Below are 72,089 nucleotides of genomic sequence, written 5' to 3' on the forward strand. Positions count from 1 at the left end.
CGAGACGATTAGTCTCCCTGGTGGGATGTTGTTAATCCAGTGTATTTGTTCCTTATGTATCTTTGGGAGGATGTAGAATAGTCTCGTTCTGTAGGGGGCTTGTCCTATGAGGTAAGTATATTCATTTTTTGTGAGGAAATGTTTATGTTTGAGGGTTTTCAAAATGGAAGCTATTTGGTTTGCTGTCACCTCCTTGATGGGTTTCGATAATGGTTTGTAATAATCTGTGTTTTGGAGTTGGCGTAGAGCTTCACTTTCATAGTCGGTGCGGTCCATTAGGACAATAGCACTACCTTTATCAGCCGGTTTTACAACTACGTCTGTTTGTTTTTTAAGATTGTGTAGTGCTTGTTCCTCTTCAACTGTTAAGTTGGATTTTTCCGTTGTTATTCTGAGTTGTTCGATCGATACTTGGTCCCGTTGGATCAGTTCGGTTAGGGGTTTTGGAATTTTTTGGGTTGCCGGTTCCCAATTTGAGTTTGTGTAAAATGGTCTTTTTTGGGGGGGGGTGGTGTCGGACCAAAATATGTATATAGTTTCAGTCTCCTGTGGTATTGGGCCAAGTCTGCTCTGAATGCATTCTGTTTATTTGTTCTGTTTGTTGGAACAAACGCTAGACCTTTTCTAAGAAGGTTTTTTTGGGCGTCCGTTAATTGTATTTTTGAGAGGTTCACAATTTCCTTTTCCTGGTTTTGGGGGACCTCTATTGAGGTCCTCTCTGGACTGAAAAAGATTTCCAATGGTTTGCCATTTCCATGGCTGTTTGTTTATCCCAGTGTAGGTTATCCGGTAGTGTGGAAAATTTATCCTCCCGTAACTCGGGAATCTGATGTGTGGTATCCTTAATGAGTTGGTTAAGGAATTTGATGTTGTCCTGGAAAAATTGAGGCTGGTTTTTTCGAGTAGTTTATAATTGGAATGTAGATTGTTCCCTGTGGGAAGGTGTCCTTTGCTGCTTTCAGCATCGCTTGGAGGTCCTTCCCCAGTTGGTTAGGGTGGTTCATCTTGCGGCTATTTAATCCAAAGGATAGGATTACTTTTTGTACCATATCCAAGGTTGGGGTTTTGTTTTTTATTAGATGAGCACCTGGATAACAGTCGACCTGTATGTGGGAGTTTCTAATGTATGGTAATCTGGAAATATTTGAGTCTCCCAGGATCAAGATTGGTCTGGATGGACTCAGGGACCAGTTAAGGTATTTGTTGCCCTGGTGGTCGTGGGCCTTATATAGGGGTTCCAAATCGTCCAGGTATGGTGGAGGTAGTATTGGTATTAGTGGGCTGAGTACTTCGTTGTGTGTGTCTGGAGTAGCTGGTTTTTCTGGTGTGTAAAGTGATCCTGAAGGTCCAAAATCTTGGGTGCATACTGCAACATCAATTTGTCTTTTTTGGGAGTCGATTCTGTTAGGGTTGTTCAGTAGGGTTTTTTGTCCCACGTTTTCTGAGGTTTTGTTTGTGGTAGAAGTTGAAGGGGTTTGAATTTGAAAGATTTTGTTTTTGCTTCGAGGATTGTTTTTTCCGTGATTCTTTTCATGTCTTTTTTAGCCCATCTTGTGGCTATTAAAAAGGCTTGTTCCAATCTTCCTTGGGTTTTAGGGCTAGGTTGTTGATGCAGTCATCCAGTGTTTTCTTGTAATGTTCCTCCAGAATTTGAACGGTGGTGTGAGTCCAGTTCATGGCATTCCTGTTTTGAGAAGGTTCGTCTTATCATTTGGTCGAGTTGGCAAGACAGTAGAGATTAGTTGCTCTTGAGTTAATTTAAGGCCGTTTGGAATTGGGGTAGTTGGGTCACTGTTGACGTGGTGAGGTGATGGTAGATTTTGATATAAGATGTCATATTTTTCACAATCGTGCGGAAGGTGTTCTCTGGTTGGGTTGGGTCTGCCATCGTTGTGTATCTGAGATTGTGGAGAAAGAACAGATAAAAGAGGATTGGTTGGATCATTGTATCGTGGAATTAAAGTAAGTTCTCTTGTCCAAAGGCACTGGATAGGTTAGGGTTGTTAAATACGATGATCCCCCTGCTTCGTACTATGACTGGGCAGTTTAATAGGGATCAAAGGTGAATGCACGGGCCGGTGCACGTCAGTATAAACTTACAATTCCAACAATGTCCTCAACCTTTGTTTATTAGTATTATTATAAAGTCGATTTAACATGTTGAGGGAAACGAGATTAACTCTTTGCTTGTAGTCAGTAGATAGTGTCCTTGTTTGGGTTCTTGTGTCGGGGGTGTTGTCTTTTTTTGTTTGTTTGAGTTTGTCTGTACCCGTGTCGGGGTATCGAGTTAATTCTTTTAAGGTTTGTATTTTTGGTTCGGTAAGTGTTTAAATATCTTGAGTTGTTAATGTTTCAAGTATTTTTAAGTATTTCTTCATAAGGTAAGTATTGGATTTTTTAAGGTAAGTATTGTATCATCCTAAGTAAGTTACATTCTGTTTTCCAGGCGGAGTGAAACGGATCGGAAAATGTGATGTAAGTTCGCAGTTAAGGTAAGTATTGGGTTTGTATCATCTTTAGGTAAGTTATATTCTATTTCCTAGTATAGGAATAGGTTGGTTAAATATGAATGTTTTCCAGGTGGAGAGGATCGGGAAATGTGAGGTAAGTTCGCAATTTAAGGTAAGTTTCTATCATCTGTGGTTCTATAGATTAATTGAGGTGTCTATATTAGTCCCTAGGGGGATAAAAAGGGAATAGGGTGAAAAAAAAAAAAAGGTTACACAGTTTTAAATCAAACCATTTCTGTTCTCCTTACCCTAAGGGAGGGGAAATCGGAGAATCAGGGATTTACATTTGTAGATGAAATTTAATCAGTGTGTTGAAGGTTGTTTAAGTTAAGGTTTTAGGGTTTGATTACAAGGTAAAGGTTAGGTTCAAGGTTAGGTTTGAGTTCTTTTTGTATTTTAGGGTCAGGTTTAAGGTTAGGTTTTGTTAACAGGGTTAGGTTCTGGAGATAAGTAAAAGGTTAGGGTAAGGGTTAGGTTTCTAAGTTGGGGTTGGGTATTCGCTTTTTAGGGTTTTAAGTTTAGGATTCAGGTTTTTAGGTTAGTTATTAATGTTAGGTTCTAGGTTTAGGTTTCATGGAAAAAGTAATTTAAGGTTAAATTTTAGGACACATCATCAGTAGTGAACCTCAGTATCATAGAGTGTTTCGGCCATTACCAACTAGACACTCTCCACTGAGGCGGGGCCCTCCCAGGATTGATCAAGTCCTGGAATGTGTCCATAGTCAATTGGTTTTTTGTAAAGACGTAGTAGTTTCAAGGGTCCTAAGGACTACATAAAGGTACGTGGATCAATTTATTACATTTAGAGACTAATTTAAAGTGAAAAGCTAGGAGTTTAAAGCAGAGTTTTAAGAGTAAGAGAAGCCTAAAATTTAAAGGAGCAATACTGTTTAGCTAGCTAAATGCGTTGAAAGGGTCATAATGTTAGGTTCTAGTAAGTAATGAATTTAGAAATAACTTTAAGAAATGTTATTTAAAAGAAGTCTATCTAAGGTCTAAAAATTAGGCTAGGTTTAGATTGGATAAGGAATTTTTAAGGGTTGAATGGTTAAAATAGCTAGTGGTTAAAACGTGGTTAGTTTAAGGTCTAAATGATAGTAGTAAATGACTACTACTACAAAGTAGTTAGTAGCTAATGAACAAAGGGTAGTTAGTTTAGGGTCTAGATGATAAGTTAAAGGTTACAAAGTAGTAAATGGTTAAAGGTAGCTAATGGCTAATAAGTAGCTAATGGTTAAAAAGGGTTAGTTTAAGGTCTATATGATAAGTTAAAGAGTAGTTAGTTTAGGTTCTAGGTAAAAAGTTAAGGCTAAAAAGTGGTAAATGGTTAAAGGTAGTTAATGGCTAAAGAGTAGTTAAATGGCTAAAAATAGCTAGAAGCTAAAGGTCGAAGCAGAGGTCCAAGCTGAGCGGAGGCTAGGTCCCGTTGCATCCACGACCTGACCACTAAGCTGGATCAGGGGATGGAGAATTTAGGGGTAAAAATTTGGAGGATAAGAACTTAGAGAGTTAAATAAATTTTAGTCAGATAAGGACCAATTAGGCGTTGTGGTGCAGATGGCTGTTGCGTGTGGGTGAGGCTATACCTCATAGAAGACTGGGCTACGTTTAAGGTCTGATTCCTGGACCACCACTCCCGCAGTGCTGTCCTAGAGGCGGACACGGGGGGCCGCATACGTACCGCCTGTCTGACAAAACCGTTCGTTAAGGTATCCCCGGTTAGAAGTCAGAGCAAGCCGAAGTTTTGGTTTCTGGAGGTCTAGGAGGTCTGAAGGTCTGGGAGTTTGGGGGTCTTGAAGGTCTTGATTAGTCTCAAGATTCAGGGCCATAGCTAGGACCATAGCTTAAAAGCGAGGCCAATAGCTAGGCTAGGAAATGCTCCATCGAAACCATAGTATAAGCCATAGCTTATAAGCGGGCTATAACCCGTAATAAGAAATGCTCAGTTGAGTGAGGTGTAAAATCAGTGTTTACATTCCTATATCCAAGCGGGCCTGAGCCAGGCTCTGATGTAAAGTCAGAGGTTAATAGAGTGTGGAGGTCTGTAGAAGTGTTAGTAGTTTCTCCGAAACCTGCCTGTAGAATATCCTGAGTGGTCTCTCTAGTAGTTCTGTCAAGTCTCGATAGGAGTAGTCTTCTAATGGGAATCAGTGCAGATACAATTTTGTGGGCCTTTTGGAGGGGATAGGGTTGGAGGAAGGGTCTGTTAGACTCATGGTTTATAGGGGAATTTGGTCCAGAAGGCTATGTGATGGGTCATTTATGCAAATCCAATAATGGGTCTTTTTCCGGGTTAATTTGCATAAGGCGTTAATAGGATTATGGGAGTGAACCATGAGTGAGGGGATGTATGCCATTTTATATATAGTGATGTGTTCCCAATGTAAACTTTAAAATTGTTTTATGAGCTATTCGAATTTGAACTAGGTCTTAAGACACTGTCAAAGCATCCACTCATAGAGAAGGAAACTTTGAAAATTAAACTTATTGATTGGTTAACGGTTAATTGATAAATAATAGATTTTGAGTTTAGAGGGTTGGTTGTGGATGCTGGTAGATGTATTATGATTTACAAACTAAGTAATGTTCATTAAAAACGTGTATGTTAAGGAATGAGGAATAATCAATGGAATATTCAAGTTATTGATTCTAATTAGTTGGGTTAGATAATTTAGGGAGGAGTTAAAGTAAGTTTGAGGGTTAAAGTTAGGGTTAGGAGTTAGGGGTTGGTTTATGGGTTAAAGGGTTAGGGTGTTATGGGTTGAGGTATGGTTAATGGTTAAGGTTAGGTTTTTAAGATTAGGGTTGTGTTAAGTCAGGGTTAGGGTTGGAGGTCAAGGTTAAGATTTTAGGGTGAGAGTTGGGGTTTGTGATAAGGTTAGGTTTCGGGTTTAAGGGTTATGAGTTAAGATATAGGGTTAAGGTTAGGGTTGGGGTTAGGGTCAGGCTTTACACTGTAAGGATTTAATTTTTTTGGCACTGGCCTATGATCTGAGAGAAAAAAAAAAACTTTTAATAAATAAATGAATAAATAACCTCAACAGATGGACTGTTTATCCGCTGTTAGCAGACGGACTCATGGTGTAGGGGTAGGACTGGTAACCCCAGGACCCAGGGAGCAGGGTACGAGACCCAGGCATGGTGACACCAATGGATCGCAAGACAAAAGGTGGTGCTTGGCATGGGACCACGTTGGACCTTTGTGTACAATATGAGGGTAGCAGGGTGTCTTTTTAGTTAGGAATAGAATTTACTTTATGGGGAAAGAAGTACATATAAGGATAAAAATAGAAACAACACAACAATAAAAAGGTCTAAAAGAGAGTTAAAATAAGTGCTCCAGTTTTAGTTAAACAAAGTGTAATACAACATAAGCATGCACACTGATAAAGTTGAAGAAATATAAGTGCTAGGCAAAATAAAAGTGCCAGTAAAATCATATCACACTCCACACACTGGAATAAATAATGAATAATAAATAAATAGATACATAATAAATGAACACAAGCAATTCATAAAATTTGAATAAGAAGCATGCAAAGACAATGGGTAACATAAGTGCTTAAAAAAACTGTACACAAGGCATGTAGGGCATGCAACACACATGTAATTAATACTAAATTAAGTAAAAAATTAGATAGTACATGCTTAAATATATGTGAATTAAATTAATTAATCTAAGAACTTATAGAATGGGAAAGGAAAGAAGATAGGGTAGAGGAAGCGCCGATGTCTCTCCCCTGGGAGACCAGGGTTCAATCCCCAGCCAGAAGATGGAGGTGGGGACACACACATGCGTAAGTAAAAGGAATAATAAAATAAAATTTAAAAAAAAGAAAGACAGGGTGGGATGTCTGGCCATGAGGGTTAAAAATGAATTTCCGGTTTTTATAGAGGGTGCTGTGTTGTATGGTTGTGACTGGTTTGTGGTCTGTGTACTGTGAACGGACTAATATTGCTTGGAGATTTTTGTTCTTCCGGTAAGCTGAGATGGTATTGTAGTTCTGAAAGGCCTGATGTTGCAATTTTAAGCTGGTGTAGTTCTGTTTGATATGGAAATGTAATCTGGTTGTGCGCTGAGAATAGGTGGATACAAGTGGTATGATATTTTGGGTGGTTGAAGGCCTAGAAACTGATAGGTGGGGCAATTTTTTGTGTGGGTTCTGGGACAAGGTTGCACCTTCAGGTAGGGGGTTGGGGTTGGGGTTAGGGTTAGGTCTTGGGGTAGGGGTAGGGTTAGTCTTGGGGTAGGGTTAGGGTTAGGATATACATCCTGGTTAGGGTTAGGGGAGAGACAGGTTGTGATTGAAGGAGTCATAGTGGGGGATGGTGGACGTAATCCTGATTAGGGTGGGGGTTGAGACCGGGGTTAGGATTAGGCAAAAGGTAGGCAGAGTTGGGAAGTGTAGGTTGGGTTGTAGGGGATTGAACAGAATAGTGCGGGTGAGGGCGGATATTGTGCTGTTCTTAATAGCGCGAAGAAATATTTTACTGTAACCCCTGGACCTGAGGCTTTTGAATAGGGCAGTGATGGCTGTCTGAAAGTCCTGTGGGCGAGAAGAGATGCGGTGAAACCTGATGATTTGGGATTTGATGATACCTTTAAATGTGTGTTTGGGATGATAGCTTTTTTTTGTGGAGTAGGGCATGTGTATCTATTGGTTTGAAGAAGACTTTTGTGAGGAGACAACTCTGTGATGGATTAATTACTGTAGGAACACTGTGGTGTCTAGGAAGTTAACTTGTGCTGGGTGTAGTATGTATTGACTTTAATAGAGGGGTGATGGTCGTTGAGAGTTTTGATGAAGTCCGGGAAGAGAGTGATGTCATATGTCCAGATGCCAAATATGTCGTCCAGGAAGCGGAGGTAGAGGAGGGGTTGGTATGGCATTTGGTTAGTGCTTCTCGCTCCCATTCACTCATGTAATGTTGGCATATGATGGCGCAAACCGTTGTCCCATAGCTGTCCCATGAATCTGTAGATAGTGTTTGTTACTGAATACAAAGTCATTATTGTTGAGGCACAGTTCCAGGAGTTGTATGATTTCTTTATCCGGTCTGCTGGGTTGGTGTGTTTTTTGAAAACTGATTGTACTGCCCTAATCCTGATGCAGTGTTGATGTTGGTTGTATAAACTGTCTATGTCAATGGTGAAGAGATGGGAACAGTGGGGAACCAACATGGGTCTGATGATATCCAGAAAATGGTAAGTGTCCTTTATGAAGCTGGGGTGTTGAGTCGAGAGGGTCCAAGGAAGTGGTCAATGTACGTGGAGAGGTTGGTAGGATGTACTGTTGCAATCGGAAACTATAGGTCTGCCAGGGGGTACCGTGTAGGGAATGGTCCAGGTGTGTGGATCTTTATGGATTTTGGGTAAAAGGTAGAAGTATCTAGGGCGTGGTTGGTCTGGTCCAAAGAGATGATCCCTCTGTTTAGCTGTGATGAATTTCTTGTTGTAAAGTGTTTGGATGATGTTCCTCAATTGTGCCTGGGTTGTGGTTGGATGCCTGATTGGATGGGTTGGTAGTGCTCGGTGTTAGATAGTTGTCTGTTGGCTTCAGTGAGGTATTGGTTTCTGTCCATAATGACGATCTTCGATTCTTTGTCGGCCGGTTTGATGATTATGTTTGGGTTTTGTCGGATTTGTGATAGTGCCCGGCGTTCGTCATCTGACAGGTTATCGGGGGCCTCCGGTGGTGGTTGATATGAACGTAGGGTCTGTTTGTTATTCCGGATAAGGTTTTTAATTGCAGGGTTGACTTGATGTTGGAGTGGTTCCCAGTTGGACGGTTGAGTGAATGGGTGAGCTGAGTGTGGTTGGTTATGGATGTAAAAATGGCCGATTAATTTGATCCGTCTGTGGTATTTGTGAAGGTCCCTGTGTAGTTCTTCCTAATCGAATTTTGATGGCCTTGGAATGAAGGAGAGTCCCTTTTCCAGAACTGAGAGCTGCATGGGTGATGGGTTGAAGAGTGTGGATAAGTTTAGGATGTTGGAGGAGGAGGTCCAGTCCAGATCATGTTTAGTAGTGATATCAGGTGGGGGATCAGATGGGTTGCTTTTATTAGTGCAAACCATGGCCGGGTTGGTTTTGGGTTGTCTATAAATTTAACCGTTCGCACCAATACTTGAAAATGTCTGTGCTGTAGTAGTCGTCCAATGAATGTTATCTGATTGTGTAGTAAATGTGTCGTGTGGTATTTCTGCCAGAAACGGTAAGTATGTGGCTATGGTGTATTGATGAGTGTGAGATTGCCTTGTTGTGTGCTGGTGAGGTGAGGTGAGAAGTTAATGATGGGAAATAGATGTCTGCATTGTGAATGTTTCTGTGGCCTGTTGTAGAGGATTTTGAGTTGCTTACATGATGTTTGCTTGGGGTCCTCATCTTTATTGTTGATTCCAACGGATATGATCACGATATTGGGATGTGGATTGGGGGTGGTTTCTTACAGATTTCAATGAAGTGGTAGAGTTTGGCCCCGGATAACTGTCCAGCTGTATCATGGGTTGGAGTGAGGTGGGATCCTGTTAATGTTTGAGTCGCCGAGAATTAGTACTTCTTTTTTGCCTTAAAACGACCAGTCAGTGATCTTCCGGGTGGGGCGAGCCATGTATAATTAGGTTTAAATGTTTTGGTATGAGGGGATGCGGATGGACAGAAGAGCAACAAACGTCCCATTTGGACTTGAACTTCTATCCTTTCAGTTAACAACCGACCGCACTGACCTATTGCTCCACAGAGACTGCGCCTGGCTGAAGTTTTATGAGCGCCAGCTTGATCTTTAAGCTACAAGCATTTGCTTTATGGCCTTTTGAGGTTGTGCTGCACATGTATGCTTATCAGGCTATTTTCCTGTTACTCAGAAATTGGAGAAGCTGCCTCTGTGGTCTTCTGCAGAAGGATAAATCCCAGAGTTGGATCACTCCAGGGAGCTCGATCTTTAAGCCAGAAGCATTTGCTTTATGTGAGCTTTGCTAACTGTGAGAAACTGTCACAAACGCAGATGCGAGGTGATGCAGCGGCGTCTAGAAGCTGAGGAGACAGGCTTAATTGCGGGTGGTGGAACATGTCTATGTCTGTGGATCCTCATGGAGGCAGCTTGATTGATTGTTATGTTCCCTTATTTGTGCGATATAACAGAGATCTAATGTTTTATCAAACCTGGTTGGGAGAGTAACCTTTCTGGTTACTTCTTGACAGATAAAGTAAGTAACGTCACTCAAAGAAAGTTACTGGCTGGGAACCAAAGCCATATCAACTGCAACACATCTGGGCATTGAGAATGAAAATAAATGCTCAGAGATGCATCAGTGGCTTCCAGTAACTATTTGATATTATAGTATTGTCCATGAAGGTACATCTGCCATTTGTTATAATGAGATGTATGACCACAATTAAAGAGCGCCTCTCCTTGTTGGCAGGATTTGAACCTGCGAAGAGAGACCCCAATGGATTTCAAGTCCATCGCCTTAACCACTCGGCCACAACAACCTGAAAAGCAGTGCAATACTGATTTGCACTAATATTTACACTGACTCACGAAAAAAACACGAGTAAAATTAAAAAACACTGCATAAACTTTGCTACCGTGTGTTTATTTAAATATGGGTACACTTTACATGTAGGTGTATACTTTACTGCAAATTAAACTGAGATGTCAGGGTTTCAATCTCCACCTCTGAAAAGTCCTGCTTCTTAGCCGGATTACGTCCGGCCATGTCGTAAATAGTAGGGGCGAGGACTCAAAACCGAGAATATATTGGGGTGTGATATTTTAATTGTTGTGATTGTTGTGTGCCTTTAATATCACACATGTGGATATAATGAAAGAAACTGCCTAGCAAACTCTATTGAAGGTTCCATGGTGTAATGGTTAGCACTCTGGACTCTGAATCCAGTGATCTGAGTTCAAATCTCGGTGGAACCTGGTTTTAAGCCACAGCACAGGTGAAAACATTCAACCTTTCAACTTTCCACATCTAGTTTAAAGTAAGCTTATGTTGGTGGGGGCATGTTGAGGAGTCACCTGGTTGTTAATGTAACTTGAAGGACCTCCAAATTTGACAGTATTGACTGGAAGTGATAGACTTTGAGTTGCATGGGGGATACAAACTTTGTATTCAGTCTCATAATCACCATAAAAATAAGCTATCATTGAAATTTGAACTTGTGTTGCTGCAGTCTGAGTATACAGTGTTCATCCTGAATGGGCCAGTATAGAGCATCAGAATTGCTTGATGAATGGTCTATTAGCTTTGGAACAACCCACAGCTCTCCATTGTCAGATATGGGTGGGGTAGTGGGCAGTGTGTCCAACCCCTTTCTGTGTAAAAAAAACAACTAAAGAAGTCTCTTGGATGAGAGACAAAACTTTTGCGGAGAATCTTTTACCAAGTCCAGTTGCCCTTGGCCTAGTTGTGAACTTTTGGGGTAATAACATGGATCAGGAACCAAAACGGACACATCTGGACTCAATGTGGGCATTGTACAGCAATATTTTACACGTTTAGACCATGAAGACAGTTATCAGTATATTTCCCATCTGGCAGGTATATCTGTGGACACAGTTGGACATTTTGAAGATAATTGCACAATGTTGACCCAATTGTCAGTCTATTTCCCATCTGGCAGGGACATTTCTGGATTCAGGTGGACAGTGGTGGATCTTGATTCCCACCATAGGATTTGGACATAGACAGTTGAGAAAACTTCCCTAGTTAACTATGACATGGATGACTGAGAACCTACTATATCATGTTTAATTTACTATATTATAATTTTTTAAACAGGTCCTACTGAAAATCTGTTGGATCAGTCAGGATGGCCGAGCGGTCCAAGGCGCTGCGTTCAGGTCGCAGCCTCCACTGGAGGCGTGGGTTCAAATCCCACTTCCGACAGCTACCGTTTTTCTGAGACATGGTATATTACTTATTGGCGAGACATAACAAGAAAAAACAACAAGAAGAGGTGGGGGAGATAGAGTAAAGCCCTGACAGAATACAGACAAAAGATGTCAAATAGTGTCAATTGAGACCAGAAGAATTGGAGAAAAAAAACTAGCTTCTCTTTTCTCCTGTTTTGTACACAACCCAAAGTTTTACAAAACAAAAGATAACTTTCACTAAATCCCTCAGTTAAATCACAGTCAATATTTGTCTCACAAACTGTCTCAATGTCCAATTAAAATCATTTATCCAACAGAATTGAAACTTTAACTTACCCCGCTGTTTGAAATTGCTTCCTTGTCATTTGGATTTCAGAGTGGAGTCAGCGAGCCCTCAGTGGTTTCTGACCCTCTCTCTCTCAAAGATGTTTGGCAAGGTTTAGAGGCAGGTGATCATCAGATCCTTGGATGCATGCCCTCATCAGTCACCGGTGGAGTCCCGATCTGATCCCTCCTTGAAATCCTGCCGACAACGCCAAGTTTGTTGTGGAAGTTTCTTTAACAGCGAAGGAGGAATTTGGTTTGAAGTGAGACTCTGTTGAAACAGAATAAAGACAGTCTAAAAACTGAATTACAGGTTTTGGTATTATGTGAAAAGGTTTAATTGTTTTCTCGAGAAAACAATTTGATGACAAGAACAGCTTTCACAATGAACAGAGTTACAGAGTGACCACTTTAGAATACTGTTTCTGTCAGGGTCCACGTCATCTATTCTTCAAGGAAATGGTGTGGAGTCATAACAAGCCCAGTTGTCTCCCATAAAGGAGAAACACACAGATGACAAATACAGAAGTCTTATACTCTGAGAGGCATTGGAGATCTTATTATGAATAATTAATATGAAAATCATTGGTTAAATGGGATTTTCCCATTATATAATATAAGATGTTCTGGTACATTTTGTTATAACCCAGCTCTACAAACGTGTCAGAAGCAGAATTGATTATGTTAGAAACACATCCTGTCCCTGGTTGCAGTCCCACTTTTACGTCCACTGTTCTTTTGCTCTGCAATTCCTAAACTGAGGGTCATAAACTTTCAGTCACATTCCAACTGAAAGATAACAAATAAGCACACAAACACATCACACCACTGTGACCTGGGGACCCCACCCTTTGTGAATAAGACTAGGGGTCCAAGAGCCAAAGAGCCAGACAAATTTGGGGGAGAGCTGTTAGCTTGACTCTGTATTTGTCTCAGGATATCTTATGTAATAAAAAGGATTCACACATCAACATCTGAGATTTTGACTACTAATTGACTGAACCCTGAGAATGGAGCAGGATTTAGCTTCAACACTAGGAGAAGCAAGTACTTAATGTGAATGTACTGTGCTTAAAAGGAAAAGTGAGTTGATTAGATCTTATTTTGTTATTGCCAATTGAATTGTTCTTGTATCTCAAAGGCTTATTTCAAAGTTGCACTTTGTTCCAACCATAGACTGTATATAGATTAATGGACAGAGCATCCGGTTCGGCAAAGTGCTGCAACTGCGGAAGTAATTTAAACCTGCATTCTATCTGAATTCCTGCAGAGGGCAACACGCGTGGATGCAAAAGGAGGTTGGTTTCTATAGACGTCTATGGAAAAATTACCCACTTCTCACTTGATTTATTATCTCAGTAAACATCTTCATATTGAGTTTTGGTCCCGATCGCTAGTGTTATGCTTTTGATCCTTTGAGGCTTTTAATCCTATGATGCTTTTAATCCTTTGATGCTTTTGATTTTTTGATGTTTTGATTTTTTATGTTTTGATCCTATGATCCTTTTGATCCTATGATGTATTTGATCCTTTGATGCTTTTGATCCTTTGATGCTTTTAATCCTATGATGCTTTTGATTTTTTGATGCTTTTGATCCTATGATGTTTTTGATCCTATGATGCTTTTGATCCTATGATGCATTTGATCCTTTGATGCTTTTGATCCTTTGATACTTTTGATCCTGTGATGCTTTTGATCCTATGATGCATTTGATCCTTTGATGCTTTTGATCCTTTTATGCTTTTAATCCTATGATGCTTTTGATTTTTTGATGCTTTTGATCCTATGATGTTTTTGATCCTATTATGCTTTTGATCCTATGATGCATTTGATCCTTTGATGCTTTTGATCCTTTGATACTTTTGATCGTATGATGCTTTTGATCCTATAATGCTTTAGATCCTATGATGCTTTTGATCCTTTGATGCTTTTGATCGTATGATGCTTTTGATCCTATAATGCTTTAGATCCTATGATGCTTTTGATCCTTTGATGCTTTTGATCCCATGATGCTTTTGATCCTTTGATGCTTTTGATCCCATGATGCTTTTGATCCAAATTATTTTCTTTCTGCGTTTCTTTATTTTATAACAGGATTATAACCGCTGTAAGTCATCTTATGCTTTCTGTGTGGACTTAACATGTTGGGAGTATAGCTCCCGGCACCGGGACGTATCCTCGCCATTTTTTGGAAGTGCTGACTTCCTTCATAAATTGTAAGCATTAAACAGTCATAAACACGCTCATGCCATACATCATTTGAAAGCTTAAAGTCTCATAAATCTATCCAGCCCACACACAAAGCAATAAGGTGACTCACAACGGTTATAATCATGTTCTGAAGTAAAGAAAGACAGAAAGATTTGAGTCTAAATCGAGTGTGCTTTCCTACCTGTCTCCTTGTGTCTTTAATCACAGCGGTGAAAGATCGCCAAAGACTTTGTTTTCCTACATCGCCAACACTCCAAGCTATTAGAATATCCAAGCCTTGTAATCCATAATTATCTGGTCCCCTCACAATCTTGTAGTTTCTGGCCAAGTTTCGATGTAGAGAAATCTAGATAGTGCATCAATTCTCGGTTTTGATTGTGTGTATCTTTTTCCCTCTGCGCGCTACAACCTCACGCCGCACACCGCCAGACTCTGTGGCTTCTGCAGATTCCACTGAACTTTGTTCCCAGCCAATAGCTTCAGTATTTCTCAAGATACTCCCAAGCTAAGCCAATGAAATCTCTCAGTCCCCATTGGGCCCACGTGGGAAAAACTGACAGCATATCCCACCAGTTAGAGAAAGAGGTCATAAAACTTGCATCCCTGTGTAGCCAATAAGAAGACGAGTTGATTGATATCAAATATGGCCAGAAAAAACTATCCCTGTGATGGCTCCAGCCCTTTCAAAGCAAAACTAAGACCTTCTTATGGCATTTCACCATTTCATCAAATTATGATTACTTATTCCTATAAATCTATGTATGTACTTCTTTTAGGTATATGTGTGAGTGATGTGGATGTGTTTTTGTATTTCAGAAGTTTTGTATTTAGCACATTTTTAGAAATAAGAAATAAGACAAATGCACAGACATATCTGTAGAAATACATTCATATAAAATCCATTTTATAAGTCATTTTTTTCTGGATATTTTCTGTTCTAAGTTGAGACATGTGGCTAGGGTACTATTTTAGTATATAGCCCATGTAATATGCTTACAGTAGTGCTTTTTATTAATTTTTCAGATGATTTACTTGGACGGAAATAGAAATTCTGTGTTCTAACCTCTGTAGCTCTTGGTTTCTGCATATACATATCAACTTTCTTTTATATCAATGCATATACACATCAACTTTCTTTTTCATTAATGCATGTACACATCAACTTTCTTTTTGATTAATGCATGTGCACATTCATTATGTCATCATCACTATTCATTATGTCATCATCACAATTCATTATGACATCAACTTTCTTTTAGATCATACACATCAACTTTCATTGATATTAATGCAGATATGAATAAACTTTCTTTTAGATTTATGCATATAAACATCAACTTTCCCTTTGATTTATGCATATACAGATCAAATTTCTTTTTGATTTATTCATATACACATCAACGTTCTTTTAGATTAACGCATGTTCACATCGACTTTCTTTTAGATTAATGCATATACACATCAACTTCCTTTTAGATTAATGCATATACACATCAACTTTCTTTTTAATAAATCCATGTACATATCAACTTTCTTTTCGATTAATGCATAAACACATCAACTTTCTTTGATATTAATGCATTCACACATCAACTTTCTTTTGATTTATCATCACCATTCATTATGTCATCATCACTATTCATTATTTCATCATCACAATTTATTATGACATCAACTTTCTTTTGGATTAATGCATATACACATCAACTTTCTTTGAAATTAATGCATATACACATCAACTTTCTTTGAAATTAATGCATATACACATCAACTTTCTTTTGATTTATCATCACCATTCATTATGTCATCATCACTATTCATTATGACTTCACCTTTTTTTATAGATTAATGCATATACACAATTAATTTATTTTTATTAATGCTTATACACATAGACTTTCTTTTAGATTAATGAATATACACATCAACTGTCATTTTCATTAATAAATATCCACATCAACTTTCTTTTAGATTAATGCATATACACATCAACTTTCTTTTTAATAAATGCATATACGCATCAACTTTCTTTTTCGTTATATCATTACCATTCATTGTCATCATCACAATTCCTTATGACATCAACTTTCTTTTATAGTAATGCATATACACATCAACTTTTGTTTTGAGTAATGCATGTACGCATACACTTTCTTTTTCATTAATGCACATAAACATCAACTTTCTTTTAGATTAATGCATATACACATCAACTTTTTATTTATTTATGCATATACACATCAACTTTCATTTTCATTAATGCATATACACATCAACCGTTTTTTTTAGATTTCTGCTTATACACATCAACTTTCTTTTTGATTTATGCATATGCACATTCATTATGTCATCATTACTATTCATTATCTGATCATCACAATTCATTATGACATCAACTTTCTTTTAGATTAATGCATATACACATCAACTTTCTTTATAATAAATGCATATACACATCAACTTTTTTTGATTAATGCATATACACATCAACTTTTGTTTTCATTAATAAACATACATATAAACTTTGTTTTTGATTAATGCATATACACATCAACTTTCTTTATAATAAATGCATATACACATCAACTTTTTTTTTGATTAATGCATACACATCAACTTTCTTTTAGATTTATGCATATACACATCAACTTTCTTTTTGATTTATCATCACCATTCATTATGTCATCATCACTATTCATTGTGACTTCACCTTTTTATAGATTAATGCATGTACACATCAACTTTCTTTTATATTAATGCATATACACATCTAATTTCTTTTTATTAATGCTTATACACATCAACTGTCATTTTCATTAATAAATATACACATTAACTTTCTTTTTGAATTATGCATAAACACATCAATTTTCTTTTAGATTTATGCATATACACATCAACTTTCTTTAAAAAAAATGCATATACACATCAACTTTCTTTTAGATCATACACATCAACTTCATTTTAGATTTCTTCATATACATATCAACTTTCTTTTATATTTATTCATATACACATCAACTTTCTTTTAGATTAACGCATATACACATCTATGAGGGGCCGTTAGGGACTTTATTCAGAATTACCTCTCACAAACACATGTGAAATGCTCTTACATACACTACTGAAACACTCTCACATAAACAAGTAGAGGATAATTCACTCACACACACTACTGAAACGCTCTCACACACACTACTGAAACGCTCTCACACACACTACTGAAACACTCTCACATACACTACTGAAACGCTCTCACACACACTACTGAAACGCTCTCATATACACTACTGAAACGCTCTCACATACACTACTGAAACGCTCTCATATACACTACTGAAACGCTCTCATATACACTACTGAAACGCTCTCATATACACTACTGAAACGCTCTCATATACACTACTGAAACGCTCTCATATACACTACTGAAACGCTCTCACACACACTACTGAAACGCTCTCATACACACTACTGAAACGCTCTCATATACACTACTGAAACGCTCTCATATACACTACTGAAATGCTTTCATATACACTACTGAAACACTCTCATACATACATGTGAAACGCTTTTATATGTACATTAAGATGATCAGTAGCCTAGTAAGCATGCACAAAAGATGCATTCTGCCTGTTACGTTACTCCACCCTTTGAGTTTGTTTTTATTTTTTAACTTTTCTTCTCTTTTTGTTTGTTCTTATTTTCTCACTGTAACTCTCTGAAGTCCTGCCTTTTCTAACGATGTTGTTTAAGAGAGTTTTTGTGTTTTATTTAATGTTTTAATGCTGCTTCCACCAGGTCACGAGGGTGGCCACAATAAAAAAGGAGTACACTTTGCATACACAGGGACACGCAAACAGATATTTGTTTAGTATGATCCCGTTTTAAATTTTAATATGTTAAAATTCTTGTCATCAATAATAATAATGAATGAATATATTCATTCATTATTATTATTGATAACGAGAATTTTAATATGTAACTGTGCAATAATTATTGTACAATACCATTCCATATTCACTGTGCAATCTATTGCCCATGTGCAGATGCTGCTGCTGCTACAATTTGTGTTATCTGTTGTTTGTGAATTCTTACTTTTTTCCCTTGTACATAGTGTTTTAATATTTTTTATTATTTTCCTAGCTTACTGTTTTTTTCCTCTATCTTTTGCTGCTGTAACATTGGAAATTTCCCATTGTGGGACAAGTAAAAGGAATATCACATCTTATTTTAAGATGCATACACATACCCCATAGATAATAATAAATGTACAAGATACAGCTCATGATAATGTGTCTTCCAATTTAGATTACATAGGTCTAATAAACATCATACAGAAACTGTTGTTAATGTTCGTATCTGGAAAGATAAAGGGTAAAAAATACAGCAAATTCTGTTTCAGATCTATAGGCTTTGCCTATACATATAATAAGTATGAGCAGAATTTCAGCCCAACAACCAACGTTAACGTTATGTTCTTGATTGCCAGCCTGGTGGTGCAGCAGGTGAGCATGTGTTGTGAAAAATCAATTAAAATTAGCTATGTGTTGATAGGTTACCATGGAAATGTAACCAATGAAATTACTTATTTTGACACAGATTTTTTGACACAGATTTTTAGCCAATAAGTAATAAACTAACAAGGTAATATGTCAAAAGGCGGACCTTTTTGTTATTTTCTCAAAAGTAGGACAAATAGGTGTCAGTGTTAAGGCTGTGCCTGCAACAGGGCTGTCCAGCCTAAAGTTGGAGGAATGGCCTCCCTATGGGACATATGTATATATATATATATATATATATATATATATATATATATATATATATATATATATATATATATATATGTATGTATATATAATATGTAGGCTATATATATAATAAGTATATATGTATATATATATACATATGTACTATAATATTTCACTATAATGTATGAGAGCTTTTCACTATAATGTGTGAAAGGATTTCACTATAGTGTGTGAGAGATGTTTCAGTAAAACCGGAAGGCATTTCAGTGAAAACGGAAGGTGTTTCAGTAAAAAAGGAAGGGCTTCCGTTCAACGAAAATGCGCAATTCACAGGAATTCACAACGCGATTCGCTTGTTGTTCGCCAGCCACGTTGTTTGCAACCCGAATGTCCGCCCAACAGCCTGCAAGCAGCTTAACCGAGGCCGCAGCGTTACTTCAGACTGTACTGGCGTCAACGGAGACCATCAGAACCTCGTCAAATGCAACAGTCGGGCAACAACTGACCGTTGCAACTTCAAGCCGCGACACACTGGACTGTCACATAGCGTCGCTTCCCCCCCCCCGGACAGCACAGCAGCGTCACACTGCCAGCTGTGGATCCAGTCCGGAGAGAGTCTGCTCCGCGTTACCAAGCGCAACTCTTGGACATCAGTCACAAGGAGGAAAAGGTAATTATAAATAGTTTTTTTTCTTCTAAATTATTGTTTAATCCAACGTAACGCAACAAGGCATGGTAGTGAGTACAACAGTTGGTGCCTCCACTACAACCAAGAGTCTCAGATCTACTGCAAACTTGAAGTATGTCTTGCAGGGGGCCCAGATAGGTTTGAATTAGGTGCATGTAGGTGCCAGCTAACTTAGGATCGTTTGTAGCGTGGCTGCTATGGTAACATACGGCAATGTGAGTCACGTGGTGGTACATCAGAAGGTAGTGAAATCAGCTGTTTTTTACCTGGTGTGTGAATGCCGCTTGATATCGATAACACACATTGACTCAATGTTTTAGGACTGCCGGAACATTTGGCTGCAATACACACAAACCAGCGTCTCTCTCTCTCTTTCTCTCTCTCTAGCACAGGGGACAGGACTCATAGCACAACTTGAGTGGGTGGGTTGGACACAGACAAGACAGAAAAAAGTCTGAGAAGCTAGTGAGTCAGAGAAGGTTATTTTTTTGGTGCTGTTATGATAATGAGGTGCTGCAAAAAGAGCAAAGCAGACAGTGAAAACAAAGCTTACAGTATATGTGGGTAAGTTTGGAGAAGCAGCAGGAGCATTGCTTCAGGAAGCTAAAGTTAAAGAATGATAAAGTTAAAAATGTAACTGCTGTGTAAGAGCAGCTGCAGCTAAACAAGTTTTACCCATTGAAATGTAACTAAAGCTCACCTAAAAGAATTCACGTTTACTGTACTATATATCTCTCCAAAGACTAACTTCCATTTACTAAATGTGTCTTCATCACTTCTATTATGTTATGTAATTTCTGCACTGCTGTTGCACCAAACATAATCTACTGTTGTTATTTGGCCATATTGGTTGTTTACTTGATTATTATTGATTATTTGCAGTTTTAAGTCAAGTAATTTAGAAAAAATACTGATTTATACATAATATTTTTCATATATGCCCCTTTTGTGTTTTTGCTTATTTGTCATCTATGTCTCAGCATGAAGGAATGACTGTTTATTACATACCCCCTTTTTACATTACATTTATATCACTTAGTCCTAATTCAAGGTGGCTGCTGAACTGTGACCTTGCGATTGACACCTCAGTGGACAAATTATGATCTTCCATGCCCTGTCCACAGCCTACAGTAGCTAAGGAGTCTGGGCAGATATGTGGTTTTTTTATGTAAGATTCATGGATCAGAGAGAAATCATGTAAATAAGTGCTATTAATTGACCGACAAGGTGTAAGACTAGCTTCGCAAAATCTATTGTTTGTATAAAACTAAGGGACCATTTGACAATGTACAATTGAATTATGGATTGTACAATTCTTCCATGTTGTTTTTACAGATTCTTTGAAGGACTGTAAACTCTTTGGGGTTCTGGACCAAATATGACGAGATCCAGACAGCTTCCGACCCTGTTCTGCTATGAGCCAAACACACTTACTGCTGACCGGGTGGAGGATTTTTTCAGCATTCATCTCACTCCAGAAAGGAGCAACAAGACTTTCTGTAGGAATTATCTCCAAGATGCAGAAGGTAATTGTTTAATGGTCAAATAAACTGCTGCATCTGTTTTTTAGTATCATTATATTTATTTTATTATCTTCGTAGTCTTAACATTATTACAAAGCAACCTGTGAATGTTGAAAGATGAAAGACCTGTTATAAATCCATTGCAATAAGATGCATTCAGATTTTAGACGCTTTGGTTTTGAGACGTGAAATACTCTTAGTGGACAATTTATTCAGTATCAGCTGATGTTAATTGCTTTAGAGATGATTCACATACACATTAATTGGACCAATTACCACTGATGATAATTTTGTTTTTACAGAAGAAGGCCATCCAAACTAGAGAAGATTTTGGCCTTCACAAGTGGAGCAAATGTGGTACCAATTTGCAACTACATGTGTCTTACCAACTGTTCAAGGAAAAGTTTGACTTCTTGTCAAACACATTGTTGAAACACGTATGGGTTTGGCAGGGTGTGAACATGTCATGCTCTGAAAAAAAATTCTGTCTGTGTCTTGCTTTCTCTGTTTGTGAAGTGACGAAAAAACATCTATTCCATGATTCCCATCATTTTCAAGTGGGTTCACTTGTTGAATAATGTTCATTGTGGTCTCATTAATTTTTTAATCTATGTCTGGAATTACAACATTATTATTGGTTTGAAGTTCAGGTAATGGCCCTTCTTTATCAATGCCATAGCAGTTATCTGCATCAAAAATGATGTATGGATTCCTTCATTATTATTGACACTTGAATGCCACAGCTGGAGAGGTGTCTGCCCTCCTTGTGTGGAAAGGGCATGGTTGTTCCATTGATTGATTGATGAATTTTACTGTTCTTTCAATCCTAAAATAAACATAATGCAGACAAAATACATGTTGTTTATTCACTGATTCCAGTACACACTGTTCCTCTTTGAAGTTAAAGAAATGTATAAAGTGTTTAGATGCACTATCTAATCTATTGAGTTCTGCCCATAGTCTCTCAATTCTTTGGTTGTATACTGATACACCTGTAATAACACTGTTCAATACTCTTCCGGAGCATTTCACTTATATGTGTGAAAGCGTTTCAGTAGTGTATATGAGAGCGTTTCAGTAGTGTATGTGAGAGCGTTTCAGTAGTGTGTGTGAGAGCGTTTCAGTAGTGTGTGTGAGAGCGTTTCAGTAGTGTGTGTGAGAGCGTTTCAGTAGTGTATATGAGAGAGTTTCAGTAGTGTATGTGCTTTGTCATGAACACATCAACTTTCTTTTTCATTAATGCATGTACACATCAACTTTCTTATTCATAAATGCATGTACACATCAACTTTCTTTTTGATTAATGCATGTACACATTCATTATGTCATCATCACTATTCATTATGTCATCATCACTATTCATTATGACATCAACTTTCTTTTAGATCATACACATCAACTTTCATTGATATTAATGCAGATATGAATAAACTTTCTTTTAGATTTATGCATATACACATCAACTTTCTTTTAGATTAACGCATGTTCACATCAACTTCCTTTTAGATTAATGCATATACACATCAACTTTCTTTTTAATAAATCCATGTACATATCAACTTTCTTTTTGATTTATGCATATACACATCAACTTTCTTTTAGATTTATGCATGTACACATCAACTTTCTTTTTGATTTATCATCACCATTCATTATGTCATCATCACTATTCATTATGACTTCACCTTTTTTATAGATTAATGCATATACACAATTAATTTATTTTTTATTAATGCTTATACACATAGACTTTCTTTTAGATTAATGAATATACACATCAACTGTCATTTTCATTAATAAATATACACATCAACTTTCTTTTAGATTAACGCATATACGCATTAACTTTCTTTTTCATTATATCATTACCATTCATTATGTCATCATCACAATTCCTTATGACATCAACTTTCTTTTATATTAATGCATATACACATCAACTTTTGTTTTGAGTAATGCATGTACGCATACACTTTCTTTTTCATTAATGCACATAAACATCAACTTTCTTTTAGATGAATGCATATACACATCAACTTTCATTTTCATTAATACATATACACATCAACTTTCTTTTTGATTCATGCATATACAAATCAACTTTCTTTTCATTATATCATCACCGTTTCATTATGACATCAACTTCGTTTTAGATTAATGCACATACACATCAACTTCTATTATATTAATATATATACACATCAACTTTCTTTTAGATTAATGCATATACACATCAACTTTCTTTTTAATAAATGCACATACACATCAAATTTCTTTTTGATTAATGCATATACACATTTATTATGTCATCATCACAATTCATTATGACATCACCCTTTTTTATAGATTAATGCATATACACATCAACTTTCTTTTTGATTAATACATATACACACATCAACTTTCTTTATAATAAATGCATATATACATCAACTTTTTTTTTTATCAATGCATGTACACATCAGCTTTTGTTTTGATTAATGCATATACGCATCAACTTTCTTTTTCATTATATCATTACCATTCATTATGTCATCATCACTATTCATTATGTCATCATCACAATTCATTATGACATCAACTTTCTTTTATATTAATGCATATACACATCAACTTTCTTTTATATTAATGCATACACATCAACTTTTGTTTTGAGTAATGCATGTACGCATACACTTTCTTTTTCATTAATGCATATACACATCAACTTTCTTTTAGATTTCTGCATACACGCATCAAGGTTTTTTTTAGATTAATGCATATACACATCAACTTTCTTTTTCAATAATGTATTTACACATCAACTTTCTTTTTGACTTATGCATATGCACATTCATTATGTCATCATTACTATTCATTATCTGATCATCACAATTCATTATGACATCAACTTTCTTTATAATAAATGCATACACACATCAACTTTCTTTATAATAAATGCATATACACATCAACTTTTTTTTGATTAATGCATATACACATCAACTTTCGTTTTCATTATATCATCACCGTTCATTATGACATCAACTTCGTTTTAGATTAATGGACAAACACAGCAACTTTCTATTATATTAATACATATACACAAACTTTCTTTTTTGATTAACGCAAATACTAGAAGAAGATATAATAATAGAAGAAATTAAGCAACAACCGTCCCTGGGTGGACTTGAACCACCATCCTTTGGTTAACAGCCACTGCGCTGACCTATTGCGCCACAGAGACTGAGCCTCTCTGATATTTTATTGTTTGCCTATTGTTTTATTATTTTGTTTTTGATATATTTATATTAGAAGGGAGACGTTCAGAGAAGATATGGAGAAGGACTTTCGGTCAGCACCAAGGTGCTTCTGGAAAACTGTTCGCCACCTCAGGAGAGGGAAGCGAGGAATCATCCAAGCTGTGTACAGTAAGGATGGGATGTTGTTGACCTCAACTGAGGAGGTAATAGAGCGGTGTAAGGAGCACTTTGAGGAACTCCTAAATCCAGCTGACACATCCTCTGTGGTACAGGCAGAGGTGGAGGATGATGGGGGATTGTCGTCAATTTCCCTGGTGGAGGTTAATGAGGTAAGCCTAACCTTTTTCAAGTAACATTGTCCACCATGGACAAGACAAATACTTCAAGATTGGCAATAACTAGAAATGATCAATCTACACTTTTGTGAATATTTTTTCTGTGACTTCACGTTCAGAATACTGGTGTGTGAATATTTTCTACAAGTGCAAATTACAAATTCAGATTTTTTTTTACAAGCTCTCGTGTGTTTTTTCATTGTGTGACATCAAATTAAGATCACACGTGTGTGATTCTTTTTGCAAGTGCAAATTTTATTTTTACAAGTGCAAGTTTAAACATATAAGTTCAGATTTTTTTGTTCTGCAAGCTCTCACCTTTTGCCCCATATTTGCCTTCATATGAGTCCGAGCCAGCAGCACTAAGGAAGAGCAGCCTCTCCTACGGCGAGTGGTGGCGACCCACGGGGAAACTTTGGTTTCCCAGTCAGTTCCAGTAGTACAGGTGAGAAAGTGGTGGATAAAACGAGGACTGTGGGTCGGCGTAGTTGGTACGTGAGTGGAAATACATCCAACATGCTAACGCATATCCAACGCCATCACCCAGACATGCCAATCACTGGAACGAGACAAAAAAAACTGTCCAACGTCTCCTCCCTACAGTGGTTAACAAGCCTTTAGATCCAAATACAAATAGGGCCAAAAAAAAAAATCACTGAATCAATCAGGATTTCCACATCACCTTCAACGCCCCGTATCCACTCGTAGAGTAACCAGGCTTCAAGTATTTGCTGTATGTACTCAAACCTCGTTACAACACGCCATCCCGTCCACCGGGACTTCAGTATACCGTTCCAACCCTTTAATACATGTCAATCAAGCTGAGCTTGTAAAGGCCATACAGTCTGATTAGTTAAGTGGAAACACCTGTGGAGTGGAACATGGATGTGTAGAGATGGGCTTTCAAACAATGCACATTTTTGACATGTCAAAGTAGGAAAAGCAAAGGTAGAAATAAAGAGGAGTTATGGCTTAACTCAGTTTACATTTTTATACAGGACATAAGGCATGACAAAGTCAAGAAAGTAGATGTAACTGTCAAGCGTTTCTTTAGGCTGTGAGGTGTCCACACTTGAAGGACCAGACTTTGGATTTTACTCAAGGTATATTTTAATTCTGACCAGTTCATCAGGTACCAGGCCGGTATAGCAGAAGGTAAAAAACCTTTATACACAAAAGAAATGAAAACAATTAAATAGGTATTTTAACCAATGTGGATAAAGTGTTTAACCTATGAGTACATAAGTAGTTGCATATAAGTACATAAGTAGTTGCATATCAGAAGTTGAAGTAATAATAGTGATAACATAAAGTAATAATTCAATCTACACAGCTCTATAAAGAAGAAGAATACACCAATATCGGGTGCAGTATTAACTAACAAACAGAGCATGTCTTAACTAACAAATGTACAGTAGTAAACCTAGTTCCTTTTTCCTTTACCTATACAAAAAGGTACTTAGATTTGACACAGTGATAACCTTTTCACCCACAACAATACCCTAATCTATCAAACACCAAACATAAACAACCAAATAAGAGTCCATGTAAGCTTACCGATAGCCCGTCACAACCGAAATCCCATATCCTCACAGTGTCTGCTTCTGCCGTCTTAGTCCAATGCACACCAGTCAAATGACTGATGCGCGTATTTGTAACACGTCTGATTGCCTGATTCAATCCACCTGGTCGATCGGGCGCGCGCAGTCACGTGCGGGCCGTCGAACAGGACGCGCACAGGAGCCATCTGCGGAGCGGCGTGCAGAGGAGACAGCGAGCAGGTGAAGGAAATGGATCGCCGACGGGAGACAGCCACACCCCCGCCAGATCAGCGAGACAGTAACTCTTTCAAGTAATCTAGTTCACCATGGACTAAACATACTTCAAGACTGACTATAACTTCAGTTAATTAGAAAGCTTACCATGTTTTATCACCTTCATTCATTTTAGTTTTCCATATATCTGCTACTACCACTCTGATCATATTCCCTTCCTCAATGCACCATAAAGAAGCAAAGAACAATCATCAATGACAGAGAGCATATGAAGTGAATCATTACCCTCTGTCAGCTTCATGCTCAGAAAGAAATATCATGACTCATCATCGTGGTTAGCGAGACCAAACACTTTAGAAACACATTCCTCAAGTCAGAAACTCTAGAAACGATCCCTGAAAGTATAGTCTTGGTTAGACTGGGGGGGGGGGGGAACTGCATCTCATTCACTGCAGGGTGATTGTCACTCAGGGTTCAGAGGGACAGAAGCTAATCGTTACGTGCTCCAGATGACTCTGAGGTGAGAAAATCTATTTAGATCTTTAAGAAGACCGATATGTAGATTGAATTAGATTTTCAGTCACTGTTGTCTCAATACTTCAGTGTCAGCCTACTTATTCTCTCCAGTAAATGCTCCAGTCCTTTCTTTGCATTAATACTGGTTCTTAACATGCTCCTACTGGCTCAGATTATGGAAAACAACAAAATAAGTTACCATAGTTATGCGGACGACACACAAATTTACATAACCCTATCGCCAGGGGACTATAGTCCAATACAACAACTGACTAAGTGTATTGAACAAATTAACGGCTGGATGTGCCAGAACTTTCTGAATTTAAATGAAGGAACAACTGAGGTGGTTGTTTTTGGAGCAAAAGAGGAACGATTAAAAGTCAGCACTCAGCTTCAAACAACAATGTTAATGTTAATGGCTCGTTGGTCTAGTGGTATGATTCTTGCTTCAAGTGAGAGAGGTCCTGGGTTCAAATCCCAGACAAGCCCTGAAGGGCAGGAATTGTTACAGTCCTAATCTGAAATTTAAAATCCAATTTGATGTTAAATTAGCCCAGATTAGGAGCAATCAAAATTGTAATACAAATGCTGGCTATTTTTCATGTCCTGCTTCAACTGCACGCAATAGAAAAAAACTGGGAAAAGAAATGAGGAACAAAAAGCAGGACGTGACTCTCCTTGTTCATTGGTCTAGGTTTATGATTCTCGCTTAGGGTGCGATAGGTCCTGGATGAGACTACTTTGCACATAATTAGAGGAATGGATTGAAAAATCTGGTTTATTTATTGAATATGATGGAAAAGAGTGTCACGCACAAGGCAAATTCCTCACAATATTACTATCACTTCTTAGTGGCAAAATCAAGTCGCTTTCCAGCCTCTGCATTTATCAATGTACGATCATTCTTACGCTCTGATTGGTGTGATACGAACGTTTCATGAATATCACGTAAAGCCTGTCGTAAAAAGATTTCTGCGCTCATATCTCCCCCACCTCTTTTTTTTGTTTCATGTTATGTCTTGGCAAGAAGTATTATGCTTTTGGGTGGTCTGTCCATCTCTACATCAGAACCCGAAATACTTGATTGATCCTAGAAGGGAAACTCTGGAAAGAAACTTCTCCTTCGAGCCGGATTTGAACCAGCGACCTAAGGATGTCAGCTTTATGCCTCTCCAGTCCTCCGCTCTGCCAACTGAGCTATCGAAGGGAGCTAGAACTGACATATGAACTTCCCATTCCAGTGATTGTGATAACACAGGACCCCCCTGGAGGTGTTTTCAGTGATAGAGCGCATTTCCAGTCTCAATACCCAGATATATTGCAAGATTTGAAGTGAAAAAGTGCTGTCTAGCGATGGTGGTATAGTGGTGAGCATAGCTGCCTTCCAAGCAGTTGACCTGAGTTCGATTCCCAGCCATCGCAGTAGCTTTCTTTGAATTGTGTTATTTGCTATTTTTACAAGAAGTCAGCAGAAAGGTTACTTGCCCAACCTGGTTTGATAAAACATTAGATCTCTTTGGGCTGCACAATTATGGCCAAGATTCTAATCATGATCATTTTGATAAATATGGAGATCACAATTATTTATTTTCTACTCCAAAGTGCTGGAAAGGAAGGTTTCATCAATCGTTGAACCTCAGGTTAACAAGGAACAATCTCAGCAAATTTATTGATGGATGATTCTAGTTACTTCACCAAGTTCAGCCCAAATGATACAGCTCTAAGACATCACAGTGGTTGGCTTCCAGCTATGTAATATATCGCAAACGCCAGTGGTGGGATTTGAACCCACGCCTCCAGAGAAACTAGAGCCTCATGCTAGCATCTTAGACCACTCTAAGCCACACTACCTGCAATTATCAGCCCCCCACATCGTGACACATACAGGGACCGTAACTAACGGTATGCTTGTTAATGTTATTGGGAAAAAAAGGAAAAAGCCAATAGCTACATCCCCTAAAGATTTTCAGATTTTTTTTTCTTTTTTCTGAGATAGACTTAGACTTATCTTTACTAATCTTTTTGGGATGACTCCCGCAAGGAAATAAAAATATCACTGAATAAAAGAAGAAACCTGTGTAAAACGTGTAATGTTAATGTTGTATGTGGCTTCAAAACCTGTAAATGCAACTGCAGTGGCTGGAAATCAAACCTGGGCAAAATACTTGCACTGCTACGGTATAAATCATAGCCGAAAAGTAACACACCTGTTGCCTTTCACTGCACATCTTGTAACACAGACTGAAAATAAGAGCTAAGAAATACAATGGTGGCTGGAAATTGTTCATGAAGGCACATCCACGACTGGATATTCTGTGATGTGTCATTGGATTGCTACCAATCATAAAAAACAGCTTTCGTTGTTTGCACGTGGAGACCCCAATGGATTTCTAGTCCATCGCCTTAACCACTCGGCCACGACAACCTGATAATCTAGGCTACCCCTGTTACACAAATCGTAGTTCACTGCTTGTGTCTGTGGATCCTCGTGGAGGCAGCTTGATTGATTGATTTGGTCCCTTATTTGTACCATAACAGAGATTTAATATTTTATCAAATCTGGTTTGGGCAAGTAACCTTTCTGGCTACTTCTTGACAAATACAGCAATTAACCACACAATGAAAACTACTGCGATGGCTGGGAATCAAACCCACGTCAAGTGCTTGGAAGGCAGCTAGGCTCAGCACTATACCACCATCGCTGAACCACACAGTTTATGTTCTTAAACCTCTAATCTTACTTTAAACTAGATGTGGAAAATTGAAAGGTTGATCTTTTTCACCTGTGCTGTGGCTTAAAACCAGGTTCCACCGAGATTTGAACTCAGATAGCTGGATTCAGAGTCCATAGTGCTAACCATTACACCATGAAACCTTTAAAAGTGTTGCAAGGGTTTGCTAGGCAGTTTCTATCATAATATCCACATGTGTGATATCAAGAGAATGAGGGGAAAAGCAAGTCAAGAACAGGTTTTAAAGGACTTGCCACAGACAGTGAATACAGCAGTAGTAGATCTACTGTGTACATACATAAGGTAACTTTACATCTGTTGACAATAAAGATGCTCACAAAATACTGTAGTGACCATTGAGTTTCTTGCGCACATTCATGTCCACTTAAATACAAAAAACTGCTGTTCTTTATTCCCAATATATCAGAAAAAGATTAATTGTCAGAAGTGGGATTTGATCCCACGCCTCCAGTAGAGACTGCGAACTGAACGCAGCGCTTTGGACCGCTCGGCCATCCTGACTGAACCAACAAATGTCCCGTAGGACCTGTCTCAAAAATTATAATATAGTAAATTAAACATGTCATGATATAGTAGGTTCTCAGTCATCCATGTCATAGTTAACAAGGGAAGGTATCTCAACTCTCAGCCCAAATATATGGGCGTTCATGGAGACATGGAAGAAAGGCAATGTGCAATACAGGCCAAATCCTATGGTGGGAATCAAGATCCTCCAATGTTTCTGTCCACAATGTCCACCTGAATCCAGAAATATACCTGCCAGATGGGAAATAAACTGATAACTGTCTTCATGGTCTAAACGTGTCAAATATTGCCGTACAATGCCCACATTGAGTCCAGATGTGTCCGTTTTGGTTCCTGATCCATGCTTTTACCCCAAAAGTTCACAACTAGGCCAAGGGCAACTGGACTTGGTAAAAGGTTCTCTGCAGAAGTTTTGTCTCTCATCCAAGAGACTTCTTTAGTTGTTTTTTTTTACACAGAAAGGTTTGGACACAGTGACCACTCCCCCACCCATATCTGACAATTGAAAGCTGAGGGGAAAGGGGGGTTCCAACAAGCAATTCTGATGCACTATACTGGCCCATTCAGGATGAACACTGTATACTCTGACTGCAGCAACACAAGTTCAAATTTCAACGATACCTAATTTTTATGGTGATTACGAGACTGAAAGCAAAGTGTGTATCCCCCATGTAACTCAAACCTATCACTTCCAGTCAATACTGTCAAATGTGGAGCTCCTTCAAGTTACATCAACGATCAGGTGACTCCTCAACATGCCCCCAACATGCCGCCCCTACTATTTACGACATGGCCAGACGTAATCCGGCTAAGAAGCAGCACTTTTCAGAGGTGGAGATTGAAACCCTGACATCTCAGTTTAATTTGCAGTAAAGTATACACCTACATGTAAAGTGTACCCATATTTAAATAAACACACGGTAGCAAAGTTTATGCAGTGTTTTTTAATTTTACTCGTGTTTTTTTCGTGAGTCAGTGTAACTATTAGTGCAAATCAGTATTACGCTGTTTTTCAGGTTGTTGTGGCCGAGTGGTTAAGGCGATGGACTTGAAATCCATTGGGGTCTCCCCTCGCTGGTTCGAATCCTGCCAACAACGAGAGGTGCTCTTTAATTGTGGTCACACATCTCATTATAACAAATGGCAGATGTGCCTTCATGGACAATACTATAATATCAAATAGTTACTGGAAGCCACTGATGGAAAGTTAGTTAAGACATGCTCTGTTTGTTAATTAATACTGCACCCGATATTGGTGTATTCTTCTTCTTTATAGAGCTGTGTAGATTGAATTATTACTTTATGTTATCACTATTATTACTTCAACTTCTGATATGAAACTACTTATGTACTTATATGCAACTACTTATGTACTTATAGGTTAAACACTTTATCCACATTGGTTAAAATACCGATTTAAATGTTTTCAATTCTTTTGTGTATAAAGGTTTTTTACCGGCTGCTATACCGGCCTGGTATCTGATGAACTGGTCAAATAAAGTATACCTTGAGTAAAATCCGAAGTCTGGTCCTTCAAGTGTGGACACCTCACAGCCCAAAGAAACACTTGACAGTGTGTGTGTTCTTGGTTTTCTCCCCCGGTAAGTGTCTGTTTGTTCTACTTCCTGTATTATGTTGATAGTTCAGGTTCCTGTCTTGTCTAGATTTGTCCAGCTTTGCTTTGTGCTTGTCTGATTGTCTAGCCCCACCCTAATGTGCTTCACCTGACGTCTCACCTGTTCCCCATTACCGCGTTACCTCTCGTATTTAACCCATGTGTTTTCCTTTGTCTCTTGTCAGCTCGTCCTGTCAGCTTTGCCAGTCCATGTGGTATGTTGCTTGTCTTTTTCTCCTGCCTTCCTGCCCGACTGTGCCTGCTGCTTGTTCCTGTTTTCCCCGTGAGTTTTTCCTCGTGACGTTTACCCTGCCTTGCCATCGCCTTCCCCCCGTTTTGGATTGTGGATTCTTGGATTTTGTTTTGTTCCCTGTGTTTGGTTGGACTGTTATCTGCAATAAACTCTGCTTAAGTTCCCTCCTACTGCTCTGCATTTGGGTCCTCCTTCCTGTCCCACAACAGAACGATCTGACCAGATCATGGACCCAGCAGGTTTTCCAACCGCTCCTCCACCCGCTCGACCCGTTGGCGGACCTTATGTCACTGACAGGTGTCTGAATAGTTGCCCCTCTTTCTGACGTCAGATGGCTTTCAACACTTCCCACTGAACTTTTTTGTGCATCCTTGACAAATGTGATGAAAATGTAGACACCACAGAGAATACTTTATCACAGTTTGTATGTGGACAAAAAACTGACCTGCCCTCTTTAATATGGCTCTTTAAATGAGAGTGGAAATTTGAAATATTGTCACACTTGACGGTGCAAAAATCCACATGACAAGACATTATTTCATGGCCAACAAAAAGACTTGTAGCGTTAACGTTACCAGTTAGCCTCTTATTTTTATCTGGGTGATCTCTATATACATGAGTTTTGAAAACCGTTATGTTTCTGAATGTACGCTTACAATTAGGTATGGCACATTGAAAGGATAAGTTAGGGACATTACTGTGAATTTTCATATGCCTAACAAATGCAAATTTTGTGTCACAGTCATGACCACAGATTTGACAAAAGAACATTTTGAAATGTTCATCTGCTTAAAAAAAGAAAAGAAAAAAAAAGTCTGTTACCTAGTTTTAGATGGAAAAGGAGCAAAAATTAAGCCGCGTTTACAATTTCAAATGCTCCTTAGCAAAAAAAGTCCGCCAAGTGTATTTGAAAATTAAACATAGGAGCCACAAAATTGACAATAAAACCGTTTGAAAATGGATAGATAACACGTCAATATAATATCTTCGTTTGCACAAAAAACTCCGTTTTCTAAAGTTATAGTTTTAGAAGCAAATATGACTAAACAATGTTCATTAGCAAAACAAAAAAGTCCGCCTAAAATCTTTGGAAAAAAATTTAAATATGAAGCCACAAAACTGACCATGAAACCGTTTGAAAATAGATTAAAAATGAATAAAATCGTCAATAGTATAACATGCTCTTCTTTTGCACAAAAAGTCTGTTATCTAGCAAGTTAAAGTTATCGTTTTAGAAGAAAACCCGAGCAAATAGTAAGTTAGGGGAGATGCAGCACTGCGTTAAGGAGTTTTCTAAATGCGTGTACAGTGTAACGTTAAACTCCCTGAGGACAATCTCTCTATAGGGAAGCTAACGTTAATGCTGTTAGTGACCTGTCACACAACGTTAGCTAGCTAACATTACCCTACTCTACTAGCTAGCTAGCTTAACGTTAACGTTACTGGGTGATCGGCTGCCATATCTGACAAAAGATTCATCGATAAAACTGTTCTTAACCAGGGCTGCCAACTTTTCCAAAAACCTTGGAGTGAGATTTGAGGGGGGCCGACCCATATTTTGCAGCGTACAAAGCAATTTCTTTTGGTCTTTATCCTTTAGGGTTTAAATTGGGATTTGTTATATGTGGGTGGATGGGGGACTCCCTAGGGGGGTCTGGGGGTATGCCCCCCCCAGGGAAAAAATTTGAAAAATAAACCATTAAATGGCACTTTCTGGAGAGTTTTTTTGCAAAAAAAAAATGGAGAAATCAAGTCTTACATGATATGTGCAAAACTGTAGGGTTAAGAGCCTTTGTGTTGTTGTATCAACAGGTTTTAGGGCATTCAGCATTTACATTATTAACTTATTATGATATAAGAACTGACCCACACAATGTGCCAAACATAATGAACCACATGAAGAGACAGTAGCATATGTCAGCAACAGCTGAGAAGATCTGGGTCTGTGGGGAACAGGTCCAGGGGTCCCTGGTGTAGGGACCAGGGACCCAAAGTTAAATTAATGTTGAGGGATCAACTAAGACCACTGAAATTCTAAAGAATAAGAACCACTAAGTTACATAAATTCTAATCCTTTAACCTTTGTGCCAATGTTCAGTAATGTTTGACCCTCATCCTCTGTACCCCACTTAATGTTTTTACTTTTTTGTGAAAATAAAGACTATTTGTTCATTTTAAAAAACATCAAATTAATTATTTACAGTTACATTTAGAGATGCAGAGGTTAGAGATGCACAATAGTGGCCCAACGTTGCAGTATCGTATATATATATATATATATATATATATATATATATATATATATATATTTATAGTATATATAGGCTAGTATAGCTCAGGTGTGTTTCACCAGATTTCTGCTCATATTTACAACTTTGTGCACATAACTCCTCCCATCTCTGTGTCCGAGATGTGGAGAGTTGTAATATAGTCTGCTGTGCATGTCATTCCTCCGCTGATATGGTAGATCTCATTCAGACCGTCTGACAGACGCAGAGGCCCATTTGGGTCTCTGGTCTCTGACAGAGTTTAGAGGTGGCCGTACGCTGCTCGTTATCGGAGGTCTACGCATGGATGCAACGCGTCACTGCCCCCAGCAGAGCGAGTCCACTACAATGAACTGAAGTCGCTACACTACCAGCAGCGCTGCTCACCTCCATCTTTACAGAGAGAGTGGACACGAAGCGACGGACGGTCTGTGATAATCAGAGCTCATACCTGAAGCGCCGGACGGGTCTGTAATACTCAGAGCACATACCTGAAGCCGGGGAAATGCACCTGGGATGGCTCGTGAAAAAAATGTTCTCATTTTGCGACAATTTGAAAATTCCACAGACAGGGAGCGCTCTTGAACCCCCTCACAGTCTCTGAAAGCACAACTAGTCTATCACAAGTGGCTCAACAGGTAAAAACATAGATAAACTCATCTTTCATAAATTTGACCGACCGGGTTGACACTTCAGCGTGAGAAATCGGGGGTGTGGCGTGTGAGCGTGTGAAACCAGTCAAATGCGTGTGTCTCACGGCCAATGCGTGAGAGTTGGCAGCCCTGTCTTAACAAAGCATGCAGGCAAACAAAAATAGTTTCAAACTTACATAAATGTTGAAAAATCCGCTGACTGGCGTCCTCTTGGTGCAGTTACTGTCCGTTTCCACGCGCTTTCCTCAGAGACTGATATGCATCAAGCCTGTCATCGTCTCACCCCCCCTCACCACACACACACACACTCTGCCGTGAAAACTGTTCTGTTATGTGCTAAATATTTTCTCACTAATTATTAGCTACTAATCTTTTGTCTTAATAAAACACATTTGCTGCCCTGAAAGCTAATTTGGAAAGAGTAGCAACAGCAAAATGAGCTGCGTGTCTTCAAATAGACTGGTAAGAAAAAGAAAGATTTCAAAGTGTAATCCCCGCTTTTTTCTTTAGTTTCCCGAGATGCACTGCGATTAACAGTAAATCTGTAATCTGCAACATTCTGCAGAAATGCGGTGTAATATTATTATTTTCTCCCAGAATGCAATGCCACTTACAGTATGATACTGTATACCATTAAAACAGTAAAATACTGTGAGATTTTAGCTGTAAATTTACATCAAAGGTTTACAGTGTAGGCTAACTTTGTTCTTAGCTTAAGGGAATAATTTATTATTAGCCTAAAGATATTTATTATAGAGACTATTTTATCTTAAAATAAGGGCTAATAGTATATGTAGCCTGTTAGCCATGTTTTGTGCCCTTAAGCCCTTTTATGAAGAAAGTTCATGATACTAGCTATGGCTTTAGTCTAGCATTGTCTCAAATTAACTAGACTGCAGGGGAAAATTGTTGTCTATAGGCTGTTAATGTTTAGTGTCTGCGGATAATTTGGCAGCATTAATTAAAATACATATTGGAAAAAATATGCAGGGGTGAGGTTTTGTGTGTGTGTGTTTTCTAATTAAGCTCTCTTTGTGTTTATTTTAGAATGGCACTTCAAAAGGTTGTTTCTGAGCGCCCACAGACCCCTTATTCGAGGCCTCCTCCACTCCACGTCACTGTGGTGGCGATGAGGGATGAGAGGTGGGTGGTGTCGTGGGGTTTTGATGAGGAGAGTGGGGTTGCCAAGGCCTTGACAACCAAACTCAACAGGCTTGTCATCATCAGTGACGGGTGCAGCCTGATTAAAATAACCTTGTTTGAGGCCTTCGCAGGAAGAGTGAGCCAAGGCGGATCTTATATAATGCGTGGCTACAGCCTGCGGGGTGAGGGCCCACCATTTTCCATTAATATAACAAAAGAAACGCAGTTCTTCAGGTCGGCCCCGGTGGAGGTGAGCGAGGAGCTGCGCACAAGAGCAGAACAACTTCTACGCCCCACCTCAACACTAACTGGAGTCAAGGACGGAAACCGTAAAGAGGGGTTCCTCACAGTACAGGGAGAGGTGGTCGAGGTACGTTTTGAAAAAAAAATTATATTATGGGCTTGTTAGTACAACATGTCTATTTGACAATGATACATTGTATTGTTTTTAGATCTCTGCTGTAAAAATGGTAAAGGTGGGAAAAGAGACGGTGCCATTGAAGACGGTGGTGCTGGAGCAGGTAAGCTATTTAATGTCAGCTTGTGTTTGGACCGATGATTATTAACCTTTTCCGAACCATGTACTGCTACAGGACGACAGAGAAAAAGACACGGCCTACAGCTTCATATAGTTGAATGTTACTTTTGTTTTTATTTAGAGGAAATATTCATGGAAATGGGAGCAAAGAAATTCTTATATTTTTCTTTCTGTTTTTTCTCGTGTTTTTTAAAGGACAAAGCACGGGTGTCCATCACTCTGTGGCGAGAGGCAGCCCTGTTCTCCTTTGATATAGGCGACGAGGCCAGGCTGACACACCTTAGAAGACGCCAGTCCTCGTATGGCTGCCGTGTACAGTCCACAAACTTCACAGTTTGTGAGGTAGGTTTTAGGATGAAGTTTCTATGATTTTATACATTATTTGATTGTTAATCTAAACATGAAAAACACACATGAACATGCAGCAGTATACGCCTTAAAATCCAACAAAGTCATTCTTTATAATTTATAAAATAATTAATATTTAACAAACTTAAATAATTATCTGTAATCAGTAAAGAGCCATTATGTATTATTATTATTATTATTATTATAGTCTTCTTATATGTATGCTTAAAATGTTTTAAGATTTTTACCTTGTTTAAATAATAGTGAAATTAAAATGTCAGATTTAATTTCAGCCATTGTGATCATCCTGTCCTTACATAATTGCAAAAATATGTGTTTTAAAGATGCTGGTGAACAAAAGGTTTATTTCTTCCCTACAGGAGACCGACAATGTGATTGTCGTGAGCGCGTTAGGGACCAATGAGATGGGGGGTAAAGCAGGAATGCTCCAACTTTTGACTGAGGGGGAAAAGGTTTTTCACATTGAGGAGGACCTTTGGGTCCCTCTTCAGAGTGCAATGGTAAAGCTGCCATTTTATGTTGAACTACACGTGAAGGGAAGGAGGGTCGCTAAGGCCGAGGTAGTGAAGGGGGATGAATAAATACATTTTGTTGGGGGGGGGAGAGATGTTATGTGTTGTAAAGCCTTGTTGTGTTTTGTATGTATGGAGTTTTTTGTTTTTGAAAATGTAATAAAAGTCAAAATGTTTGCAACATGTTTTCATCGTATTTATAATATTTAGATATTTATGAATGCTGTTGGAACAGTAATTGCCACTATGTCATATAGAAAGGTTTTAACCAATAGGGGAGAGACAGAGAAAAGTAGGCAGTGCAAACTCCGCGAATGCCACTAGACTCCATGCAAATAATCAGTGCTTTTATCATTGGTGCAAGATTTCTTAGAACTTATTCTTCTTCTGTTTAGAGTGTGTGTGTAAATATTAGGTTGTATATATTGTTTGTTTTTTGGTTAGTTTTTGTATGTACGAGCGCATCGTGACCAATATACGATCCAAAGCAAAATTCCTCGTATGTGTCATCATACCTGGGAAATAAATCTGATTCCCATTTTTACCAGCAACCCAGTTTAGCTTTAGCATTAAAAGCATTTTTTAATTTATTCCTTGTTTTTACATTAGTGGTGTTATTCAACTTAGTTAAACCCATTCTTTTTCAACTTCTTACTGATATAAAATTTTCATCCAGTTTAGCATCTCTCTCTCTCTCTCTCTCTCTCTCTCTCTCTCTCTCTCACACACACACACACACACACTCACTCACTCGGCACTGGAATGTTGGACTTTCCCTGAACGCCTCATGAAATGTAACAGCGCAGATTTGAAGGAGGCGTCATTGTGGTCTAGAACCTTCTACAGTAAGTAGCCTAGCCTGTCTGTTATCTAATAACGCTTTTGAACGGTTGAAATACATCTGTTGTGTTGTAAAAAAATGGCTGGCGTCGCTTTCTACCTCATACAGAATGCAAACACGAATAAAGGGCGAAACGTTACAGCTTGGAAGATTATGCTTCGCTATCATTAGCTAATATTAGCGCCGATGCTAACGATAGCTAGCTAGCGCTAATATTAGTATGGCGTTACCTTCGGCGCTAATGTTAGTATATAATAAAATTAACCAAGGTGCTATCATTACCTAATATTAGCGCCGATGCTACCTTAGCTAGCGTTAACATCGACGCTAGCTAGCGTGCTTAGCTAGCGTTAGCATCGGCGCTAATATTAGCTAATGGTAGCACCGTGGTCATATTATGGTTAGCTGTTTTTAGCTAATTGTACCTTTGTTAACTGTTATAAAACAACATGTTAGTGCTTTAGCTAGCTATTGCCACTTGAAAAACAAACATATGTTGCTCTGTCACACTGACTGTTACATATGCATATGTAACATATATCATGTAACAATATCGTTCAGCCCAATAACTCAGTTTGTCACTGTCTTAACAGAACATTTGTACTGCTGTACGTCATTGATTGGTAAGTATAGTAATGCTATAACTAAAAATTGATAATGCATCACATAACTTGACTGTAGATAACAATTTAGCATCCGTAACCTTAAAGTAAGCTAAGTAAACTAAGTTTTGTTTAGAAAAAAGCCACACACATACAGACAGACTATGTATGAATTTTATATTACAGTAATAAAGACAAATCTTGATAATTTAATAAATTCCTGTTATGAACTCAACAGTATGTTCACACACATGTATTTTGTAATGTGTTCCCATACACTTTGTTTGGCAGTAAATACTACTACTACTACTGTCTAACCTTACTGTACACATCTGCACTCTACATACTTGTAATTAGTATACATCACACACAACTGTTTTGCCTTGACTTTGCCCTTGATTGAACACACAGGGTGTCACGATTTCTATTTTGAATCAAAATTGACCGAAATTTAGTTACAGTCTCAAATTTTGAATATAACAAATGGACTTTTTGATGCTGCCTCGCCCCGTGTCACATCTGGTCAGCTTGACAAGTGGAAAAAAACAAAAACAAGTCTTGCCAGTTAACAGAGTGCAGATGCAGGAGACCCATAGACAGAACTTGAACCCCCTCTGCTTTCACCAAAGTTGCCATTTTGGAAGTATTTTGGATTTCCATTGATTTATATTGACAAAGTTTGCATTGTCGCAAAAAAAGCCACAGTTTACAAGGTCTGTTATGTGTGTACTATATTCTGTGTATTTACCATTGCACATTAGCAGCTGTCAGAGTTACCTAACACTGCAGTCCGAAGACTCTTTTCTCATAATTTTTTGCAAGCTTTTCTTTTTCTTTTAACTTGATTGACTGAAGATATAAGTTATTGTTACATTATGTTGTTACTGTTTTACATTTAACAATGTAGTGGGTACATTGCAAACAAAGGTCAGATTATATTGCATAAAAGTCTAAAAATGGCATAGCAACCTGCCACTTAAAAAAAATAAAGTAATATTAAGAAATGGAACCGTGGAATTATACTCGAAAATGTAATCAAACGTTACAGACAATTTTACATGGTAACTTACAGATACATTTACATACTTACAATGTGACTCCTTCTATGTAATAACTATGGGACAAAGAGATACTTACTGTTAGGTCTGCTGCTGAAAGCGCTCTGTCTCTGCCCCCCCGTTACTCCTGCTGGTTTATAGTTAATTCACTGTCTTAAGGAAATAGAGAAAGGGATGCATTTTTTGCACTAATTTTATGTTTTCTTTAACGTTAACATAATTAATTACATCGAAAAGTTACGTTAGAAAACCTATTATTGTTGTTGTCTAATCAGCTGCCATCTACTGTAAGCTGCATTACACAATAAACAACTTTAACAGTAATTAACAATAATCAACGTAACTAAGTATTTTGGGATTTAAAACGTTAAGCTAAGTTAGAGTGCATAGACATGCTAGCTGACTGTTAACCGGTAGCTAGCTGTCATGAAGTAGCTAACGTTAGTAGGCTACTATAGGTTAAGGAGCGTTCCCAACACGTGCACACAAATTACATGTCTAATCTGCAAAATCTGCAAAAAACGGTGCAAAATTACTCATAGACTTTAATGGGCTATCACTCAACACAGCTCAAAACAACACCTCTTTGAGGCCACGCTGCATTGCCATACTTTAACGTAGAAACATAATTAAAAATTGAAACCAAGCACGGTTTCTCCCAAATCACACTTTTCCATCCATCACAACTCTAGTGTTGGTAAAAATCAACACATTTTTTACAGAGTTCCACGTGAACATATGTTGGCTTTATACACGCTAAAAGTACTGTTTTTTAAATGGAGTCTGGTTGGTTTAGTGCTAGGTACGTCATAGCCTTTTCTGGGAAACAGAAAGGTCTTAAATAGGTTGTAAAAAGGTATAGCGCTGAAGGGATAAGACACTTTACCATTAAAACGAAAATTATAATTTTAGCAAAACTGGGGGGTTTATACATGTACAGTTTGCTTTGCCAAGGCTCGCATTGATAAACCCACCAGACTCCATGTAAATAAACGCATCGTATTCTTCATTCAAAGCAGACAGAAACCAAATGAAATTATGAAAAGCCGATTTTGGTCTTTGTTACACTTTTCTAACCATCACAACTCTAGTGTTGGTAGGAATAAACACATACTTTACTCATTTACATGTGAACATATGTTGTCTCTAAACACACCAAAAGTACTGTTTTTCTCAATGGAGTCTGGTGGATATTATTATTTATCAGTCATTTAAACCAGAAATGCAATCGATACACTGCTTGCTCTGCAGATTGTTTATGAATCAACATGTATGCATTTGGCTTGGCATCTGCCAATAGCATAGCGCTTCCGCAACCGGTCGTGGAGTGTTTTATGTTGTTTGATTACAGGAGACTGGATGAGGGGCCCTGGCTAATTACTTAAACCAAAATCTAGGTGGAGAAAGATATGTCATCCTAAATGCTTGACATATGAACAATAAAGGTTACACCATATACCGTTACTATTAATGTACAGAGCATGCGTGATGTCACCCATTGGTTCGTAGAGATCTGATATAAGTCGTCAAGTTTGCGTTTATGGGTGCAGCCATCCTGGTTGTGGATGTGATGATTTTAGACGAGAGGGCGGAGGTGAGGGAGGAGCCACAGACGGGTGGGTGGGATATACAGTCTATGGGCGGGATCTGACTGACGTTAGCTGAGAGTTAGCAATGCTGCTCAACCGTTACTTCAGCTAACCACTTTCACCGCCAATGTGGATGCAACTGCTGCTGAAAGCTAGCCTACATAATTCAAGGTAAGATGTAGCTTTGCTAGGTTTCAAGTATATCTTAATCCCATAGTTATTACAAATAAGAGGAGTCCCATTGTAAAGTAAATGTATCTGAAGTTACCATGTAAATGGTCTGTAACGTTAGCTTGCCACTTTTGCTAGCTATGGTAAAACATGCTAACGTTCATTTTCTGCCAATCAAAGTTTAATTTTCATTTAGCTAACTGTAATAACCATCATGCACCAATAATGCCGTGCTACTGTTTTCCCCGTCAGTCTTTAGTTTTTTTTTTTAGGCGCATTTAGCCTTGACATGCTGTTAAGAGCTACTGTTAACAGAAAAAGCTCATTTAACTAACTTGCAGTTACACTAAAGATCAACGGACTGTTGTTGATTCATGTGTATTCTCCTAGATAATTAATAAAGTACAGTTGCATGCTAGTGTGCATAGATATTTAACATAAGGGACTCAAACGGAAATTGAGATTCTTTCTTTCAGAAATAGGATTGCTGAGAGCCATGATGGCAAGTTTGCCTTTACCTTAACCCACAGCAGTGTTTTATGTGTGGAATTTACATTGGATTGTAAAAGGTGAACTACACTATTTAATTCAATTTTCAACAGAAACTTAGAAATATTGCCAGTGTTTGTGGGTTATGTAATTCTTTAAGTTACTGCACATTTCAATGTGCAATAAAAGGTCTTTCTGGAAATACATTTGTCGTTTTTCTGTAGTGACTATAGGGACATACAGTATTGTAGTCATACAAGAAGACATTGAATTTGTAATTAAGTCAAGTGTAATTGAAAATGCACTAGGTGCTGTTTAATTTGTGTAGGGTTATTGTAAATTCATAACAAGTTTGATCACAAATTGCAAAGGAAAAAAAACTTATTCAATCTAATGATTCAATCTGATGATTAATTCAAATGCACTGACCTTTTTTTTAGAGTAAAACCAAACCATACAAGGACATGCAATGTCAATATCAAATTCAAACAGTTTAAATATAATAAAATAAACATCCAACATATAAATTATGTACTTACTGTACTTCTGAAGTGGTAACTACTAGGAACAGAACCCAAATGCAGACAGAACACAGAGACAGGAGTGTGAATTAACAGGTTTATTTAAAGTACTCAAGTGTCAAGTCTAGGTTTCCGAGGGGGAAAAGCACGTTCAGGTTTGAACAGGGTGAACAGGTCCGGTGGTTTCCAGGAAGGCGCAAGTCCTTCAAAGGAAGACAGGAAGCCGGCTAGTGGTGGGGGGGTCCAGTGGATGGCAGGATTGAAGCAGGACTCAGGTTCCAATGGCAGCTGAGGCACAAGAGAAAGGATAATAAGAGGCAAATGCACAAATAAGTCAACAGATAGCAAGGTTTGTCATGAGCGAGACTAACTGTGGTCGTCTTGACTGTGATCTGATGCAGAGTGGAGGACTCACCCGGTACATAAAGCAGAGGTTGATTGTGGTAGTTTAGAGGCAGCTGGAACCCATACATTCATGTACAATCTCAGGATTGTACATGAATCTATGCTTCAGTTGAAATGAAAATATCTTACATAGTGACACTCTTAATATTGAACCTGGTGCTTTATACAATATTGTTGCACAACTGAAGATTTTCCAAGATAGAACAGTTATGTAAATTTACAATAAAACAGACTTTCTGGCGGCGGGGATGGTTATGTGCCTGTCCTTCGGGCACCTCTGGGTAACGTTGCCCATTCAAGTAAAGGCAGTCTCTCCGCTGGTCCTGTGAGAATGCGCCACACAAAACTTAGATGTGAGGAGTTATTTCTAAATCACACGTGGTCCCAAAATGATTATAATCATGTATGAATAGGGTTTATGAATTTGCTCTATAACGTTAGCTATATCAGGCTTTGATTTTAAGATAATATTACTATTACATGCCCATCAATTAGCAATGACATCACATATGGTTATAAACAGATAACCGGCGAACGCTTATGCATACCTACTGCATTCGACTGTAACATTAAAATATTTTAATACGTTTACGGTCTGCATAACATTATTAACACTAGTTAGCCCGCTAGCTTGGTTATCAAGACCCAATCTAGCTAGCTAGCTAACTGATATTAAATGAGATGCTAACGTTGGCTAACGAAAACAGTAGGCCTACTAAAACAAAAGTATTGTTACTTAACGGAAAATTTTACAGCCGATTTGTTTGAGTGTCTTGCTAAACACTCTGTCATGATTGACAGGCCGAGAACTGTCAATCACGTAGCCACGCCTTAAAACACCTCCTGCATTATCGCTGATTTTAAAATCAACAAAACCGTAGTTTAAAAAATGATCATTATTTTGTGTTGCAGAAGAGTGAGAACTGGCGATTGAGACCATAAACTCATCATGAAGATGCTTACTGGGGGTAACAAATCAAGTGAGAAGTGGGTCATTTCTCCACGGACGTCTATAGAAACCGACCTCTTTTTGCAACCCCAAGTGTCGTCCTCTGCAGGAATTCAGATAGAATGCAGCTTTAAGTTACTTCCGCATGTGCAGCACTTTGCTGAACCGGATACTCTGTCCATCAGTATATGTACAGTCGATGGATGGACACATGCTGCTTGTGAGCAAGCTTTATCTGACTGTGTATATATAACTGCAACAGTATACTCCGATTGGACAGATAGTCTTGCTAGCTGTCTGGATTTGCCCTGCAGAGATCTGAGGACCAGGTAACCATAGACCTCAGAAATCAGCTGCAGGTTAGAGCACCAACACAGACAGAGGAAGGGAACGGACATCATTTTAACAAACAAAACACACCCTCATTGAAACATAAATGTGAATAAAAATATGAATAATTAATAATAAAAGAAAAGGAAATAAAATAAAATAAAAACTGCAAGCAGTGATGGACGGGCCCTCGCTAACCTGCGCGTGTCGAGGTTACTGGCGGACGCCGTTCCTTGCATTCACGCGTGACCGCGTGAATAAGCATTCCCTTAATAATGATAAGCGTTCCCTTACTATAACTTCATGTTTTGAATTGCAATGTCTGAATGGTTGTAATTTTATTTGTTAATAAATAAAATATAAAAAAGGCTGTAGTGTTTGTATTTTCTCTAAGAAAAAGGTTTGTAGTTAATTTGAAACATTGTGTGATGCTAGGTTTGGGAAACCTCAACTTCAATCAAAACAATACCGTGTGAAACTCATTATCAATAAAACCTTTATTTAAAAAAAAAAAAGAAGTGAAAAACAAAATAGAAAAGCAAAACAAATGTAGCTGTCCACCAGGTCTCACTCCTCTCCCGGCTCTGCCTCCTCTCTCGGCTCTGCCTCCATTGCTGCATCTTCAAAAAAAATCAATATAAAAGTATGCTTTGTGTATCAAAATAATCTTCTAATAACCCTATTAACAAAACATATTTCACACCCTACATGTGCTAAATTGTCGATGAGTTCCAGATCCTGTATAGTGGTGTTTATAATGTCAGTTCCTGGACGGTAAATGTCTGTATTGCTGCTAGTCACGTTTGTTAAGTTGATTTTGAGCCGCAGAGCATAATAGCCTATCCTTTTATTAAAAGAGTAACAGTCATGTAACATGAGCTATCACTTTAGAAAATGTAGGAAAATGCATGTTTATTTATGAATTACAGACCACAATGCACATGTACTGTACGCTGACTCTTACTACAGTGTAGTATGTCACTAGTGATATTGATTGTCTATTTATGTTTATTCTGTTATTACTTTATAACTTTTCCATATCCATTGACTTTCTTACACTTCACTTTGCGCTGGCCTTGTAATACCATATAAATCTCTACTTTACGAGTCCTATTGTAATCTGTAGTATTGGATTTTATTGTATGTGAAATAATATGTTGTCTTGCACTCTCCTATTTTCCTTAACCAGGTCGCCTCTGCAAATGAGAAACCGTTCACAGTGGTCTACCTGGTTAAATAAAAAAGTATTCTAATACTTTACATATTATTATTTTGATGTGCGTGATTTTGTTTTGAGCAACTGTAACAAGGGATGTTTTCCCAGTGTGGTATTAATGGTCTATTTTATCTTATTTTTTTGTTATTGGTCTGGCCACCCACTTACATTACTCTAGTTTTTTTTTGAACAGATAGTACTGTACACCCATACTATCACAGTCGTAGCTGTGACAATATGCAGCGCAACTAAAAACTTACCATCTCTATTAAACTCCTGCTGGAGTTGTTGCACCTTTGTTTCCGCTTGGTTCTTGTCCCTTTGGAGGCTCTCCAGCCTCCTACGCAGCCATTTCTGTTGGCTTTCTGCTGCCTTCCTTTGCCGGTGTTCCCGGCACACCACTGTCATGACCCCAGTTGTGGCCTCCATAACCTGGGGGAACAGGGTGTGCCGGGGAACAGCCGGGTCGTTGCATGCGTACTGCAATTCCAAAAAAAAAGATTGTCATCCAACTGCATGGTCTAGCACTTTATACATTTAAGATTGACACATGGAACAATTTATTGAATTAATTATATTTTTCATTGTTGGATGTGTTTATATTTTGTTTGTTTTATGGTTTAATCAGATTTATTATCTTTATAATATTTCATTATCAAAGTACTGATGTTAAAACAAATAAGGGGATCCATCCAATTCCTTATTCTTTAAACTTAAAATATTTTTGCTATATTGAGGCTTACTTGTAATTATGTTATGTCCTATTTTTTTAATTGTAAATTAACTTTTAGAGACCTGGTGAGATAGCTCTATACATAGCCATATTCTATTGCTCTTCATACTATTTAGCCTGCACATACTTATACTTACTAGTCTTTTATATGTTGAATATTTTTATTATTCTTACTATTACCAGTATATATCACTGCTACTACATTTCACATATCTTATTATATGCCTCTTGTTTAGACATGCAAAAATGCATTTATATAAGTGATTATATTTGTATTGTTATTTAAAATGTTATGATAATTGAGTTATGATAATTAAAATGTGTGGTTTACGTCAGGCTTCTGTGTACCTGTGTTATTACATTATCTGTGTTACATGACAGCAATATAAGTAAAAGATGGGATTCAATTAACTTTTATTTTTCTTGAAAAAGTACTAAGTAAATTGACTGAAAGAGACTATTATGTCAATTGTAATTATTTGTGAACCTTTTCACTGTACTGCAAAATGTTGAATTGTTGCTATTTCTAGAATGCATGTGTCACGCAGGACGTGTACAAGCAATTAACATGGGAGCCGAAATAAAACGGTCACGCCACGCAGCTGACATGGCATGCAGACATTATTAAGAATCAAAGCACACAAAAACCATTCAACCTACTGCACAAAGCTGCAGGGCCTGCCGCGCCCTCTCTACATCTGGGTCCTGAACGGACGGCAGTCTCATCGGTGATGCCATCTGAACAAATTGAGCAAAAAATAAAAATCATACATTTCAGCATGCAACATTTACAGTAATATTTAGCCTAATCAAGGCACATCACAATTAGAACCAGAACGGCATCCAACTAGTCACTAAATTGCCTACTTTCAAAGCAATTATGCTAATCTCCCCTGTGCTTTTTGGATTAGCTAGCTAATGAACTAACCTTGATGTATAAAAAATATGTATATAGGCCTATAGGCTATCTATAATGGTCTGTCTGAAAGTCTGCAATTATACCAGCAAATGCTAAGCCATATGTTTAACACCAGAATGTAAAAAAAAAACATTTGTTACAAATGCAATACCTAGACAACATTACTTCTGTTCGCTCCACCAGTCCAAATGAAAGAATGGAGTAATTCAATTTTTCTCCACAAAAGGGATTATGGGGGCGCTGTCTCCCGATCACGGTAACGAATCAACTTCTCTTTTTCTCTTTTTTAAGGTGCCAGGTGATTGACAGCAGCAGCAGAAAAATGCACTGAATTAGATTTAAAAAAGAAGAAAAAAAGAAAAGAAATGAAATTCAAAGATGGTCAAATATTATATTAGTGTAAGGAGACCAGATTTCTCAGACAAAATCCGGGGACATTTTCAGCTCAGAAGTGTATTTACCTCCAAACCAAGTAATGTTTTTATTTTTGTAAAACTTAAAACGGGGACACTAGACCTAGAGCTGTTCTTATTAGGGGCTGAGCCCCCCAAGGTATGATCCTAGACCCCCCCCCCTGCTGCTACTTCTTACTCCACTCCACTCCACCTCAAAATAGAAAGTCCTAATATTTCAAGATAAAAAAATCCATCCTTATACTTCAAGATAAAAAGTCCTAATATATCAAGATAAAGTCCTAATATTTCAAGATAGAAAGTCTCAATATTTCATAATGTTGTAATGTTTACTGAACTACTGACAGCTTTTGCTTTACTGCTCAAGGCTTGTTTCTGCAACAGCTCCTTGAGAATCAGATACAACAAAAACTACTGAGGACATATTTTCCTTTGACATTGATGCAGTATTAAACGAGATCGCTGCAATGTAAGTTAATAGGATAATAGTCCAGCTTGTATTTACGTTCATAAAGTGCTTGTTTTGCTGCTGACAGACTCAGATTAATATTCTAAGTGTCTGACAACATTATGGAAAGGATTTCTAAGGAGGTTGACCTTTCTGTTAAAGATTAAGATCCTTTTTAAAACATAAAAGTCCGCGAAATTGCGTTCGCTAAACCCACCAGACTCCATGTAAATAATCAGTGATTTTAGCATCGTAAAACACGGCTTCTAAAACCTCTCTGAGCACCGCTGGCTCTGGCTGCCTGTTCTATGTGGTTTTCTGTCAGGCAAAATAATGCTCGCGATTGGTTGAATTGAATTTTTCAAAGGCGCGGCGCGTCGAATAAATGCCTGAGTATTCGGTTAAACCGTGCTTTATTCTTCAACTGTGAGTGCTTTTGCTACTCGGGGAGAATAATGTTAAAAACCTACAGAGAGAGATACAGAGAGATAGAGAGAAAGAGAGAGATATCAGCACTATTTTCAAATTTTTCATCATTGAAGGACTTCTTGCCCGCACTAACAGTAAGTTTGTTTGCCAGCTGATTGACGTTGTTAGCATGCTAACATATTTTCTTTGCAACACAACATGAATGTTTGTAACGTATATTTAAAATTTTCTCAGCAAATAACAAAGTCAGCTGAGCTCTGACTGAAACGGAGTGCGTTACCTCTCGTTGTTATGTAGCTAACGTCAAGTTAGTTAACTAAGGCTAATAGAGCTAACGTGGCTAACGTAGGTAGGTAGCTAGCTATAAGTCTATTGTAATAAGAGATGGGATGTAACAAAGTACAAATACTTCGTTACTGTACTCAAGTACATTTTTTTGATATTTTTACTGTACTATTTTGTGGCGACTTTTTACTTTTACTCCTTACATTTTAACACAAATATCGGTACTTTCTACTCCTTACATTTTACAAAATTGGCTTGTTACTTTAGTTTTGTACAAGAGGTTGTCATGTCGGAGAACAGTGCGGACACGCGCCTCACACCGCGACCGGGCGCCACACGGAGTAAAAAAGTGACAAAAGAAAAAGAGCCGTCCGGAGGATAATAAGCTGAGATTGTGTGTGTGCCTTTTTGAGAACTGTAAGTTGTATAACTCATGTTGTCAGTTCACTTAAGCCTGTTGTTGGTCTATAGTTCTTCACATTTAAAGTAAGTTAGCTAGTGGTTTTGGTGTTTTCTTAACCTGTTGGCTAGGTTGCACGTTGATCTTAATGAAGCATCAACAGTTTCACAGCTTCATTCGCATGAGTTCTTTTTTTTTCAGATTCTGGAATTCAATTGACAAGTGGATGGAAACTTAGCTAGAGAGAAGTCGTCTCTGTCTGTTTTAACAGACACACCCGGGGCAAAGTTGGAAACCAGAATCAGCTTTAATCTAATCTAAGTCATCAACTTTCACATCATTTCACTGGAGTTATCGTTATTATTTTTTACGTCATCAATACCATATTCAATGGTCAATCAGAATCAACTTTAGGGTAATGAGCTATGACGCGGTTCAGCGGCAAGCAGCGGCTAGCGCCAGCCGCCAATCGCTGGCTGATCCCGGAGAAACATACGATGTAAACTTTCGTTCCTACCAAAACATTAATTCTGAGGACAAGCTCATAATCGCCGTTGCTAGGTTACCTATCGTTTATAATATAACGTTGTTTGTGCATAGGGACAAGTTAACGTTACCTGCCGGTCACATCCGCTCACAGTGAAGTCCTGCACGGTTTAATCCGGCGGCTGCTCGCTCTGCCTGCACGCCGCTATGGCTCAGCGGCTAACGAGCGAGCTAACTGCTATCAGACCCCGCTGTGACCAATTAACAATACAACTTCTGTCATTATATATGTAATATATAAAGGTTTCTAGTGTCAGTGTATTGGCCATGTCAGCGTGTGCTTCCGCCGGTCGGACAGAGAGCGCCGCCACGTCAGAGCGGCTAAAGCGTCACAAAGCTTCCCCGTACTTTTTGACAAGCATTTTTGGCGGAGCGGCCAGAGCTTTTTTGTAGCTCAAGTCGGTGGCGGTGTGTACGTACAGTTAGTGGTATGGAGGGCGCTAAAGTTAGTACATAGTAGCATGGAGGGCGACATGATTGAAAATGAAGAAAACAGAGATCCGGCAGAGAGTCAGCAAGACATTCCCATCATCCTCAACCTTATCTGAGAGAGATGTTTGAGACAGTAGGCCTCAAGAAAGACTCCTGTCCAATGTGCCTTGGAACTTCTCCATTAATGTCTGTTTAGTCATTCATATTTAACCCTTTATTTTATTTTTAAATATTATTATTATTTTAAGAAGCCATATTTGAGCACACACACATACACGTAGACTCATTTAAATGTGAAGGGAAAGATTAAAATAGGAACTGGATCTGTGAATTCTCACAGAATCACAACTGAATTCACATCTTGCTAATGAATCAAAATCTTATTAACCTGGAGTTTCTGTCATTATAATCATATATGTTATGTTTTAGGCCTATTGGTAGACATCCATTTAAAATGTAGCCTTTGCCATATAAAGAAGTGTCCTCCATTTCCACTGAAGTTCCTCAGCGTGCTCTCTAGTAACATTTGTGTGCTTCAGGTAGCTTTGCATAAAAAATGGCCATTCTAAGGCTACTTTTACTGTTATACTTAAGTAAATTTCCAAGACTGTACTTTGTTACTTTTACTTGAGTAAAGTTTAATCAGTGCTTCCACTTTTACCAGAGTATTTTTTAACACAAGTATCTGTACTTCTACTTACATACGGAAAGTGAGTACTTAAGAGGCCGCCCCACGTCATAAGTAGTTTTTTTTACAAAAGAGATTTGAGGAATCTCAAAAAGCAAACTTCAACTTTAGCGCCAAAACATCTCGTTATACATTGCTATAGAATAGAATGTGGGCATCACTGTACGGAAAGCTGAGTTTGTTCTCAACATTTTGATGTGAAACATCAAAATAATGTTGATTCAATTAATAGTTTCCAATGAGTCTGAAGTGCAAATCTTGGGGGGGTGGCGGGGTGGAGAGGACTGAAGTAATGATACAGCATCGTATTCTACACATCACGTGCAGTTGTTCTTCCTTGGCTTTGTTAAACTTCCTCCTCCACCTTCTCCTTCCATTCTTTAGCCGCCTTTACTTCTTTCTTTTTCTTCTCGGCTTTCTCCATCTTCTCTGTCTTTTTCATTTCCTTCTGGATCATTTTGTTTTTCAGTTTCTCCGACTCTTCCTGTCTGTCACCGGCCCTCTTGCAAAAAAAGAAACCTATTCTCTTCTCATTCAATTTCAGACAGAGGTTATCCAGTTCCTTCTTCCCGTCCTCCATCTGTTTGTTCTTAATCTCCCAGCTCCGTTGTTTCTCAGCCAGGTCTGTTGTGAACTTTTCTTGCAGTTCCTTCTTCTCGTCCTCCATCTGTTCTGCTTTCTTCTGCCAGTCTTTGTTCTCGGCCTGCTACGTCTTGAGGTTCTCTTGCAGAGAGTTGCACATCGTCTGCAAATCTTTAAATCTGGTCCGCCAGCTCTCTTCTTTCTCGGCCAAGTCCTTTGTGAACCTGTCCTCTAGAGCGATGCATTTTGCTGACCAGGTTTTCTTGCTCTGTTGGAGTTCAGCTGCTTTGCTGTTCAGCTCGAATATTTTCTCCGTGAGCGTCTGAGCGAGACTGCCGTTCCTCCACCTGAGATCCAGGATTTCAGTGTCCCTCTGGAGGATTTGTTGCTCTGCCTGGTTCACCTTCCCCAGGACCTCAGACAGCAGGACTTTCGCCTCTGCCACCTGGACGTTTTGATCTGAGACTTTTTCTTTCTCTGCCTCATACTTTGCGGCCATCTCGTTGTAATTGTCTTGCTGAAGCTGGCGTGTTTTCTTCATATGGCAGACTTCTAGTTTGAAAACCGTTGCCCGGTTAACCAGGAGCTCCTCCAGACGGCCGACTCAAACCTTCATTTTAGGGTCCATGGGACAGTTCAAGATAATATACAGACAAGAACCCAAGCTAGAAAACACTCCAAAAATCTATGTATATTTTTGTTACAGATTATTGGCTACTACAACTAAATTAGATTAGAATTAAATATATTACCATTAAAAGACCCATAAAATAACATTATGTGAAAAAGTTTTATTCACAAACATAAACACACATTAGCAAATAACCTTGTATATACATTTAAATTCACAGAAACATCAAAAGAATTAATCCAACCACACAATTATATAAACTTCCCTTCTTCAATTGCCATCATTGTCCTATTTTGCGCATTAAATTACCCGTATAAAACAGCGTGAGTTACACCAATGACAACTCCAAACAACAACAGAGCCCGATGGTAACCACAGCACGTATAGAAACATGGCGCTCGGTCAACTAACTCAAACATAGCATAGGCTTACTATCAATGTTCACTTTGCGGGGCGACCTCTAGCTCACCCTGTAAGAGCGCTCGCCCCATGTTGGCTGAGTCCTACAGCGGCCCGGATTCAGATTCAGCCTGTGGCCCTTTGCTGCACGTCGTCCCCCATCTCTCTCTCTCCCCCTTACATATTTGTCCACTGTCTCTGCCTAATAAAGGAAAAAAAAAAAAATAATAATCTAAAAAAAAAAAATTCACTTTGCACTGCCTATACAAATGGAAAAATGAATCTCTAAGAAGGAAAACGCTACTTAAATAAAAATTGTTACAAAGTAAAACACTTTGTAAGCACAAAGACGGAAATAAAGACAGACAATCTTACCTTGTTAATAACAACATGCAGCGATCTTTACAGCGGTAAAGAAACAACCAACACAGCAGGCACGGCGCCAGGATTTCAGTTTTGGATGGGCCAGACCAATTTTGGGTGGGCCTTAAATTAAAACATGATATCAAATCCCTGTTTAACCTAATACAAATGACTAATATACTGTTATATATCTGTGGTAACATAATAGAGATTTCAATAGCTTGATGCTCTTTAAATATGTTGTAAAAAAACATTGTACAAACGTTTGGTTGTATAGGACGACCCTATCGGACCGCTCTCCTTGGTTCTGCCCAGAGAGGAGCGCTTTGGAATCTCCATTACGCACCGTACCTGGCTGCGCTATTACGCAAAGCTCCATAGACCTAAGACGCGAACAGTGGTCAGGCATTTAATATTTCCCCAAAACATAATTTAGTTCTGCTCGTATAACAGGAGGCCGAAGATTTCACAATTCTGTTTAATTGTTTTTAAGTTTTCAACACTACAGATCAACAACACCTCTCGACAGTTTCATTCAATACTCGGGCACAGGACTTGTTCATTGACGTCGTCTGTTGTGTAAAACGAGACTCAAGTTATTTCCGAAAGAGACAAACTGTTACTTTAGTGTGATTCATGTTATAACCATATTTAACAAAAGGAAATAAATAACATTAACAACAGACACAGCGCCGATAACAAGGGGAACCCAGGAGGGAAAAAGAACAGTAACAAGCTAATGTAGAAATATAAATGCTCCTGTAGATTTGTAACGGGTTATGAATCGATTATTTTAATATATCTCAATACAGACAGAGTAGCCTTCACATACTCTTATCCTCTCGTGGTACACAATTAAACTCGCTAAAATAGGCCTAGAAGAGGCGAACAAGGAACGACTCATTTCCTCTTTTTCTCTCTGCTATGTTACTAACTTTCAACATGTAGCCTACGGATTCATCGCATGTTTTTAGGTCGCCTCGCACACACACACACACACACACACTGACACAAATTACAGCAGTAGTCGGCGGGGTTTGCTCTTTAAAATGTCGATGATATCATCAAAGTCAAGAGTTACTGTAAGCTCTCTTATGTCAACAGACACAGAGACATAAGGCGAGACGTAAGCATGGTGCTCCTGTTTGGTGTTTTAATCTGATTGCACTGGAAAAGTGTACAGGACGTCTTCGGCAGTGTTCTCAGAGCTTTTAGGAAAGCATGGATATTTGGGAAAACGTTCTCATTGCATATGTCCATCACTTCAACAAGACTTTTGAGATGTTCTCCTCTTTTTTTCGTCCTCTCTATGAGTTTCACAAACACTGCGAGCTCCGACTCTGACACGGTTATGTTGAAGCGCTTCCCTGCATCGTTGAGAGTGGCCAAGCGATGGTGTCATTTGTATGAAGACTAGGGGACATCAGGACTGCTGCAGATGCCAGAGGTGTCACTGTGGAATCGAGTGTTCAGTTCACTAAGCTGGCAGTAGCGCTTTTGGAAATGTTGCGCAGATCACTGTCACTTAATAGACAAACAACTTTTTTTTAAATTAAGTTAAAAACTACTTAAGATTTAGACTAATTTTGCACAAATTACGAGATAATTTGCCACTTTTTAATAATTCTTTATAATTAAACATTTTATTTTCTTTTTTTTTTAATGAAAATTTGTGGGTGGGCCTGTTGAAAAGTGGGTGGGCCTAGGCCCGTCAGGCCCACCCATGACGCCGTGCCTGCTCCCAACATTTGCTGGAGAAACTGTGGCATGGTAGGGGACCATACCTATACATTCTTTTTTTTTTAAAGATTATTTTTTTGTCCATTTTGGGTCTTTATTTATATAGAACAGCTGAAGACATGTAAGGGAAGAGAGAGAGGGAATGACATGCACCAACTGAGCTACCCGGGCGTCCCACACCCACATGTTCTGCACTGTAAACCCTAATAAGTTCACAGAACTCAACAATTATTTTGTAACAGATTACACAAACATATTTAAGTGATGTTATTACATTTTTTAAGTATACATAAAATAAAAATTAGATTTACAGTTGCCTTAAATGATTTTAATTTTATCTTATAAATATTGATATTCCTCAACTTATAATTAGGGAGTAATTCACTCAAAAATGTCAATATTTTACAACTTAAAATTAGGGAGTAATTAACTCAAAATATTTTCAATATTTTTCATCTTAAAATTAAGGAGTAATTCACTCAAAATTTTCTATATTTTTCAACATAAAATTAGGGAGTAATTCACTCAAAAATTTCAATATTTTCAACTCATAATGTGGGACCTGCTCTTAAAATGAAGTCTAATTTGCAATACTGATCATGGGAAGTAACGAAGTACAAATACTTTGTTACTGAACTCAAGTAGTTTTTTTAGATATTTTTACTTTACTATTTATTTTTGTGGCGAACATGACTTGCCACTTTTCATGGGCTGTCAACAACTTTTCCAGCAGTTATATCATGACTCATCTCACCATGGAAATCATAATCTCTTGATTCATCACCCTTTCAGAGTGTCTACCATTGTGTCACCAGCAAAATAGGATTATTAGAGGATAGTTTCAAGCCATCAACCTCTGGGTTATGGACCATCCCGCTTCCGCTGCGCAACTCTGCTGAAAATCACCCCAGAAGGGACTCAAACCCACACTCCCTGGTTTAGGAGGCCAGTGCCTTATCCATTAGGCCACTGGGGCTTTACATCATCCAAGTTCACCAGTTCAGGATAAATACATATACAGTTCTGGAGATGTAATGAAACAGTAACCTTGACCTTTGACCTCCAAAGTCGAAATCAGTTTATCGGCGACTCCAAGTGGTTATGTATGCCAAATTTAAAGTGCTTCCCTCTAGGCGTTCAGAGATATTGCATTCACAAGAATCGGATGGACAGACATGAGGACACAGTCACCTTGACATTGAACCTTTGACCTCCAAAATCTCATCAATTGATCTGCAAGTTCATGTGAATGTTTTTGGATGCTAAATATTTGAATTCAAAGTCAGAATTCAATTGACATTTAAGAACAATACAATGCACGTCCAGCTTCTACATTTCTGCATTTCTGTCAGCTTCCCCAATTTCTGGGTAACAGGCAAATAGCCTGATAAGCAAAACATCAGACAGGAGCAGTCTCTGTGGCGCAGTAGGTCAGCGCAGTCGGCTGTTAACCGAAAGGATGGTGGTTCAAGTCCACCCAGGGATGTTTGTTGCTTAAATAATCTGGAGTGAGCCAACTCTAGGATTTATACTTCTTCAGGAGACTATAGAGCAGCCCAAAGATAACCCAAGTGGCCTTATGTCTATCAGAAGATACAGTTCTGCAAACCATGTAAATGTACTGTATTTATATAGCGCTTGTACAAACCATGTACATATTAATCTTTGCTGTCATCGGAGATGGGAAGTAACGAAGTACAAATACTTCGATAACGAAGTGCAAACACTTCATTACTGTACTCAAGTTGATTTTTTACTATTTATTTTTTGGCGACTTTTTACTTACTTACGTACTCCTTGAATTTTAAAACAAATATCAGTATTTTCTACTGCTTACATTTTACAAAGTTGGCTCATTACTTTAGTTTTGTACTAAAGGTCGTATATCAGGAGTGATTGTGAATAGCGGAGAATAGCGCCGACACGCGCCTCACACTGCGAGCGGGCGCGCACACCCCATGGAAAAAAAATGAGAGAAAAGAAAAAGAGACTAGCTGTCCGAAGGATAATCAGCTGAGATTTGTATCAACATCATTATGTACGGTAGCCTTTACATTGTTATTTATTTCTTTTACTACCACACACACAGCCATAGCAAAGCTGCCCCCCCCCCTCCCATCTTTATCCTGATGCTTGATTGTAATAAAGCATCAACAGAGAGAAGTTGTCTCCGTTGGTGTTTTAACAGACACACCTGGGCCAAATTGAAAACCAGATTCAGCTTTAAATCTTTTTAAATCCTAATCTAGTCCTCATTAAGTTTCAAATAATTTCACTGGAGTTAGTTATTATTTTCGCGTCATCAATACCAATTTGAATCTAATTGGATGGGAACATACACAGACTTCTCACAAAATCCCATTTGAATCCATATCTTGCTACTCGTTCAGAATCTTATTAACCTGGAGTCCCAGTCTCAGTCACAAGAAATAAGATAACATAATTCTCTCTACTTTTACTTGAGTACGGGAAGTGAGTACTTTTGGCATCTCTGGATGTTAACGCGTAACTTCATCCGTCTTTGCTGTTGCATTGCGATAACAAATAACTACGTTTGTGTAAAGTGATCAACAGGCTTTATGCCCGTGTTGAGTAGGGAGATAAATGTAATGCATACCCCTACAATTTATCTTCTTCCAATATTTATCATGAAACGAGGAAGCGGTATAGAGCCCTAGTAAACAAAAAGTGAGAAAAACAGCAGTGAGAGAAACAAATCAAGGGAGTGAAGAGCAGGAAGAGGGAGAGTTTGGAGAGAGGGCGTGTGATGAAAGGGAGGGCTCTGACACAGAGAGGGATATTCCAGAGGGTGAGGAAGATGAAGAAGAAGGTGAGGAGGATGAAGAAGAGGGTGAGGAGGAAGAAAACATAAATGGGACAGAGAGAGGACAGCCAGAGGGACAGCAAGTGGATCCATGTGGATCAAGTACTGCACCATCAGGTTTGTGATGAAGAAGGTTCTTACTATTTTCAAAGCAGTGCAATTACAATTTCATTGTAGGTCTGCTGTGTGTCCTTAAAATGGAGCTTTCTGCTGTAAATAGAACAGCTGTCTGGCTTTGGAAGCCAGACAGCACAACAAGCACTTTACATGTACATATTTTACAGTTTTTATTGTATCGTATTTTTGTATAGTAATGTTGAGTAGTATATTTTTTGTTTCAGTTGCTCCAGTTATTGTTGCTGTGTTACTGTTATTTCCATTTTTGTGGATTAAACAAACTTGACATGCCATTGAAGGTGTACCTTTCTGACAATTACTTTGTGTAATATCAACAGTCTGGTCATAGACTTAATGCTCACACAACTAGCAATTAGCAGAGGATGGTTTCGATCCATCGACCTCTGGGTTATGGGCCCAGCACGCTTCCGCTGCGCCACTCTGCTCTGTTCTACAAGGCCAGTGGAAAATCTCTGATTCACATTTTGAGGGAAAGACCAAGGGTCCAACAGCTTACGGGTTGCAAAGTTAAACATTTGGTACTTTGCAGCTATTTTTCATGTGAACTTCCTGATTACTCACACATTGATTATTCACATGTAACACTTGTGATTGGCTGGTGTTTTAAAAACAGGGCATTGTGAGTACAGATAAAAACATCAGTAAGGAGTCTACCAAGTTGCCTCTTATCATTTTAGTTTGGACACCCAGTGAGGCTTACCACGATGGTTTGGACTGGGTCGACTAGGGTTTTCTGCTGCTCTCGATCAGACAGCTGTACTCACTCTGGTTTCTCTTCATAACGCACAAGTCTTTTACCTTTTACTAAAGACTTCCTTGGAAGGGAACCCCGATGAGTTGAAATTACTTTTGGTGGGCTTTGCTGTTTGGCGTTTTGTACTAGCTTTTGCTTACCTTTGCTTTTACTCATCAGCTCTGTTTTTATCCCACCCAGAAAGTGATTTTAGACCTGGAATGAGCCATCTTTCATTTTCTGTTCCAAGTGGGAACGAGCCTTCCCATTTAGGGTCAGGAGTTCTCCTCCCATGCTGAACACAGCCTGAGCCAAGGCCCGCTTTCCCCTCATGAGTCACCCCAGTGGGCGCTGTAGATCACTGCCTGATAAAGCCACATTATCTGCAAAGACAATAAAAGGAATTCTAAGGTGCCCAGACTTGACACACTGCTGCGCCTTGAGACGTGTTGTTCATGTCCAGGAGTTGTGCTCGTTCCATCGCTTGACAATATTCCCTTTTAGGATCAAGAGTTCTTCTCCCACGCTGAACACAGGCTGAGCCAAGGGCCACTTTCCCCTCATGAGTAGTCCAACGCGTTCTCCGGGACTTCCTTGAGTCCTTGTAGTATTGTGACAGGCGGAGATACTGTCTATTATACTAACGAGGAATGGCCAAGTTTAAAATTTGGCACATCATTCGATAGGTGGCGCTATTCCAGCATTTAGGCCACATCCACTTTTGTACTTTATAGTACAAACCTTAAAGTAAATGGTTGTTTTTTTTTCAATTCTTCTGGTCACACTTGGTACTATTCCACAACTTTTGTCTGTAGTTCTCTATTTTGTCAGGGCTTAACTCTGTCTAACGCAACTCTTTTTTTTGTTTCTTGTTATGTCCCGGCAAGAAATATTATTCTTTTGGGTCGTCTGTCAGATGGACAGACGACCCAAAAGAATCAGAATCAGAAATACTTTATTGATCCCCTAAAGGAAACTTTGGAAAAAACAGATCCTTCGAGCCGGATTTGAACCAGCAACCTAAGGATTTCTACCAACTGACCTATCGAAGGGAGTTAGCACATACTTCCCATTCTTGTGAATGTGGAAACACAGGACCCCCTGGAGGGAATTTCTGACTCATCAGGGGCTGTAGCTCAGTGATAGAGCACACTTTGAGTCTCAATGCCCAGATGTGTTGCAAGATTTGAAGTGAACATTCTATTGCCCAGTGATGGTGGTATAGTGGTGAGCATAGCTGCCTTCTAAGCAGTTGACCTGGGTTCGATTCCCAGCCATCGCAGTGACTGTTTTTGGGTTGCGGTACTTTCTTTTTTTACAAGAAGTCAGCAGAAAGGTTACTTGCCCAAACTGGTTTGATAAAATCTCTTTGAGCTGCATGATTATGGCCAAAATGATAACGACAATTACTTTGATCAATATGGAGATCACGATTAATTATCACAATTATTTGTTGATTTTCTACTCCAAAGTGCTGGAAAGGAAGGTTTCACCAATCGTTCAACCTCAGGTTAACAAGGAACAATCTCAGCAAGGTGATTGATGGATGATTCTAGTTACTTCACCAAGTTCAGGCCAAATGACACAGGTGTAAGAGAACCCAGGCCTCCAGAGAGACTGGAACCTTAATCCAGCGCCTTAGACCACTCGGCCACACTACCTGCAAGTATCAACTCTCCACATCGTGACAGAAGCAGGGACCGTTACTAACGATATGCTTGTTAATGTTATGGAAAAAAAAACTTTGCAAGTAAAAAGCCAATACTTTATTAAAAACTGCTAATACTTTATTAAAAAAAATTATCACACTTTGTCATTTTTCTCTGGCATTGTTTATTATTAGAATATTGTAACCAGCATTAAGTGAGTAGGTTTAGGTCTGTGTGAATATGGGCTGAGCCGCTACTCCTCCAACTGCCAACTATTGTTCTAGAGACAATAGGATATACAGTTTTAGATTGCAAGGTAACTGTCCAAGACTACACGGAAATACCTCAAGTGATCAAAACAGTTTGCCAAAATTCGCAGCATATAAAACCACTCTTCAAAATATGTTCATGTACCATTCAAAAACAAAAGTACAATCATAAAACACATACTACTTAGATACTGCAGCCATCCTGATCACAGCCACGGGGGGGATCTGCATGTGGTTTCTTACCAGCAAGTTTCTGGAGGTCCAAAAGGCATCTTTGATGGCAACAAAGGTTAGCCACTGTGTGAGCCACAAAGTGTATAGCTGTAAATCTGCTCCCTAAAAACAATAACAGGTCTGGCAATCCTTTCCCTCTTTGGCTTCTTGGTTAGCTACTTGAACCACCATCCTTTCGGTTAACAGCCGACTGCGCTGACCTATTGCGCCACAGAGACTGCACTTGTCTGATGTTTTATGAGCGGGAGCTCGATCTTTAAGCCACAAGCATTTGCTTTATGGCTTTTTGAGGTTGAGCTGCACATGTCTGCTTATCAGGCTATTTTCCTGTTACCCAGATATTGGGGAAGCTGACTCATGCGGAAATGTAGAAGCTGGACGTGCATTGTACTGTTCTTACATGTCAATTGGATTCTGACTTTGAATTCAAATATTTGGCATCCAGGAAAATTCCAGAACTGATGATGTATCAGTCATTGTGCTGGTGGTTTCTTGGTCACAGCAACAAGCTTGATCATTGACATACAGTTGCACGCCACGTATTACAAAAATGTTTGGTGGGGCCTTATGTATTTGCTTGTACTACATCAAGTGACCTGCATACCAATGACCGTCAGAGATGGCAAAAGTACTCAATGCGCGTACTCAAGTAGAAGTACAGATAATTGTGTTAACAAGTACTCTGGTAAAAGTAGAAATACTGATTTAACTTCTTTACTCAAGTAAAAGTAACAAAGTACAGGCTTAGCAATTACAGTGATCCCTCGCCACTTCGCGGTTCACTTATCGCGGATTCGCTATTTCGCGGATTTTCATAATGCATTTTTTTTTTTTTGGTGCATTGTGCTCTGCATTCTGATTCGCTAAAAACTCACTCCCGCTTCTTGTAAGGACTAACGCTTGGTCGCTTAGCAACCATGGTGCGAATGGCCACTGAACTTAAGCGAGTAGCTGAGGAATGGGACCCTTTGATGAGCCGTTCATTACAGTTCTCCAACGTAATCGATGGTGGCATGTCGGTGTACAAGGATCTTTTTGCAAAGAAGAAAAAAGAGCGACAACAGCTGCCTATCACTATGTTCTTCTCCCGAACAAACACACCTGCACCGCGGGCTTCAGAAGAAGAGAACACTGCAGAGCGCACTCAGGATGCAACGGCCCAGTCTGAAGAGCAGTGAAACGGCCTACACGTGAGTCACTGTATTTGTATACATGTAATAGTTGCTAATTGTAAAAAAAAAAAAAAGTTTTCTATTTCGCGGATTTCACTTATCGCGGGTCATTTTCGGAACGTAACCCCCGCGATAAACAAGGGATTACTGTAACTTAAAAAAAGTAAGACGACTCGCCCCAACGTTGCTATTAAAAACCTCCTTCACCATTCTAAATGTCTAAGGGACAGTTGGTAGGTTTCATGCATTGTACAACCTCGGGCTTAAATTCTTTAAACACAGCTGAGTATGTAGAAGAATTAGATAAAAAGACCTTAACATTAGCACCAGTAATTTTCCTGATAGATGCTACTTTGTCAATAAAATAAAAAAGAAATTTCTCACATGTACTAATTGACACAGAGTTAATAGTATTAAATAACAATCTAGGTTTGTGGCAATTGCTAGCTATGACAGAAGAGAGATGCTGCATCTTCACCACCTTCACAGCATTCTGGTATGTGGATAGACTGTCCCTTAGTGTCACATGTAGATTGTCTTCTCATCTTCGTTCAGCTTGTCTGCAGTGTTGCCTAAGGGCCCTCTTGGTGTCATTTAGCCAGGCGTCCACCTTAGGTTTAACAGCTTTAATCCCATAATGGACGATAGAGACTAGGATTTCAGTGCATGTGGAATGGAACACAGAGAGAATGTTATCTGGGGAAGAGGGAGAGACCAGACCATTCTTGGCATTAAACTCTGAGCTCACAAACGCAGATGCAAACTCTCCAGCTGAAGAGGAGGTGATGCAGCGGTGCCTAGAAGCTGAGGAGACAGGCTTAATTGCAGGTGGTGGAACATGTCTATGTCTGTGGATCCTCATGGAGGCTGCTTGATTGATTGTTATGCTCCCTTATTTGTGCGATATAACCAAGATCTAATTTTTTATCAAACCGGGTTGGGAGAGTAACCTTTCTGGTTACTTTTTGACAAACAAAGCAAGTTACGTCACTCAAAGAAAGTGACTGGCTGGGAATCAAAGTCATATCAACTGCTTGGAAGGCAGCTAAGCTCACCACTATACCACCATCGCTGGACAATACAATGGTCACTGCAAATCTTGCAACACATCTGGGTATTGAGTAAATGCTCAGAGATGCATTGGTGGCTTCCAGTACCTATGAGATATTACAAGATTGTCCATGACGGGACATCTGCCATTTGGTATAATGAGATGTGTGATAACCATTAAATTATGGCTTTCGTTGGCGGCAGGACTCGAACCTGCGAGGGGAGACCCCAATGGATTTCAAGTCCATCGCCTTAACCACTCGGCCACGACAACCTGAAAAGCAGTGCAATACCGATTTGCATTAATATTGATAACCTATTCAAGGCAAGGAAGCTTTATTTGTATAGCACTTTTTAGCCACAGTGCAATTCAAAGTACTTAACACAAAAACAGTTAAAAAAGAGTTTAAAAAAAAAGAGATAAAACACAATAATAACCAGTTAAAAAATAAAATCAGGTAAAACACAAGAATAAAAGTTACAGTGCAGTATACGAAATCAAACATTAAAGAAATTAACAACCATTTAAAGAAAGGCAACATCAAAAGGAAAGGTCTTCTGCCTTCAGCGTTCTGAATCAGCTGCAGCTGTCTGATTGATTTTTTAGGGAGACCTGTAAAGACACCGTTACAGTAGTCAAGTCTACTGAAGATGAAAGGCATGGACCAGTTTTTCCAAATCCTGTTGACACATAAATCCTTTAACCCTTGATACATTCTTAAGGTGATAATAGACTGACTTTGTAATTGTCTTAATGTGGCTGGTAAAGTTCAGGTCTGAGTCCATGACTACACCAAGATTTCTGGCTTTGTCTGTTGTTTTTAACATTGTTGTTTGAAGCTGAGTGCAGACTTTTAATCGTTCCTCTTTTGCTCCAAAAACAACCACCTCAGTTTTTCCTTAAATTAATTTCAGAAAGTTCTGGCACATCCAGCTGTTAATTTGTTCAATACACTTAGTCAGTTTATGTATTGGACTCTAGTCCCCTGGCGATAAGGTTATGTAAATTTATGTGTCGTCCGCATAACTATGATAAGTTATTTTGTTGTTTTCCATAATCTGAGCCAGTGGAAGCCTGTTTAGAACCAGTATTAATGCAAAGAAAGGACTGGAGCATTTATTGGAGAGAATAAGTAGGCTGACACTGAAGTATTGAGACAACAGTGACTGAAAATCTAATTCAATCTACATATCGGTCTCCTTAAAGATCTAAATAGATTTTCTCACCTCAGAGTCATCTGGAGCACGTAACGATTAGCTTCTGTCCCTCTGAACCCTGAGTGACAATCACTCTGCAGTGAATGAGATGCAGTTTCCCCCCCCCAGTCTAACCAAGACTATACTTTCAGGGATCATTTCTAAAATTTCTGACTTGAGGAATGTGTTTCTAAAGTGTTTGGTCTCGCTGACCACGATGATGAGTCGTGATATTCCTTTCTGAGCGTGAGGCTGACAGAGAGTAATGATTCACTTCATATGCTCTCTGTCATTGATGATCGTTCTTTGCTTCTTTATGGAGTATTGAAGAAGGGAATATGTTCAGAGTGGTAGTAGCAGATATGTGGAAAACTAACACGTGTGAAAGTAATAAAACATACTAAGCTTTCTATTTAACTGAAGTTATAGTCAGTCTTGAAGAATGTCCAGTCCATGCTGGACAAGGTTACTTTAACGGGTTAACACCTACTTTCTTGACTTTGTAATGCCTTATGTCCGGTGTAAAAATGTAAACTGAGTTCAGCCATAATTTCTCTTTTTTTCTACCTTTGCTTTTCCTACTTTGACATGTCAAAAGGTACATTGTTTGAAAACCCATCTCTACACATCCATGTTCCACTCCCACAGGTGTTTCCACTTAACTAATCAGACTGTGTGGCCTTTACAGGCTGCTTGATTGACATGTATTAAAGGGGTGGAACGGTACACGGAAGTCCCGGTGGACAGGATGGCATGTTGTAACGAGGTTTGAGTACATCCAGCAAATACTTGAAGCCAGGTTACTCTACGAGTGGATACGGGGCATTGAAGGTGACGTGTAAAGCCTGATTGATTCAGTGATTTTTTGGCCCTATTTGTATTTGTGTCTAAAGGCTGGTTAACCACTGTAGGAAGGAGACGTTGGACAGTTTTTTTTGTCTCGTTCCAGTGATTGGCATGTCTGGGTGATGGCGTTGGATATGCGTTAGCATGTTGGATGTATTTCCACTCACGTACCAACAACGCCGGCCCACAGTCCTCGTTTTATCCACCACTTTCTCACCTGTACTACGGGAACTGACTGGGAAACCAAAGTTTCCCCGTGGGTCGCCACCACTCGCCGTAGGAGAGGCTGCTCTTCCTTAGTGCTGCTGGCTCGGACTCATATGAAGGGAAATATGGGGCAAAAGGTGAGAGCTTGCAGAACAAAAAAATCTGAAATTATATATTTAAATTTGCACTTGTAAAAATTAAATTTGCACTTGTAAAAATATTCACACACGTGTGAACTTAATTTGATGTCACACAATGAAAAAACACACGAGAGCTTGTAAAAAAAAATCAGATTTTTTTTAATTTGCACTAGTAGAAAATATTCACACACCGGTATTCTAAATGTGAAGTCACAGAAAAATTATTCACAAATGTGTAGATTGATATTTCCATGAACAGAATGACAGCTGCAAGCGTAAAAAACATTTACTTGTGTACTTTTTTTTTTTTACTCTGGTTCATTTTCCCTCACAACCACAACTCAGTGATGACAACCTCTCAGATTAATTTGTACCTGTGGACTGAGTCTGTGGAGCTCTGAGCCAACAGGACAGGGGGGGAATCAGGGTTCTATCACCAGATGAGAGACACCTCTGTCTGGCTTATTCATGTAGCATGGAAGCTAATGTTAGCTAACTAGCCAACGGCCGGGCCAACTCACAATCAGACTGAAAATTGTTCTTGAAAAATGCTATTAAACAGTAAAAAAAAACTAAAAATAACACTAATATATTTCTTGTCCTGCCAATGCACCACCTGTCTGTACTTTGTATATCACATTGCACTTTTCTGGTTAGACACAAACTGCATTTCCTTGTCTTTGTACTTGTACTCTGCGCAATGACAATAAAGTTGAATCTAATCTAATAAAAAAAAAAGATGGATGTCTTTGCACAAGAGCAGTACACACAAGTATGCGACGTTTGGGACGTCATTTTCTCTAACTCCAGTAACTGTGTTCAGCAACTTCCTATTATTTAACCCTCTGAGACCTAAGGTCATTTTCATAGCTCATTGTCCGTCTGCTTCTATTTTCTATAAAAGCTTGTAAAACATCAACCCTGGTATCTACAGTCAAGATATCAACATCATTTCTTTCAGAACAAACTGGCTTATTAGGATATGTGTGCTGCACTGAGGTAACTTGAATGTTAAAAACAGTTGTAGGACCTTAAAGGGAACATGAATCTTCCAGACATGTATTGATATCACACACAGAGCAGTACGAGCTGAGCCAGTCTCCTCTAAAACACTTCTCATATTTCCTGGGAGTCACACTGGGAAGAAATAAACAGAACTTATACAACTATGCATTTATTTTTAGCTTAATTTACCCAACAGAACAGCTTCGGAGTCATTGGAATGAGTTGAATCGTGGTCGTCTCGCTCCCCCCTAGCGCCTGTGAGCAGAAACCCCATTGCAACTTTCAGTCAGCGAGTCTGTTGGACAGGGGCCTCCTCCAGATGTTCCCAATTTACCTGTACTACCCGTTAGGGCTTACCAGGTCTGTCCAGAGTCCTCCCCCACCCCCTGACCTAACTCACCACCAGATGGTGATCAGTTGACCGCTCCGCCCCTCTCTTCACCTGAGTGTCCAAAACATACGGCCTCAGATCACAACAATTATAAAAATCAATCATTGCTCTTCGGCCTAGGGTGCTCTGGTACCACCTACACTTATGAGCACCCTGTGTTTGAACATGGTGTTTGTTATGGACAATCCATGACTGGCACAGAAGTCTAACAACAGACAACCAATCTGGTTCAGATCAGGGAGGCCGTTCCTCCCAATCACGCCTCTCCAAGTATCTCCATCATTGCCCACGTGTGCGTTGAAGTCCCCCAGCAGAACTATGGAGTTCTGGAAACACATACAGGACTGTGTTCAAGGTCTCCAAGAAGGCAGAATATTCCAAACTCTTGTTTGGTTTATATGCACAAACAACAGTCGGAGTTTTCCGGTCCAATAATGTGGAAAATATAATGTTCCTTAATAAAAATTGATGAGTGGTCCCTGTCCCACATATCCCCCGGCCATAGTTACACAAGCACACCCAACTTGTGCCATATTTTCCCAGCACATCCTCTCTTTACCTAATACCCGATAATACAATACACAAATCCATCAATCTTTATTTTAAAAAGAATGCTATCCCTTTGTTAGTACACGTGAGTGTCACTAGTCCAAAGCCTCCTGTCCACTAGCTTGTCGGGATCATCTGGATGCAGCCTTGGCCCTTCACCAGGCAAGGTCCCTGTTACTGAAGCTTCTAGTAATGAACCCATTTTCAAACCAATTCCTCTGAGTGGTTCAGTGCTTCACCAAAGCTTCATTTGCCCTTCACTATCAGCACCTAGTTTCTTGACTTTGTAATGCCTTATGTCTACTGTAAAAGTCTAAATTGATTTGAGCCATAATTCATTTTTATTTATACCCTTGCTTTTCCTACTGTGACATGTCAAAATGTCAAAAGGTGCATTGTTTGATAGCCCATCTCTACACATCCATGTTCCACTCCCACAGGTGGTTTCACACGTGCTAGATGTCCCTTAAATTCACAGTTTATTTTGTAATTTATTGGTGTTTTTCTGTATTTAAAAAATACAGAAAAAGTCTGTAAAGTTAACATGAAAATGTATGTAAAATTACTGATTTTTTTTTACAGTGTTTCAAGTCCTGACCATTTCCTGACCAGGAATTGAACCCGGGCCTCGGCGGTGAGGGAACCAAATCCTAGCCACTGGACCATCAATCACGTCTATCAAATTTATCTTTGTAGATGTGAGTTGCCTTTTCACTTACTGGAATGACTCATATTGTTTTAGAAGGCAGGACATGACAGATTACACATCTGTCACATAGTCAGTTTGTAGTCTTAAATACCAAGTCTCTTGCTGTTCCTTGACTAGTTGGCCACCCCTGCTTTGCATCGCTCCAGGTAAGTAGAAAGCAATCTGTTATTCACCTTTGCATTGCACTAAAATGTCCATATTTGGACCTGAATCCAACAATAACATTACTTGACACTCACATACATTGGTTTTCAGGTAAAAAATGTTGGTTAGGGGTTTAGTTACTGCTTGAAGAAAGAAAAATAATTTTTATATTAATAGAGGCAGATGAAGTGTTTATGACCCATCAATGATGACAAAAGGATACATCCGCTGTCGGGGGTCTGATTTAAAGGAAATGGTCCTCTTTAAAATGTTGGGGTTCTAGCGATAAACTAATGAGGAAGACTTTGACAAATCTAAATCAACCAAAAACAAGTCCAGGAAGTTACTCTTTCAAATGTCACACCTGAATCTGTTAAGTCCTGACCATTCCCTGACCGGGAATTGAACCCGGACCGCGGCGGTGAGAGCACCGAATCCTAGCCACATGACCATCAGCAAGTCACATCCATTAAATTCATCTTTGTAGATGTGAGTTTCCTTTTCACTTACTGGAATGACTCATATTGTTTTAGGCGAGGAATGGCGCCTGGCTAGAGCTTCAGAAGGCAGGACATGACAGATTACACATCTGTCACATAGTCAGTTTGTAGTCTTAAAACAGTACGAGAAGACGCCGGTAAGACAAAGCTGATATGACTAATGTTTAACCTGTATTACACTTTGAAACTAAATAAACAGACACATAGTTAACAGAGATCTGAGTGTTGCGTGGTTATTGTAAATAGGTAATGTTTGTGAAGTATGGTATGGTTTTACACAGAATGACGGATTGATGAATGCAGCAGTAGCATGTGGTGAAATGGAGAATGGCTAGGTTAACTGGCTAGGTTAACTGAAGATTTTAAACATTGTGAAAATTAACGAAACATATGAACACGTTAAACATATACGGGCATTTAACATATACCTGCAGTCTCAGTCTTTGGATGGTATAGGTAGCGTATCGCTACCGTGCTAGCCAACATGCACCCCGTAACAGTTACCGACAATTTTAGCAATGAATGAGTATTTCACATTGAACAGCTACGATTGGGTGGTCATTATAACCAGGGCCTTGCGAGTACAGATATAAACAGCAGAGTCAGCAAGGAGTCTACCAAGTTGCCTCTTATGACTTTAGGTACTTCACCAAGCTATGTCATAAGAGACGACCTCATCTGATACAACTTCAGGTCATCACATTTGCTGTCTATGTGAAATTGGCAGATGGCAGTGGTAGGATTTGAACACACACCTCCAGAGAAACTGGAGTCTAAATCCAGCGCCTTAGACCGCTTGGCCACACTACCTCCATGCAACTGTTCTCCACATCATGACACACACACGGACCTTAACTAACGGTATGCTTGTTTATGTTATTGGAATAACACTTATTGCAAGGCAAAAGCCAATACTTTATTAAAAAATTGTATCACAATTTGTGAAAATCCTTTTTTGCATATTCACTGTAAAGTGCCATTACCCTTCCAACTGCTAACTATTGTTCTAGAGACAATAGGATATACAGTTTTAGATTGTAAGGTAATTGTCCAAAACCACAGACTTCATTGAAATACCTCAAGTGATCAAAACAATTTGTCAAAATTTGCAGCACAGATATAAAACCACTCTTTAAAATATGTTCATGTACCATTCAAAAACAAAAGTACAATCATGATTTCTATGGTCCCCATAGAAATCTTAACCGATCAGAAAACTAACTGAACATTGAAGGCGGTATACCCCGTTAGGGATCCGGGGCCTTAAAACAACACCCTACATAGTTTGTGGCTTCATGAACAATATTGTGTTATCTCATAGCTACTGGAAGCCACCCGTCTCCACCAATGCATTTCTCAATGCCCAGATGTGTTACAAGATTTGCAGTTAGTGTTAGTCTTAAAATCTTAAGGGGCTGTAGCTCAGTGATAGAGCACATTTTGAGCCTCAATGCCCAGATGTGTTACAAGATTTTCAGTGAACATTGTGTTATCCAGCGATGGATAACACAATGGATACTCACACATTGATTATTCACATGTAACACTTGTGATTGGCTGGTGTTTTAAAAACAGGGCGTTGTGAGTACAGATATAAACATCAGTAAGGAGTCTACCAAGTAGCCTCTTATCATTTTAGTTTGGACACCCAGTGAGGCTTACCGTGATGGTTTGGACTGGGTCCACTAGGGTTTTTGGCTGCTCTCGAGCAGACGGCTGTACTCACTCTGGTTTCTCTTCGTAACACACAAATCTTTTGCCTTTTACTAAAGACTTCCTTGGAGGGGAACGTCAATGAGTTGAAACTATTTTTGGTGAGCTTTGCTGTTTAGCCGAGCCTTTCGTGCTTGCTTTTGCTTACCTCTGCTTTTACTCATCAGCTCTGTTTTTATCCCATCCAAAAAAGAGCTTTTAGACCTGTTAGAGACATCTTTTATTTCCTGTGTAGGTCCAAGTGGGAACGAATGCAAATGCAAAGAAGAGTGACGAAGAAGATTTACAGCTATACACATAACAGCAGCCACGGCCCCATCCAGAAATCCTAAGACTGCAGCTATGGCACGGTTCTGGATGGGATCATACCTCAGAAGATTGAAGACCTTACCCTCTGATCTTGTGGTACCTGGGTCTTTTACCCTGCAATCAACCTATGCTTTTATCCAGATGTTTTTAAAAACTTTTTCACGTTGAGAATAAGAAGTGTATGTTTTAACAAATCGTTGCTCTCTCATTTCAGTTGTGCAAGAGCGGGAACCAGTGAGTCCAGTGCGTGGGCGGGCTTTTGGCGAGCCTTCAACTGTTTACATAAAAGGAAGTCTAAGTTGTCCATACTTGACACTCTCCCTCCTCCTGATGCAACTTGAGACGTGTTGTTCATGTCCAGGAGTTGTGCACATTGCTCGACAGTATTCCCATTTAGGGTCAGGATTTCTCCTCCCATGCTGAACACAGCCTGAGCCAAGGACCGCTTTCCCCTCATTCGTAGTCGAATTACGTCTCCAGAACTGTATATGTATTTCTCCTGAACTGGTGAGCTTTGGAGATGTAAAGCCCCAGTGGCCTAATGGATAAGGCACTGGCCCCTTAAGCCAGGGATTGTGGGTTCAAGTCCCATCTGGGGTGATTTTCAGCAGAGTGGCACAATGGAAGCGTCCTGGGCTTATAACCCAGAGGTGGATGGATTGAAACCATCCTCTGCTAACTCTGTTTTGCTGCTGACACAATGGTAGACACTTAAAAAGGGTGATGCATCAAGAGATTATGACCCTCAACCTGATTTCCATGGTGAGATGAATCATAATATAACTGCTTGAAAAGTTGTTGACAGTGCCATGAAAAGTGGCAAGTCATGTTCTGGCAGTTTTCTGTCCATTTTAAAAAATCGACATTCACTACCCTGTCAGGACCCTGTAGTAATGCTGTCTTTCCAGTGATGTGATTGGTAAGTGGTTGGGCTGTGTACAGGTTTTAATCATATCCATCGGTTGCATGGACGGGACATCAATACCCTGGTTCTACCGCCTGATCGCTGTCTTGTCTTTGTCGTTCGACGACTATTTGGGCTCACACCTAAACGCACCCGAAGCATCTCAGCCTAAAATCACGCTGCACCTCAAAGAACTCTCAAGCACTCCCAGCTGTGCTTTTGCAGAAGAGCGCCTTGTTTTCTTTTAGCTTGGGAAAAGGCTTTAGCTTATGACAAGGTAAACAGATTGCACCATTGTGCTACTCATTAGTGTGTCCACTTCAGTTATGTATTGAAGCACATCCTTAGAGCTAATGGCCCTCATTTATTAACCTAACGTACGACAGGCTTCACGTGAGATTCATGAAACGTTCGTATCACACCAATCAGAGCGTAAGAATGATCGTACATTGATAAATGAAGCGGCTCGAAACGATTGTAATTTAAATATCATGTCCCAATATATTCTCAGTTTTGAGGCCTTGCCTCTATTATTTATGACATGGCCAGACATAATCCGGCTAAGAAGCGGCACTTTTCAGAGGTGGGGATTTAAAGCCTGACATCCCAGGTGCTCTGGTGCAGCCAGATACCACCAGGCCCAGGGGAATATGCCGCCTAAGAAAAATGCAATCCTACCCGATGAGAAGAATAAACATTGTGAAAATAACGAAAATATGAATACATTAAACATATACGGGCATTGAACATATTGCTGCAGTCTCAGTCTTTGGATGGTATAGGTAGCGCCCCGTCAGACATGTCATGATATAGCAGGTTCTCATGACTGAGAACC

At 39.0% G+C, this 72,089-nt stretch overlaps 1 long non-coding RNA gene and 14 other non-coding genes across 15 annotated transcripts; 10 read left to right on the plus strand and 5 right to left on the minus strand.

Moving 5' to 3' along the window:
- Positions 1-9,920: 9,920 nt before the first annotated feature.
- On the minus strand, positions 9,921-10,002 carry trnas-uga (transfer RNA serine (anticodon UGA)). Its single transcript has one exon. It is a non-coding gene; the product is annotated as a tRNA-Ser (tRNA).
- A 364-nt stretch (positions 10,003-10,366) lies between these two features.
- On the plus strand, positions 10,367-10,438 carry trnaq-cug (transfer RNA glutamine (anticodon CUG)). Its single transcript has one exon. It is a non-coding gene; the product is annotated as a tRNA-Gln (tRNA).
- An 8,756-nt stretch (positions 10,439-19,194) lies between these two features.
- LOC116684122 (uncharacterized) lies at positions 19,195-20,899 on the plus strand. Its single transcript, XR_004330759.1, has 2 exons — positions 19,195-19,355; positions 20,709-20,899. It is a non-coding gene; the product is annotated as an uncharacterized LOC116684122 (long non-coding RNA).
- A 5,544-nt stretch (positions 20,900-26,443) lies between these two features.
- On the minus strand, positions 26,444-26,659 carry LOC116684123 (small nucleolar RNA U3). The gene has a single exon (XR_004330760.1). It is a non-coding gene; the product is annotated as a small nucleolar RNA U3 (small nucleolar RNA).
- A 522-nt stretch (positions 26,660-27,181) lies between these two features.
- trnal-caa (transfer RNA leucine (anticodon CAA)) lies at positions 27,182-27,253 on the plus strand. The gene has a single exon. It is a non-coding gene; the product is annotated as a tRNA-Leu (tRNA).
- Positions 27,254-27,883: 630 nt separating this feature from the next.
- Positions 27,884-27,971, minus strand: trnas-gga (transfer RNA serine (anticodon GGA)). The gene is given in 2 exon segments: positions 27,884-27,919; positions 27,935-27,971. It is a non-coding gene; the product is annotated as a tRNA-Ser (tRNA).
- A 143-nt stretch (positions 27,972-28,114) lies between these two features.
- Positions 28,115-28,186, plus strand: trnag-ucc (transfer RNA glycine (anticodon UCC)). The gene has a single exon. It is a non-coding gene; the product is annotated as a tRNA-Gly (tRNA).
- Positions 28,187-31,058: 2,872 nt separating this feature from the next.
- Positions 31,059-31,140, plus strand: trnas-uga (transfer RNA serine (anticodon UGA)). The gene has a single exon. It is a non-coding gene; the product is annotated as a tRNA-Ser (tRNA).
- Positions 31,141-55,983: 24,843 nt separating this feature from the next.
- trnan-guu (transfer RNA asparagine (anticodon GUU)) lies at positions 55,984-56,057 on the plus strand. The gene has a single exon. It is a non-coding gene; the product is annotated as a tRNA-Asn (tRNA).
- A 1,829-nt stretch (positions 56,058-57,886) lies between these two features.
- trnam-cau (transfer RNA methionine (anticodon CAU)) lies at positions 57,887-57,958 on the minus strand. Its single transcript has one exon. It is a non-coding gene; the product is annotated as a tRNA-Met (tRNA).
- Positions 57,959-58,293: 335 nt separating this feature from the next.
- Positions 58,294-58,408, plus strand: LOC116684126 (U5 spliceosomal RNA). The gene has a single exon (XR_004330763.1). It is a non-coding gene; the product is annotated as a U5 spliceosomal RNA (small nuclear RNA).
- A 1,068-nt stretch (positions 58,409-59,476) lies between these two features.
- trnar-ucu (transfer RNA arginine (anticodon UCU)) lies at positions 59,477-59,548 on the plus strand. Its single transcript has one exon. It is a non-coding gene; the product is annotated as a tRNA-Arg (tRNA).
- A 3,284-nt stretch (positions 59,549-62,832) lies between these two features.
- Positions 62,833-62,914, minus strand: trnas-uga (transfer RNA serine (anticodon UGA)). Its single transcript has one exon. It is a non-coding gene; the product is annotated as a tRNA-Ser (tRNA).
- Positions 62,915-63,973: 1,059 nt separating this feature from the next.
- Positions 63,974-64,189, plus strand: LOC116684124 (small nucleolar RNA U3). The gene has a single exon (XR_004330761.1). It is a non-coding gene; the product is annotated as a small nucleolar RNA U3 (small nucleolar RNA).
- A 5,861-nt stretch (positions 64,190-70,050) lies between these two features.
- Positions 70,051-70,167, plus strand: LOC116684125 (U5 spliceosomal RNA). The gene has a single exon (XR_004330762.1). It is a non-coding gene; the product is annotated as a U5 spliceosomal RNA (small nuclear RNA).
- Positions 70,168-72,089: the final 1,922 nt, after the last annotated feature.

Source organism: Etheostoma spectabile, unplaced genomic scaffold (assembly GCF_008692095.1).
Source record: "Etheostoma spectabile isolate EspeVRDwgs_2016 unplaced genomic scaffold, UIUC_Espe_1.0 scaffold00019194, whole genome shotgun sequence".
Taxonomy (NCBI): Eukaryota; Metazoa; Chordata; class Actinopteri; order Perciformes; family Percidae; genus Etheostoma; species Etheostoma spectabile.